At 33.3% G+C, this 60948-nt stretch overlaps 6 protein-coding genes across 6 annotated transcripts in view; 5 read left to right on the plus strand and 1 right to left on the minus strand.

Annotated features, from left to right (window-relative positions):
* LOC134707914 (uncharacterized) overlaps positions 1–8148 on the minus strand; it is an 11911-nt gene extending 3763 nt beyond the window's left edge. Inside the window, exons 1-4 of the mRNA XM_063568076.1 lie at positions 7986–8148; positions 1803–2141; positions 752–1084; positions 98–217 (exon numbers count right to left, since the gene is read on the minus strand). Coding sequence (XP_063424146.1) covers positions 98–217; positions 752–1084; positions 1803–2141; position 7986 — 793 coding nt within the window. The 5' untranslated portion in view covers positions 7987–8148. The remainder of the gene's footprint in view (positions 1–97; positions 218–751; positions 1085–1802; positions 2142–7985) is intronic.
* Positions 8149–17580: 9432 nt separating this feature from the next.
* Positions 17581–20679, plus strand: LOC134707915 (galactoside alpha-(1,2)-fucosyltransferase 2-like). The gene is made up of 2 exons (XM_063568077.1): positions 17581–17715; positions 18734–20679. Exons 1-2 carry the CDS (start codon positions 17696–17698, stop codon positions 19665–19667), a joined length of 954 nt encoding a protein of 317 aa, XP_063424147.1. The 5' UTR covers positions 17581–17695; the 3' UTR covers positions 19668–20679.
* A 24653-nt stretch (positions 20680–45332) lies between these two features.
* LOC134705980 (uncharacterized) lies at positions 45333–47027 on the plus strand. The gene has a single exon (XM_063564693.1). The coding sequence runs from the start codon at positions 45333–45335 to the stop codon at positions 47025–47027; it is 1695 nt and encodes a 564-aa protein (XP_063420763.1).
* An 899-nt stretch (positions 47028–47926) lies between these two features.
* Positions 47927–51259, plus strand: LOC134707916 (uncharacterized). The gene is made up of 2 exons (XM_063568078.1): positions 47927–48907; positions 51152–51259. Exon 1 carries the CDS (start codon positions 48133–48135, stop codon positions 48883–48885), a length of 753 nt encoding a protein of 250 aa, XP_063424148.1. The 5' UTR covers positions 47927–48132; the 3' UTR covers positions 48886–48907; positions 51152–51259.
* On the plus strand, positions 49160–50944 carry LOC134705982 (uncharacterized). The gene has a single exon (XM_063564694.1). The coding sequence runs from the start codon at positions 49160–49162 to the stop codon at positions 50933–50935; it is 1776 nt and encodes a 591-aa protein (XP_063420764.1). The 3' UTR covers positions 50936–50944.
* Positions 51205–52164, plus strand: LOC134705983 (integrase/recombinase xerD homolog). Its single transcript, XM_063564695.1, has one exon. The coding sequence runs from the start codon at positions 51205–51207 to the stop codon at positions 52162–52164; it is 960 nt and encodes a 319-aa protein (XP_063420765.1).
* The last annotated feature ends 8784 nt before the right edge of the window (positions 52165–60948 follow it).

Consider the following 60948-nt stretch of genomic DNA (forward strand, 5'->3'; position numbering starts at 1 on the left):
CAGGTTGGGACTGTTCAGTTATTGAAAAGAAAAGAATACCAACATTGAAAGATAAATAATATGAGAGCCAACAAATTCAACCCAATATCGAGTTTACCTCTCATGCTTGAAAGAATTGGATCTCGCATGGTTTCCACCTCTGACCTCAATCTTTGGTTTTCGGACGACAATGTTTCAACTTGCTTCGACAGTTTTACCATTTGTTGTTCTGTTTTATCTGAAAACAAATTAACATATTTATCAAATATATTCAATAAAATTGAAAATGAAATAGGGGAATGGGTCACAGAAACAACAACCCGACCATAAACAGACAACAGAAGAAGGTCACCAACAGGTCTTCAATGCAACGAAAAATTCCCGCACCGGGAGGCGTCCTTCAGCTAGCCCCTAAACATATATATATATTAGTTCAGTGATAATGAACGCCATACTAAGCTCCAATATACTTTGAATTATATAAAGTTATAAAAAATACTGACACAAATTTGATAACCCGTTTTTACGCAAGGATTCCCGAAAATTCAGTTTTGAACCTATAACGGCATATAAAAAAACGCAAAAAACACAGGTTACATATAATTAGCTGATAAATATTCGTTGATGTGAAAACCAATCAGATAATGAGGCAAAACTATCTTAAAAAATGGAAATATGGAGATGAGGTATGATGCCAATACGACAACTATCCACAAGAGTTCAAATTACACGGATGTAAGCAAGTATAGACCTTCAACAATGTCTTCCTTACCTGAAAACTGTTCAGCAAGTCGTTTTCGTTCTTCCCTGGTGACAACAGTTGTTTCAATGTCTTCAGCAATGCTGAGACATTTATCTCCTAGTCTTAATGTGTCTACGAACTGTTGATAGGCCATTTCATCCTTCAACATTAGTATGTCAACTAGTTTTCGGTTTTGTTCGGTTAATGTTGCTTCAGACCGGATGTCGTCATAATCTGTGAAACTGAGTACGTCTTTTGCCAGCAGAAAATCAAACATGCAATGGAACTTCACACTGGCAATCTTTTTATAATTCTTTTGAAGCCTGACCTTATATTCTGGTACCAGATTTTCAAAGTTTGACTCTGTAAAGATATAAGTTCTTAAAATTAGTCGTTTTCTTTCAATAAGAAAGCATAACACGATATAAACAAACCAAATAACTAGAAGTGTACACAACACAAGTTTGTAATATAACTGTCATCAGATACGATTGGGACTATAAAACGTGTATATTGTCAAATAAGTTCATCAAAATAAACAAAAGACAAAAAAATCTTAGCAGAACAAGCAAAATCTTATATATTAATGGTTGAAATATTATTATTGAAATATGATAGTTGTTTCTAGCTCAAAGGTTAAGTTTTAAAACGTATTAAAATAAGTATGTTCTTTTCCATAACCGACACAAGACCACCACATCAGCCCGAGATGTTAGTCGAGTGATGATATGTGTCCAGGGATGATACCCGGGCCGATGTTCAAATGGACGTATGGAATGATATTAATCTTTTTATCATAATTTACTGCCCATATGATATACTACTAGGCTGTTAGCCCGATCACGTGACGGCACATAAGGGTTAATATGGATAATCAGCCTGGTGTGAATTTATGGCTACTTTACTTCCGCTTATCACAAATACGCAAAAACTATCATAGTAATGCTAATTATATGATAAGGTTAGATTATAATCTTCATTTTTGGGGTTCGAACTTTTCTATTCTTGAAAACTTTCCAAGAGCAAAAATAAGAGTACTATATACTGTGTAAAAGATTACTTTATATCAATAAATTCTAACCTTCTGGTAAATTCATAGGTGAACTATCAAATTCATCATACGCCATAGCATGTCGGTCAATTTGTTCTAGGAGGTTGCTATAGTGGCTGTTTTCTCTTAGTAAATCTACGAATACTTCGCATGCTATGTCACCTCGGCTAAGTATCACTTCTAAGAACATTCTGTTCTTCCTGGCTAGAGTAGGCTGAGCATCAATAAAGGCTCTGTCGTCGACGGTCAAGGCACAGTACGACACCATGTCGTCTAATATGTCGGCCAGATGGAGAGAATTAATTATTGTCTCAGACATTTCCTTTATCCGGGTCTTATAGTCTATCAAATGACCATCTGCCGTTGCCACTGGAATGACCAAATAATATCATGTGTTTTTACGTAAGTATTATATGTTCTTGTGCATATAGATAATGGTTATGATTATGTCGGTTAAAAACTCATTAGAGCTTATGTTTGTATACCTTGCCGATTCTAAATAAAGCTTATTTATTATAATTTATCATAAAAAAAATTAAACCACAGTGTAAACCTGCAATCTATAACCTTATAGCCTTCTAAAAACTGAATATTTGACTTGAAGAACCTTTCATTTGAAGGATACGACAAAAAGTGTTACCCACATACCCGAATATTTTTATCCCTATTAGTTAAACCCAGCACCTTTAATCTATTACAATAAAATCATAGTCCAATGTACACCCTCATGGATGTATCGGTAGATAATAAACTGAAGGTTGCCGTTAAAACGGATTAAAAGGTCGAAGCTTTAGGTTTCTACCTCGCGGTCATAGAGCGAAAAACGAAAACTGTTTTTAAAGATATTGCTAGGAAGTATAAATCATTGCTGTGCATTAGTCTTCATCATGTTGTTCATGACGCGCGAATAATATTAAAGACAGTCAGAATTATTCGTCATCAACCGGAAGCCATTATTTCAACATCAAATATAATATAACAAGTAAAAAAAATATATGTACAAGCGCCAGTTTCTGATTATCAGAATTCTAAGTATAGAAATAGAACGACTTGCTGCCAGTAGAAATTTTAAATTCCGGGAAGTGAACGGAATTAGCACTGTTAATCTCTAATATAGTTGATGAGTTGTACTAAAAACCCTGCAATACTTGCGGAACATGTCTTGCTGCCAGTAGAAATTTTAAATTCCGGGAAGTGAACGGAATTAGCACTGTTAATCTCTAATATAGTTGATGAGTTGTACTAAAAACCCTGCAATACTTGCGGAACATGTCTGACACAGTCATGTGACATCTCGTTCGCTTTTTTACTGGTTTTTCAATAATGTGTGATATTATTTCTCATATGCTCAAAAGTGTGTAGAATTATGAGTAACGATATCTAAAGTTCATAAAACATAATTTAAAGCTGAGATTTACAAGTATATAAACCTTAGCGTGCAGTATTTACTGTCTTTTCAACTGTCCCATAAATAAGATCATTATTGTGAACTGAGTCTCCCCCAGACAAATTAGGATATTTTGAGGTCAAAGATGTGTTTTGTCCTATGGCCTTATATCCGGTTCGGGTGTTTTTTTCTAAATGAACGTAAAAGTAAATAAATTCAGTTAATTCATATTTTGTCTACTTGACCTGTTTAAGTTGAAATCTTCTATTTAATACAAAAATGTATCAAAATGAATGCGGCGTACAACACTGTTTTTAGAACCAACTATGTATACTAAATCAATGATGAGTGCTCCTTAAAATAAGAACGTTAAATAACCTAATTATCAATGAACTTGTATCAAACATGTTTTGTTTATGTCAAAATAGGTTCCGTCCATCGAAAGAAAAATAGCGAATAACTTCCTTTCCCTGTAAAAAAAACACGCCCACATTGTCTCGTTTTGAAAACATTGTTGTAGATCATGAATGATACCCAAATAACAGCCATTGTGCTACGAATGTAAACCCAAACAGCCTCCAGTGTATTAAAAAAACAAAAAAAAATTAAAATAAAAAAACAAAAGAAAGCTAGATCTTTTGTCCAACGTTATACTAATAAAACTTCCGTTCGTCTGTTCTGAACTTCATATGGTTCGGAGGAGATTTTTTTAATCATGGTAACCGGAGGGAGATACGTTTCTGTTTTGACGAACATTCTCACGTTTTGTTTTTGTTTACACCATTGTCATTGACTATGCTTACGATGGTATAACTGTTGGCATCAAATTAGATAAAGCTCTTGGTTTGCTTTCAATATGAAAATTTTAATGTCTGTTGAAAACAAAACAGCAGTTAAAGGAAGATTTGTTTTCGTATAATATAACATATTTTCGTAGAGGAATATTCATCGTTGACATTTTCAAAATTGTGTTAACTTTGTGGGAGGTCATGAGTTCAATAGCCGTCTGGCTTTAGCAAAAGGCGTTAAAATTTGTGTTTGCTGTTTCTCTTTTGAGCACATGGAATCTAACAGGGTCTTCGTGTAAGTGGTTTACATAATAGAGGGTAATGTGCAAAGAGTCAGATTAACGGCTTAAGAATACGAAGAATAGAAAAAATAAGTCAAAACTAAAAAGAATAGAGAATAATGGGGTGCTGAAATATAAAGAGTAAGAGTCAGGAGAAAAAATGAAAACAGAAAAGATGCTTTAAAAATAAATACAGGACCCCCTACCCAGATCCCTATTTTCAAAATAAGAGCAAGGACAAAAGTCAGATTATTGACTGGAAGTTGTAACAAGAAATAATGTTTCGTCTGATGTATCTGTCTCTTCGACAAAAAAACGAACACATTTCGATTATTGATTCGATTAATAGATTTAGACATCATGGCTCAGGTGCTCAATTATTGACCCTCATCCCTTCAACTTGATACCTTATTTCGCTTTTTAACAATTTTTTATTCTAGCTTCACTGACGAATAGAAACAAGCATCTGGGGTACACAATTGTCAGCTTGATATCTTGAATGGTTGTTTAATTTTGTTTTTTGTCATTGTTATGTAACGGTTGACAAACATGAGGGCATATCTATTGATCGTTCAGAAACAGAAAGCAAAAGTCAATTGTAGAGAGACTGACACATAGCCTTCAACCTTCATTAATGGTTTAATTCCTTTCATTTAGAAATGTATGTTGGACAACAGGAAGTGGCCTTCCGCATCACACGGCATTGTCATATCCAAGTAAAGAGATTTGACTAGATATGATTGACTATAAAACAAGTATGATCTTCATCACAGACCAAAGGAGGATAATGTAAACAACAGGTGGTCATTGTAAAGTCTATAACAATTAGCAAAAAACATCCTGTATCTGATTTTTAAAGTGAACTATAACATGGTCTTTTCATGAAAAATGAGAAACCAATTCAAATGGGAAATCTTACAGTCTAAGTTGTAGTTTTTAAACAACCATAACCTCTGAATTACAAGCTTACAAATGTTGGAGTCATTGACAAAGAACCCTGGGAACTAATTTATATTTGAGTCTGACAACTGACCAGTCTCGGTTTGGTAAGTTACAGTGTCATACTAGTATGACTAGAAGAATAATCGATGTTAGGGAGGCCGAAATAAACAATGTATATATCTTTAACAGTTGTGTCTATTTGAAATATAGATGATCATAGATAAGAAATCGACAAATCTTTGTTTAACTTTGATTTTATTTTATTTGACAAGGTTTATCAATGATGTCATGTATTTGTTATTTAAAGTATCAAGTGTCACAGTGGTAAAATGGACAAAAATCGATTTTGAAACTTTTCGGACATTTTGTAAAAGATTTTGTAAAATTACTATTTTGTTATATTTGCAATATTTCACTAAGGGATTTTGTTTATTTTATTTCTATTTGTGACATTTATGCACCAAATGTCACAAATAGAAACTGGGTATATCTGTGACTGGGAAATGTGTTGGCTTGGAACCACACACACACATGATAAACAGTACGACAAGTCTGCACGGACTCTGACTCTGGGACTAGCCATTGTAACAAAAGACGACTCTGGTTAGCGCGGTGTATAATTTAATAAGTTCAGCATGGAATACAATTGTACAGAGTTGGAACTGCTCAGTGTAATACTAAATCTAATCTGCCACATTAAAATAACAACATAGTTTATATAACAAACCAAAAACTACTTGAATAGACTTGACAAATATTTCTCTTAATGAGTGAGAAAATTCAATTAAGGGTTTAAACACATAGATAATAATTAACAATAGAACATACAGACTTATGTAGGGAATTAAACTCTTGGCTTGTCATAAACGAATAATAAATCATTTGAAGTAAAATGTTGCTAATTGAAAAACAAATTAAAACATGAAATTAGATTAGCTTAATCTTCTAAACTTGACTTAAATCTTGCACAATAAAAAAAACAAAATCCCTTAGTGAAATATTGCAAATATAACAAAATAGTAATTTTACAAAATCTTTTACAAAATGTCCGAAAAGTCTCCAAATCGATTTTTGTCCATTTTACCACTGTGACACAAGCATACATTGATTTGCAAGGTTGTTCCAATTCTGTTTCAAAGTGAGGCATTTTTGTAAGGAGTACCCCAAACTTCCGAAGTCAATGCAATGCTGATCAGACATGACCTAAATGTTCGGAGTCAGGGGCGGATCCAGGATTTCCAGTTAGGGGGGCGCAAAGTTTTATTTTCGCCGAGCGGAGCGAGGCGAAAAATTTTTGGAGTTTCATTTTAGGTAAAATAATTGAAATATTCTTCTAAAGGGGTGAAATGTAGATATCTCGAACTATTGTGTGGTAAAAATAGCGAGAAATTAAAGTTTCAAGCTGAAACCGCCTTAATCCACACCTGACAACAATCTACAAATAATCGGGCGGACAGACGGACGCAAAGCGAGACGAGACAGAACACAATTGCTCACCTGACCAATATATTTTTCAAACGAAAATTTCTACTTTTACCAGCGATTTTTAATTGTCCTTTCATACTATCGGTTTTTTTTTACTTTTTTTTATTTTCGGAGGTCGTGCCAGACTTCACTGTGTTCGCCACAAACAACTAAAATCAGAATGAGATGCATTTACCCAGTTATATTCATTTTCTTGCAAGTTGGGATCCCAAGAATACAGTAATACGATACAGAATTCGGCTAAATATGTAGGTTGCAAGTGAGAAATAAATAATAAAGACAAAGAGAAACAAATTAATAAACTAACCTTTAGCTAGGAACAGTATTTCTATCTTTCATTACGGATATTATAAAAGAATCTCACTGTTTTCTTGACCGTGTGACTGTCATGATGAAATTGTGAAAGTGAGTAAGGGATGTTTTGGAACTTCGATTATCTAACAAATTGATTATAAAAACCGCATATACAATGTAACATTTGTTTTTACTTTAACTGCTAAAAACCTATTATATTTGTCATCAAACGCAGCTCCGCGTTTGAAACCTTCCTTTGAAATTATCTTTAGAACTTTAATAAAGCGTAGGTCAGTTGATTAGTAATCACGTTGATTCTGTTAAACTGACTGTTATATATCATACTTTGAATGTTAAAAAAGATTGAATGGTCTATTCTGATACTTAAATATGTTGAAGACAACCCATGCTTTGCAAATTTTAGGGGGGGGGGCGCACGCCCGCCACGCCCCCGCCTAAATCCGCCCCTGGGAGTGTCTCTTAAAGTGATACACCAAGTAGAAAACAATTGTATTAAATGCCTCCATTGAAATGGATCGATGGGTCAGGTTTAAGAACGATTTTTGTTGCGAAGCAAATCAATAGAATATTTCACTAGGTGAATGTTTCCATAAAAAATAGTCCAAATTATTATATAAAAAATGTGCATTTTCAAATAAATTTACAGTCAATACCAATATGAGTATGTCTTTAATTTCATTTCTAAAGAGTTGAATTGAAAGAAAATAACCTGAGGGTCATATCTATGAGTGTCTACATGTTTTGTAATTTGTCACAAACTTATTGTTTAAAGTTTTAAATTATATGGCAATAAAAATTGGAATTATAATTTGAAATTTTAATATAAAGGCAGCTTCGCATAATTATAAGGTTGTTTTTCTATGGAAAAAAGAAATACATAATCATGTTGGCAAGTTTGAGTAATAACATTTTTTGTTCGTGATTGGTAAAGTTTTGTATCTATAATGTTTTACTACAAGCGATCATTACATATACTAGTATGTCATTTCCAAAAACATTTATAAAATAAACTTACTTTTAGTTAAGGAATTTTGAAATCAGAACAGCATAAGGTTCAATGTATTGTAAGCCTTGGCACTAAGGAATTTTACACAAACGAGTGTGTACGAGAATAACGGGTAAATAAACAAAATATGTGTGGACATTTAACAGGGTCGATATTGGAAGATGTGTGTGTCGAATTTAATCACATACAAAGATTAAATGACGTCAATTCAAAATGAGATTCTATTTACGGCTATTCATATATAGAATCAGAATAATATAATACAGAATAAAGGGGAAATCCCGTATTTACCCTTCATTCCTCTCTCTAACAAATTACGTGTGAAATAATCATAATACTTTAGAGGATTGGTTTTTTTTTATCATTTCTCATACTCATAAACTACGCAAAAATTTGAAAGAGAAAGTTTAATTAGTGAGTGTGTTGTATTATAATTATCTAAACATTATAAATATTATTAACTTTTCTCATTTCTAAACGCTGCACGTTAAGAACCGTTCTTAAACGTTGTCACAACTCTTTGGTGGGTCGGTAGATGTACCATGGCTTAGTGCAATGCTAAATTGATCTCTCTATCGAATGAACCATCGTTATCCAGTAGTTTTCTTAAATTTCTCCGACCTTTATTCAAGACGTCCTCTATCACAGCACCTCTCTATTGTATTTATCTATAATGTGTTCTCGTCCTAAACATTCATCAAATATTTGTCACTGGACGTAAAGCTACTAACAATCAATCAACCAATTCTAAACGATAGTCCGAATGCTCTCCGTTGTTTCTTAAATCAGAAATTTTGTTTTTAAATAGTGCAAATGGTCTTATCAACAATAAAACTGCTAAACTTTACCAACTGGAACGTTCGAGCACCTCTCTTGTATTTATCTATAATGTGTTTTCGTCCTTAACATTCATCAAATATATTTGTCACTGGACGTAAAGCTACCAACAATCAATCAACAAATTCTAAACGAAAGTCCGAATAATCTCCGTTGTTTCCTAAATCAGAAATTTTTGTTTTTAAATAGTGCAAATGGTCTTATCAACAATAAAACTGCTAAACTTTACTAACTGGAACGTTCGAGCACCTCTCTTGTATTTATCTATAATGTGTTTTCGTCCTAAACATTCATCAAATATATTTGTCACTGGACGTAAAGCTACCAACAATCAATCAACCAATTCTAAACGAAAGTCCGAATGCTCTCCGTTGTTTCTTAAATCAGAAATTTTGAATTAAATAGTGCAAATGGTCTTATCAACAATAAAACTGCTAAACTTTACCAACTGCATGGAACGTTCGAAAGTCGCTGGTCTTTTCATTTTGTAGTTTCAAAGATTAATGAAAACTATGCAGAAAAACGATGCATCTCATAATGCAATTATGAGTACATCTGATGTCATCGGAAATAATCAAAATATTTGCATCATATTTCGGTCGTAAAAAACAATATAAAACGACATATCTTGGTCAAACCAGAAAATGCAGTTTGTATATTTATATGATAATGTACATGATCTACATTAACGCAAAACAAAATGTTAGTATAAAATGACCATTCCTTTGTAAAGAGAAGGTTACTCAGTGCGTGTACACCTGTACTGTGTTTGAACCTTATAAATTCAGTTCGTTAATAGCAAAATCTTGTTATTTAAAATAGTTTACCATCGTTTCAAAATATAACGGAAGTTAAGGAAACGGGCGATAAGTCCAGGAACATCGTCATTAAATATTTATCACATTTCTTAACTCGAACTTTCATGTTGGAAACCATTTAATTTTTAAACTGATAAATCAAAAATTGTAATTAGTTGTTTAAGAAGTAAACAGTTTCCTAGAACAAGAATAAGAATGATGTCTCACGCAGCAGAAGATAATGCATTGTTCAATGGCCGATCATTGAGGCGCGCAGCATTCTTCCAAACAATTACGTGAGTAAACATTTCCGATCCACGCCGGAAAATGTCGTAAATATATATTTAAAAGAGACATTTTTATATCATGCTTTTCTAGGTAAACAGACAAAGAAACATCAACAAGAATTATAACTTCTGTCACGAAACCATGAATGACGCACACAACAATGCCTGATCATACGTAAACAACGGATCAGAAAGTATATGGAGAAAAGTTCAACTATAAAATCTGTACAGGAAAATAATTTTAAGTGTTTCGATATTGCGAAACACAATTAATCTGAAAACTCCATTCCGCAGCCAACACACATTTATGTGAGTCATTGGAGCATAACGACTTTGAGCACCACATACAAGCTCAAAACAGAATGGCCACAAATGTTAGTATGACTCCGATATTACAATTGTTCACCCTTACTCCGTAATACTTGTTGCTAAATGGTGTTCTGCAGTAAATGCCGTTTTGTAGAGTTATTTTGGCGATTCATATTGATGCACAATAAGATTTATGAAGATATCGTAGGAGTTCTAAAGAGACAACTTTCCATCCAAATCACAATTTGTAACAGAAAAAAACATTTCAAGTCAAAGTACGGTCCTCAACACAGATCCTTGGCTCACACCGAACAGCAAGCTGTAAAGGGCCTCAATAAAAACCAGTATAAAACCATTCTAACGGGAAAACCAACGGTCTTATCAATCTAAAAAAACGAGAACCGAGAAACACCTATGAACCACCTCAATAAACGACAAAGAGCATGTTAAAATGTAAAAACGTCGATTTAGTTATATATAAATGCCAACAGCTACTTTTATGTTCTTTCGTAATGAAGGCAGTAAAGAATAATAAAAGCGCCTCGAACGCATTCAATTAGTGCCATTATCTGTGGTTCTCTCATGCCTATTTCCCTGTTATGTAACTCTACTTTCGTATATAAAGATTTGATAAAAGTAAACCTGATTTCTGTGGAAACAAACTCAACATAAAAATGTCAAAGACTTTTTGACGCCTGCAGGTACAAGTAACTCAGACTAATTATGTATAATTTCAATAAGGAGAAATATTGTCGTCAAACAATTTATGAAAAGAGCATCTGGACTGTGTTCGTCATTGCAGCAGATTGTGAGATTGGCGCAATTTAAACGAGAGTTCATGAGTTCAAGTCGTCTCCAGTCTAGACTGGTACCCAGTTGTTATTGAAATTCTTAACAATCCGAAGTCATACTGAGTATTTTACGCAGGGAACCTATCTTCAATCTGGCTAGACGGGTATTAATTTTTGTACATATAGCACATTCAAAACTATACGGGTAACCGCTGGTCATTTGACAATTTTTATCATTCTTAAATTACTCGATATATATGTTTATTCCAAATTAAGGCATAGTGAATAGTTTACAGGGGCAACTAATCTAATTCAAAAATAAATTATATTTTTATAAGACAAACATGTAACTCCAAGATAACAGAAGTCCAGACAACTTGAGTCATACACTTTACAATCTTTCCATACAACAATTTAAGTTGAGCTATTGCTTATAGTTTAAGAAAAACAGACCAAAACCCAAAAACTTTACATCCGTGAAAATGAGGTCAAGGTCAAATAAAACCTGCGAGGCATGCACATCATTAAATAATTCCATACACCAAGTATAGTTGACCTATTGCATACAGTATTGGAAAAATATACCAAATCTCAAAAACTAAACTTAACTACATATGTAACCACTGATCCATTGAACTGAGATCAACGTCAGACGACACATGCCAGTTGGACAAGTACACCTTACAATCCTTTCATACAGCAAATATACTAGACCTATTGCTTATAGTATTTAGATATGGACTTGACCATCAAAACTTTACCATGTTCTCCGATCCATGAAATTAGGTCGAGGTCAAGTGGAAACTGTCTGACGGGTATGTGGACCTTGCAAAGTACAGTGTACGCACACATATTTATCCTATTTCTCATAATTAAGATAGACAATCTTAATTCTTTGTTTCAAGTATTCACTGAACCATAAAAATGAGGTCAAGGAAAATGTAATTATGACAGACGGAAACTTCGAAACATAAGGCATCTACATGTATATACAAAGTATGAAATATCCAGGTCTTCCACCATCTAAAATATAATACTTTTAAGATGTTAACTAAAATCGCCGCCGCCGCCGCCATTTTTAAGATGTTAACTAAACCGCCGCCAGATTACTTTTTCTTTGTCAAGCTTTCTTCGACAAAAGTATAGAAATTGGACCTAATTTTACCAGCCCAACACTGCCAGGGCAAAATAAGCTGTGTGGGATGTCCAACGAAACAAAATCCGGTCGCAATAACAACGATATGTTGTAGGAGCCTATAGTGCCTTGTTTCTTCGTAAAAATAATAGTCATGAAACAGTAAATATTATTACGTTCGGAATTAACAAAATTTAATGATATTGACGAACTAGTCCACCAGTGTTCATTTTACTAATAAGCCGATCAAAGAGCGATAAGTCAAATCTTGATAAGCAAAATATCTGTACAAAAGTCGTTTTCAATTATTTAGAAACATCAAATAAACTTTCACAGATAAAAGGTGTTTTGCAAACAACATGAAATATAAAAAAATATTTGTTTAAGTCTTTTAAAATGTTTGTCATCAGGCCTTGCAGTCATAAAACTTTCGAGCACGATTTTTGTACTCAGACTCAAGAATCAACCAATCAAATTACTGGATTTTATGTTTCGAGCACTTATTTTGTACTCCGAGTACTGAGTAAAGTTTTATGACCGAGAGCCAAGGTGTTAAAAATACATGGCGCCAAACCCTTTTCCTGAACTTTTTCATATTTTATTTTTCTTGACCAGCAAATTTTATCTCGTCTATACCGTTATCATATTCATAACATAACGCGAAAATAAAGTCTTAATGGCGTTAAATGCACAAAACTTCATTTAAAACATACAAATACGGACATGCACCAATCGAAAAAAGACAAAGAATATGGGAAAACTCTTTAATATACACTCCAGCAGTAATATGGTAAAATCGTATTATAGAGAGGAAGAACGCATAAATAAGTTTTTGATATACAATCTTCTGCGAGCTTGAAAAAAAATAATTTCAAAATCCCGCAAAAAATATTTTCCGACACACACAGTGCATGTAACGTTTATATCTTGTTTCTGTCATTGGTACACAGGTTTGTATGTAATCAGGTGTTGGTGTTGACACCGCCTTGTTTGTCATTCATTTCCTTCTGATATGAACCAACACATCACACAACGACATGTTCGCTAACAAGACAACAATTCAAGCATTGATTTCGTAAACCATTGAAAGATCGTCATTTATTCAGATTGAGAAGCTTAAATGATATCCAAAAGAATAATAGGCGCTAGAGACATCTCTCCTCCTTGTTATTTTTTTAATTTCGGTTGTTATGTTTTATGAACTCAACGTGGAAAATAATAATAATAATAAAATTGACAGCACGAAACTACGGAAGCGTATTAGGGACATTTAAAAAATAAATTTGGCAGTGAAATTTTATTTCAAAGTCGAAATTTTGACATTTCAAATCTCAAAATTTCGACTTTAACTCGAAATTTTAACTTTTCTTATCTTGAAATTTTGACCTTCTAAAATCTTGAAATTTCGACTTTTTTTTAACTCGAAATTTCGACTTCTTTTAAAATCAAAATTTCGACTTTTTCTAAACTCGAAATTTCGACTTCTTTTAAACCCAAAATTTCGACTTTTTTAAAACTTAAAATTTCGACTTTTCCTCAGTATTTATACGTTTGCGATTACCACATTCAAAGTCATTTATATCAGCGAGGCGGAGAGCCATTTACATCATAAACTTCATAAGCATATTTTAATAAACTAAACCATTTTAAAGAGATTATTTTAGATAGAAAATCTTGTTCTTGCCAAAGAATAAACAAAATATGTTTCAGGTTCAAATACATATTTCAAGTCTGGACTTCAGATATGTGTACCAAGACAACCCCGCTATTCCGACACACCTATATTACGACATTCTTTTACTCAACAGTCTAATATATAAAGACAAGGGTTAATAGTTGTGTTATAAGAATACAAACTTCCAAAACTAGAAAAAAAACCTGAGCAGCTCATTGTTCGTTCTGAATATGCATGGCATTTTTGGCTACTTGATTTACCATTGTTTAAACAAGGCAAAGTCAGTGACTTGCTATTGGTATACCAAACAGGCCTTTGAAACTGTGATGCTAAATGTTCTCAGACCTAATGATCCTATGACAGTGTCGTGGAAACTAAAACATGGAATATGGGGGGGGGGGGGGGGGATTTCTTCAATATTAAATGCTAATCCATATCTTAATTTAAGTACAAAACCAGTTTCTGGATATAAATTGCCAAAATGTGTGGATGACGCTTAAATAATTTGCGTCCATGTCTACTCCTTCTAAAATTGTAATAACTGTGTTTGAATACTAAAATTTTTCGAGATTTCAACAGTGGAAATTTTGAAATCAAAGTCGAAATTACGATTTAAGAAAAAAGTCGAAATTTTTAGTTTACAAAAAGTCGAAATTTTGAGTTTAAAATAAGTCGAAATTTCGAGTTTTAAATAAGTTGAAATTTTGAGTTTAAAATAAGTTGAAATTTCGAGTTTTAAATAAGTCGAAATTTCGAGTTTAAAAATAGGTCGAAATTTCGAGTTTTAAATAAGTTGAAATTTTGAGTTTAGAATAAGTTGAAATTTCGAGTTTTTAAAAGGTCGAAATTTCAAGATTCTAGAAAGTCAAAATTTCAAGATTTTGGAAAGTCAAAATTTCAAGTTGTAGTCAAAATTTCGGGATTTGAAAAGTCAAAATTTCAAGTTGTTGTCAAAATTTCAGGATTTGAAAAGTCAAAATTTCAAGTTGTAGTCAAAATTTTAGTGATTTGAAATGTCAAAATTTCGACTTTGAAAAAAAAGTTCACTGCCAATTTTATTTTTTCTATGTCCCTAATACGCTTCCGTACGAAACACGTATTATATTGTCTGTGTATATGTGTTCCTCCCCCCAAAAAATCCTGTGGAAAAATAATTCTATATATTTTAAGTGAAAGAAATTTCAATTTACAAATGTATATGTATCAATACAGCACTTATGTATCACTACCATGGGCACCTGAAGGGAACCGAAATAGAGGAAGGACAAAAACGACATGGAGAAGAGCAACAGAGAGAGAAAGGAACCAACAAGGATAGACAAGTTGGAACGTGGCCAGAACAGCGACAAAAGATAGAAAAGGGTGGAAAAGCAGCGTGGAGGCCATTTGCGACTTCTGTTGCGGAGAGAATTAAGGTTAAGCAATACAAATTAAACAACAGAAATCAAAAATGGGAGTCCTGGCCCAATGCACCATGTCCTCAAAAAACTTTTACAGGGGCGGATCCAGTGGGGCGGGGTGTTCCGGGGGTTGGGACCCCCCATTTTTTGGGACGATCGATGCATTTGAATCGGGACATGTAGTTGGACGCCCTCCCCCTTTTGTCCTGGGTTAGGACCCCCCTTTTAAAATGGCTGGATCTGCCCCTGTTTTATGTCAACAGTTATTTTAGTTAGATGGATTTATCATGCATTGCATATGGATCGATAGGTCAGATTTGAGGACGACTTCTGTTGTGAAACAGATCAATTGTAGCACATTTACTGCTGGTACAATATAATTGTTTATTGAAAAAAATACACTATTAAAAATGTAAATTTTGAAACAATTTTAGTCAATTAACAACATCTCTTTATTGTCATTTACAAAGACTTTAATTAAAAGCCAAAAAATCATCTGCATTTATATTAACACGGTTGGTGTCACTAGTGAAGCATAACGAGGTTTAAATCCTCGGACTTAACTTATGTGTAAATGTTTGATAATGTGGCATGAAATTATGTGTCAATCAATCAATAATTAAAACACGTTTTATGGTATGAACATGTTCATGGTACGGGTAGATGTTCCCTGGTGATGAAAATATTTACGTGAAGACAAGGAAAAAGATTAGATAAAAACGCCGAATAAGTGAGTACATCTTTATTTAATAACAATCCTTAGTAACTATACCTTTTAGATATTTTGAAGAATCCGAAGCGTAAGGAAGTATTGACCTCGAAGTCTGTGTTTATACTTAAAATACAAACGCCCTTACTTGTGCCGGCCCACTGCAATACAAAGCTCGACTAGTCCGGTCTTTTTTTCAACCCTTCAATTTTTTAACATTCACAATATTCACACAATTTTATTTGATACGCTCTAATTAGTAAAGCAGTTTAAACACACATGATTTTATATCGTACGTATAATATTTAGTTTCATTCTTTTGTCCATGTTAATCAAAAAAACAAAACAATTATTTCTTTTTACTTGAAGGGAACATTTTTAGAGGCAGATTTATAGACGTTTGGGGTTGGACAGAGAGGCAGAAAGCCCCGTAAAACGCAGACTTATTTCGTGTCCCTCTTCAAACTTTACTGGTTTGACCGCCCCCTCCCTTTTTCAAAATCCTGGATCAATATCCTGATCTTATACATGTTTTCCATATTTTATTTACCACAGAACTGGTACGAGAAAATGCACATCAAAATCCAGGAACTTATTTATTTTCGTAAACACTTCATAAAATGCCTTTGAATGTTATTTTTAAATGTTCATCCATGCCTTCAAGATTACTCCTGTAGTACAACTATACTAGTCAACAAAAGAAACGACACACGAAAAAAATATTCAATATAAAACAAAATGAAATACAGTTTTTTAAAAGCTTTCGTTTACCTGTATGCACATTATGATAAATGAAAATCAAAACCTGTCGAAAAGTAACTAAATTCTGTGAAAACGATCATAGGGTGCAAATTACTTTTGCGGAAAGTTGGATAGAAAATCGACACACGATTTTCTAAGTCACGTGACTAAATGAGTTTTCAAATTTGCTTAATATTATCCAATATGCTAATCAAGTTAAGGTTATGTTGTAACTAATGGCTTGAAATATTGTTTTTTTATTTTTTTTGGTAAAAAAAAGTGTTTTTTTGAAATTCCAAATAATGCAAAAAAAATTGTTTTCTACGTCTTAAATCAATGCTTTGGATATGGAAACAACACTCTGTAAATTTGGAACCTTTCGGATAAGTTTTAAGATGGTTACCGGTTTTCTAAATTCCCTTTACATATACTGTCTATGGCAAATCAACATTTTAACGATTTTTTGTGGGGCCGAACTTTGCTTTAGAAATAAACGAAGAAACTGTGTTATTTTTAAAAAAGAATTGATGGCAAACATGATGGTCTTTACCTTTAAATGAGAGGTTGGCATCATTAGTTGGAACTTCTGTTTTTAAAATTGTCGTTTTGTGTAAATTTTGTCAAACAAGTTAAATTTCGGCAAATGACGTCATGAAAGCAAAAAAAAATATTTTTAAACATTTATTTTTCCATGGTCATTAAGTATTACTACCTTCAATATTAGTCCTATAAACGGAAAACTTTATCTTTAATTTGAAAAAAAAGTCGTGTATCGTTTCTTTTGTTGACTAGTCAGTTCACAACGAGTACATCTATTTCAATTTAATTTCTGTGTGTTTCATTAAAAAACAATTCGAATATTGGACACCGTATGCAGAGACTAAGTTGGCAAGTATTTACACTTAGTCCCAAATACACATTTTTTTCTTATTTCATAAAACATGCACTTCAATATTTTTGTTTGATTATTTCCTAAAATCATAATGTTTTATATTACTATTCTCCTTAGGGTGTCCCTGTGCCAGGAAACCAAGGGAGATGAGAGTTGTACAGTTAAGGTGAGTAATTGATCCAGGATGGGGCGTAAAGGGTGTACGCCACTCCATATTTGATCGCACCAAAAATGATGGTATGTTTTTACACGTTTCATTTTTATCATAAAATCGTCCAAAATCTTTTCGGTATATAATCCGTTTTATTGAACTGCGCCTCTTTCTAAGATCCTGGATTTGCTACTGCTGAAATACATGTATCTATTCCAAATAATCAGAATTGTTTACATCAAACATTTTAGATATGAATTGGTTTTGGATTTACTCATTGTAGAAGGCAGTTCTTTACTTCTTTTTCCTTTGATCTCAAATTTCTTATTTCTGAATCCTTAATATTATTTCAATTGTATAATATAATTGTTTAATGTTGATTTATCTGAATAAATATTGTTTAAACTATTGGAGAATTTGGAGCTTTTGACCGAATATAAAAACATATAAATAACATAAAAACAGTGCATTTTGATATATAAAACAACCAGTAATACAAAGTTGAAATCTCACATACATAGCATGCAAATAAAAATAAGCAACAAATTTCGAATGAAGTAACAACATGCTGTTAAAGAGAGGCGAAAGATACAAGAGTGACCTTCGTCAAGGTATTTGACTTTGATAAAGATGAGAAGGAGTTGTGGAATGATTGCCAATAAGACAACTATTCAACCAGTCGAGAGATATCAATGACGTTGATTTGAGTATAATCACTATGTATATATCACTGTACGGACTTCAACAATGAATAAAATCCATACCGTGTAGAAAGCTATTAGATTCCCCGACATGAGGATATGTAAACACAATTCAAACGACAAAACAAACATGACCAGACTTTAACCTAGCTGCGGAACCGTAGTTCTTCGGTCGTTTTGATATTTTTGACTTTTTGCAAAACAAAAAGCTACGGTTTTTTCTCTTATATTTTATTCATATTTAATTTTTATCTAAATGTTTTTCCTCTATATTATAAGTGCTCGTAAATAATTAAATACATATTAATGTTTATCTTAATATTTTACAACAGGAAATTCAAAGGTTTCCGAAGAGTGTTTGTTATTGTCATTATATGTTTGGTTGCCTTGGCTACCATGCGTAAATTTTCTACAAGAAATATAACAGTTCAGAAAAATCCGGTACCATATGGCAGGAACGAAAGGAAAATCACAGTAGGGTTCCATGGGAGAGCAGGTAATCAGATGTTCCAATACGCTTCACTTATAGGGATTGCTAAAATGAATAACATGACCCCGGTCTTACTGGAGATAACAGAACTATGGAATATGTTTGACTTGCCTATAAGTACTGCATATATGGATAAATCAGGGAAATATACAGAGGTAAAGGAGGAACATACGGCCGTGTATGCTCCAAAATTCGAAAATATTAAAAGTACCACTGATGTATATCTTAATAGGTATTTACAATCTTGGAAGTATTTTGAAAATGTCAAGATGGACTTGAAACAGCGACATTACAAAATAAAAAATGCACTTTTAGAAGAGGCATCGCCTTACGTTCAAGACATAAAGAGAAAAGTTTCTAAAGAGGCAGTTTTCGTTGGTGTCCATGTAAGACGTGGAGATATAGTGCACGAAAGAAAACCAGTAGGTCATATTCCTGCGCCAATACCCTATTTTTATAGGGCGATGAATTATTTCCGGAAACGATATTCTAACGTTGTTTTTGTCATGATTTCTAATAGTATGATGTGGTGTCAAGATCATTTAGACGATTCTTCAAATGTATACCATGTTGAGACTGGCGACCCTTACATAGATTTTGCTATTTTACATAAAATGGACCACCTTATACTTTCGGTGGGAACATTTGGCTGGTGGGCAGGATATTTGTCCCCTGGTACCGTCATTTTCTATAAAGGGTACCCTAAAGCAAATACCACAATGAGCATCGAGATGAAACAAACAGACTTTATCCCACGTCACTGGGTCGGGCTTTGATAATTTCCAGATATATAGGACAAAGCAAACATATCTTCAAAACCACGAAAAGATACACATTCCAAATAACTACTAGTGTGGTTATAATAACTCGGACAACATGACTTGTTCCGTATGTTTGTGCTCAATGTTTTAAGTCGCGCGATGGAAAGACGATTGTAATAAACGATGTAAAGTGGCAAACATCGAATAGGTTTGCGAGACATCAGACTTGACCAAGGGATGGACGGCTTTGCAAACTGTGGGTTGAACATTATAATGCATCAAACAATTGGAAGGACATGGTGAGAGACTACAAGAGCAATTCCGTTCAATATTGACCGTCATTCAAAAAAAAATGTTGTGTTTTGCATTCATAAAAGCGTCTCAATATTTTCCATATACTATAAGTGATAAGGCAGTAATCACGTTAATTTCTTTCATAATATCAGAGGTTATGGACAATGTGCACATGCAGAAGAATACTTGATGATTGGTTTCAATATATAATCTGTTATATTTTAAGAATATCCAGAATGATTTAATTGTTCGTTACAGCAAGTGTGACGAAACACTGAAGTATTTATACTTGGTCAATCCTTGTTCAGACATCAGTGCAACATCCTATGATTTGTAAATACTTGTCTATAAAGATGGATGCGTAACTTGATAATCATATAGGAAGATGTGGTATGAGTGCCAATGAGATTAGGCCTGTTTCTCAGATACCACAAGCAGTAGATGAACTATATTTTGTGTTTGGAATGATTGTAAGGGGTACATGTAGGTCTGCCAGGTTTTCTTCTGACCTTAATCTCATATTCATGGTTCATTGGTCAATGTTACGTTTTTGTGGTTTTGTCATTTAGGTATTTAAAGCAATTGGTCAATTATATCTGGTGTATGGAAGGATTGTACAATGTACATGTCGGTCTAGCCAATATTAGATGACATTGACCTCATTTTCATGGTTAAATAGTCAATGTTGAGATTTCGTTTTTTGTCAAATTTTCAAATCATAATAATAGGTCAGCTATATTTAATTATGGTATAATAATACGTATAATAATATGTCTGTCTGACAGGTATCATCCAACCGTGAACTCCTTGTCAATTGCCATAAGCAATAAGTCAACTACATATAAAAAAGAAGATGAGGTATGATAGCCAATGAGAAACACTCCACAAGTCTAGAGACCAAATGACACAAAAATTAACAACTAAAGGTCATTGTACGACCTTCAACAATGCCCATATCGCATAGTCCGGTAATAAAGGCCCCGAAATGACAAATATAAAACAATCCAAACTATAAAAACTAACGGCATAATTTATGTACAGAAAATGAACGAAAAACAAATATGTAACACATCAACAAACGACAACCACTGAATTACAGGCTGCTGACTTTGACAGGCACATACATACAGAATGTGGCGGGGTTAAACATTTTAGTGGGGTTCCTAAACCTTCCCTAATCTGGGACAGTCGTGTAAGGTAAAACATCAGAACGAACTATGAAAATCAGTTGAAATAGGCTTAACGCATTAGATGGATACAAATAGAAATACATCTAATAAAAACAGAGAGTGGACGTGACCGGGTCTTCTATATGCCAACAACAAAAAGACACTAAGTACTGATCTGAGAGTACTCGCAGTTACTGTCAGCTAGTTCAAAGCCACATAATGACTCATAAAAAATAAGACTGAATTATCAATCGGTACACAATTAAAATCCAATGGCTTTAATAAATGTGAAGGCGTAATACTCAGTCAGAGGAAATATACGTACATGCATATTTGGTGTATAGATTAATTGTAGGTGGAATATGTCTATTTGAGAGGATTTATTTGAGCTTGACCTCATTGTCATGACTCTTAAAACATTTTAGTGTATGTGATACCTGTTGTAAGACATTCAACATACAATCAATGCCAGTTAAAGCAGGTGAGATATTTCTAGCGTGTGCACTATTGGTTTCAAACAAAGCGAAGTTTTCAAAACCTTTACCATCAAACTAAACAAATTTTAACATCAAAAGGGTGCACACAAGAATTTAAATACAAGTATTACGCAAACTCCAAAACATTATCAACGATCGAAAACTAAATGTATAATACTTGCAACAAATAAAAAAGAACATACATTTGGACATATCATGCACTTTAGGTGCAGCTTTTTATATGCATTCTTTTGTATATCATTCTATTCTACTTTTGTAATAATAGTGCAGTACAAGTGTAAGGTGGACACTCTCCTGTAAAAAATCAATTATTCTAAAAGATTGGATGTGAGTAGGCATTCAAATTTTCCCGCAAAAACAATCTTCCATACAGAGTTACCGGTCCCAGACGGTAGTGTCGCAAAACGTTCCTTGAGATGTTCTTAAAGATTTAAGCTATATTTTTTCTTTGGTCTTGGACAATGTTTAACTGTCTGCATATTCTTCGGATTTATCGAAATACTATCTTAGTTTATAAAAGCTCGACTTTCTTTTTGAATTAGGAAGCATTTTAAGTTTAAGTTTGTAGAACTTTTAAATCTTTAAAGATTTTTTTAAGCTTTATCCAAAGATCATCATAAATATCTCATAGAACGATGACATCATCCAGATATGCAAAACATTTTTCCATGGAAGTTCTTTCAAAATTAGCTAAATGACTCTGCTGAAAGTTGCTGGTGAGTTGTAAAGTCGAAAAGGTAGTTGGACATGTTTGAAAAGTCCATATATTATTACGAAAACTGTCTTATGAGGATTTTTCTCATCGAATTTAATTTTCCACTCTCCTGCAGCCATATCTTATGCACTCATATATACACTTCCTCTCAATGTATTCATGTAGGACTCATTTTTTGGCAAAGGGAAGACATCCTTAGTCGTAACTATATGAACGGACAAAAATCCATACAGTATCGCAAACTGCCACCTTTCTTTAAAACTAACACAGGACACCTATCGGATATAGAAGGTTTATACTTCCTATCAATCATTTGATTTGCAATTGATTAGTTTTTTTTCTTCATTTTCAAATTTAACGGAGTTCTACGCATTCGGTGTATGATTGCTGCTGCTTCTCCTATATTTATTTGATGTTTTCTTTTTCTTTAAAACAATCCTAGATTCATGAATATTTAACTCATGAAAAGTGTAATTTCCTTTTTCAAAGGTACTATATGTATTTGATATTCATTGTTATGACTAATTTCCGTTTTTTTTTAAATTCGCCGCCACTATGTCAGTAAACACCGAGTGTCTCGATTGTCTTGTTTTGACGTAGATTCGAACCGACTTCTGACACTAATGTTGTACAGTTTTTGAAACGTAAAAGTAAAATCTTCCTCAGTCGGGAATCGTACGTACAGCGTTCGAGAATTGTTCGTATAAAGTTCGGCCATCGATCTTACATCGTTGGTAAAGCGTTCGCACAATGTTCGGACAGCGTTCGTACATCATCTTTTCGTCATCGTTTAGGAATTGGTTGTCGTATGGTAAATTGTATCGTTAAGCGTTTGTTTAGTGTACGGTATGTGAATAATATGTTGAGTTAAGAACTTTAATAGATAAAAGATAATTGAATATGAAATAAAGAGGAATAAAATAAAACCACATATTAGATTGGAATGATTTATAATTCTTAACGTATAGAGGCAAATAATTCAAACATGTTGAAAACAAGAACAAATTTATACTTAAAAGAGGACATCCTGGATGAAGATCAAGAAATTAAGATTGACTGTGACCGGAAATTTAGGATATGTTGGGGAGAGACAGAAATTTTGCCTAGCCTTGCAACAGACCCCTACCGCGCAAACTAAAGAGTTTTTAAACTGGTTCTTAACGTTGGTTAATGAAATGACGATAGAAAGAAAGCTATTAAACCAAGAGTTCCAAATGGTGAAGTTGAAATCATCCCTTCGTAAATTTTACGGACGCCATCACGAGTTGGTTAACCGTTATGGAATAACCGTTCCAAAAATGATATCGGATATGTTCCTTACGTCGTAACTACAATCCCCTTCCCTTTCATGAATTTGACCTACCGAATTAGACTATTTGCCGGATTTGTTATCACATAAGCCACACGACAGTTGCCAAATGTTGAGCAGGATCTGCTTACCCTTCCGGATCACCTGAGATCACCCCTAGTTTTTGGTGAGGTTCGTGTTGTTTATTCTTTAGTTTTCTATGTTGTGTCATGTGTAATATTGTTTGTCTTTTCTTCTTTTTTATTTTTAGCCATGGCGTTGTCAGTTTGTTTTAGAATTATGAGTTTTACTGTCCCTTTGGTATCTTTCGTCCCTCTTTTACAATAAAAACAGTAGGTAAGTCACATAAAAGAGGACATCCGGGATGAAGATCAAGAAAATTAGATTGCTGTGACCGGAAATTTAGGATATGTTGGGGAAAGACAGAAATTTTGCCTAGCCTTGCAACAGACCCATGCCGCGCGAATTTAAGAGTTTTTAAACTGGTTCTTAACGTTGGTTAATGAAATAACGATAGAATGCAAATATCATCTATTAATTCCCTCTATTCGCATTCAAGACTAGATCTTTTTCCGTCATACAACTTCTGTTTCAGATATGAACGTTCACAGAGGTCTCTCTTGGATCATTTAATACTGCAAAAGGAAGCCGCATCTGGTAGTGGAATGGAGGTTGTCTGATCTGTAATTTCTAATTTTTAATCAGTGAATTTTTGTTATCTGTTTTCATTTTCATAAATCAAATTTTATCTTTATTATTTTTCATTTATATAATCGGCATGTGATACTGATATCAGAAAGTGAAATATTTACAGGGGATATATCAGCATAAATATCATATGATGTCAAATGTGTCATGTATGCAATCTACCTTGAAGTGCAACTCCGGAATGTCACTCCTTGATTCCATGGCATCAAGCATTTCTCCAACTAACTGTAAGCATTCGTAAACATGATATAAATGCTTAGTTATTGTTAATCTTATCTGTTGTATGTTCTTTGTGTTATCGTTTAATGTATACCCCACTTATGCTTTCAAAGCTTTACCTCACTGGATAACTGGTAAGAATACTGTCCATATGTAAGATAATAGCATGCACCCATCAATTATTCAACCAGTTTCTAAATGATTTTTGGTCCAAGAATCAAAATATGAAAAGAATCAGTGGCCCAGATTGAACATTTCATTGATTACCACTGACACGGTTCAAAATCTAAAACCAGCTTGTGGGTCAGTGCATGTCGTTGTTTCGTGTCTGTCATATTTGTTCGTCGTGAATACACGTATTTACACTTTTGGTATTTAGCTGTATTTCGCCTCCGAATGACCAAATATCACCTCCGAATAACCTTTGACGTCAAGCAACAATCACTTTTTAGTTGTGACGTCATATGTTTTGAATTATGAAGTCAAAGTTTACGGGAACCTGTTTGATGGTATGTAATGGCGGACAAATTTGCAAACAAGTGTCAATACGTCTATTGTTTTATTATAACTTCGCGCGCTAGTTTTGTTAATTGAATTGATTCTCTTTTTTCTTCGAGGTCTTTTATAACCATTATGGACTTTCCGTATTGATTTTCCTCTGAGTTCAGTATTTTTGTGATTTTACTTTTTTCTAACCGAACATACGGTACGGGGTTTTCATACTGTCAATGTCATACGGTTGCCTACAATTGCTACTATATTTGGCCTTTTTTATTACTTTTTTGGATTCGAGCGTCACTGATGAGTCTTTTGTATACATAAAATTTAGTCCTGGTATCTATGATGAGTTTATTTACATCCACTCCATTTGAACTTTCAAATTGGTACTTTTTCATTCCAACCAGAATTTTTTATATGACAGTTGTAATCGATATTCAATGACAACGTTTTTTTTATGTTTAAATAACGTCATAGCACCAAAATTGCACAAAGTACATACATTACACTTATTTAGCAAAACAAAACATTTGAAGAGACTATACCATGACAGAAGTCTCATTATTGGCAGCATCATTTGCTGTCAACTGTATACGACTTTATTGCAGCGTTTGTAAAAGAGGGACGAAAGAAACCAGACGGACAGTCAAACTCAGAAATCCAAAACAAACTGACAACGCTATGGCTAAAAATGAAAATACAAACAGACAAATAATAATTTTATAGTACACAAGACACAACATTGAAATACAAACAGACAAATACTAGTAATAACACACGACACAACATTGAAAATACAAACAGACAAATACTAGTAATAGTACACACGACACAACATTGAAACATAGAGAAGAAGCAACACGAACCCCACAAAAAACTAGGGGTGATCTCAGGTGCTCCGGAGGGGTAAACAGCTCCACATGTGGCACCCGTCGTTTTGCTTATGAAATAACGAATCCGCTAAATAGTATAATTCGTCACATTAATGAAAGGGAATGCGATTGTAGTTACGACGTAAGGAATATATCCGATATCATTTGTGAACGGTTATTCCATAACGGTCAACCAACTCGTGACGGCGTCCTTGAAATTTACGAAGGGATGATTTCAACTTCAACATTTGGAACTCTTGGTTTAATAGCTTCCTTGTGAGCAGCAACCCTCTATCAAGAAAATAATCATGATAGGAAATGCAAGCACGGGAATATCGTATCAATAGAGAGAGATATCCCCGTATGCAGGTGGTGCTTGAATGTTTCTACTTAGAAATGGAAAGTTCACAATAGGAAAGCCGAAATCGTATCTTTTGTCATAAAGTCTGGTTTTCAACCGACCCTCATTGTTAATTTCTAGGTGTAAGTCAAGATATGAGGACGACTTAGCTGTATATGTAATATCCTTTATCTCTAGTTCGATGGGATAGAGGCGTTCCACAGTCACAAAATTTTGAATTATTTAGTGGAAGAACATCATCTATATAGCGGACATTTGAGTTAAAGGATATCGCTAACTTCTTATCTTTCTTCCTTAGAAGTTCCTGTATGAGGTCAGCCTCGTGGTAATAAGAAAGAAACCAGTCGGCAAAAAGAGGGGCACAATTTGTTCCCATTGGAATGCCGAAAGTCTGTTAAAAAAACACATCCTCTGAATGTAATTGTCACGATCCAGATGTATTTTATAGAGTTATTCACATATTTATTTAGTCGAGTTTGTATATAGATAACGATTGTGAAATTGTCGTCATGATCAGAGAATTGCACTTGCAGTCTTTGCGCAGGACGCCTATTGTTCACGGTTTATTTTGTACATAGTTTTAACATACGCTTTTATGTATATATGTACGTTTGGCCTAAGTTTGGTTCACCTGTGTTTAAACGCACACTGATTAGGCTTGGCCTATTTACACACCTGTTGACTATTTTTAAATAGTGGTCAATCGAGTTCTTCGGACAAGTTTGGCTATTTTTAAACAGTGGTCAGATGATTTCTTTAGACACGTTGTCATTTCATTTCTGCTTGGGATTTTCGTGTGGAAGGATGCCACACTCGTTAGAGCATTACATATTTGTTAGCTATAATGGTTCTACTGTATATAGTGCATCAATTCCGAGGTAAGTGTTTTATTCTTACATATATTTATATATACTTTTCTGTATGTTACTTTGTTTATCAAATTTCCGAAACTTTCAGACTTCTGCAGATAATTTTCCATTATGTAAATTGTATAATTTAGAATATTTTGTAAGCGGATTTAAAGATATGAAAACAGTGTTTTATATTCAGATATTTGCGGTTTTACTAGTGAACAAGAACAAGATTGTTAATTACGGGTACAAATTGAATGTACGTGATATTTATGTGTACAAGGTTCCGAATTTCCTTATGTACGTGAAACTATCATGCAAGGTTATGATATTTATTACAGTATGACACATTTTGCTACATATAAAATGTATGTGTGTATTTATCTACGTAAATTAATACAATATATATATGTTCATTTTCACTGGAGTAAAGCTGATGACCGTAACTGCATTCACGGTCATCCCAAGATGTCGGATGAAAAATTAGGTCAGTATTTTTATTGCCTGTTAAGGTGTTTCTACATCATTTTCTTTACAAAGCATACTTTGATACGATGTAAATATATAAAAGATTCACACGGAAGTCACAAATCTCTACCGAGGAACGTGTATAAAACGGGAATTTGGATTTGAAAAATTCGCGAGAATGACCGTAAATCGTAATCGAGATGACCGTAACAGGATTAGCGATTCATAACAAGGCTGACCGTAATTGGTTAAAAGATGACCGTAAATTGTTAAGGATGACCGTAATTTCTAAAGAATGACTAAATTTAAAAGGATGACCATCAATTGAAAGAAATATCTATATTTGTATGCATTGTTTTTTATTGAGTTTGTCGCAATAGGGGCTCGGTTAGTTCTTTTTAACTATTTGGCTTGTAGTTGGATGCTACATATGACGAACCATGTATTTGAAGCATGTCTTATTTTTGTCTACCTTTAGGATAATGTTGTCTTTGTTAGACCTTTTTATAACAAATGATGCTCACATAATAAATTACTGTGGAGTCGGGCCACCTTTATTAGACCAAATACGTTTTCACTGTCCTATAATTAGTCTTTTGAACTTTACAAAATGTCGTCAAAAAACTTTTAAGTGGAAAATTTGGCTATGAGATCGAGGAGACTATGACAGATATCGTAACATTTTATCTGAAAAAAATTGGGATTCCGTAATTAACTTAAATAACGTTGTACAATTTACAACCGAAATAACAAAACTATCATAGAAGCTGCTGAAAATTGTATTCCAAATAAAATAATAACTGTTCGCAAAAATGAACCTCCATGTCTAACAAATGATGTAAAAAAAAAAACAAGAAAAAAAATAGAATCCACAGAAAGGCTTTAAAATATAATAACCCATCGGAGTGGTCAAAATTTAAGAAAATACGAAATGAAGTTACTAGTTTAATAAGAAAATCGAAAGATGATTATAAAAACAATTTAATTAAAAATATCACGAACAGTAACCCGTCCATTACTAACTGGTGGAGACGGTTAAACAAATATCCGGATTAAAAAACGACGCAAGTGTACCCCCATTAATGGTTAAAGTCATAAGAAACGAGTGACCGGTGAAAAATAATGTTCTTCCAATTCTTAAACCAATGCATACAAACATCAAAAACTTAGTCTTCTGTGCTCGAATTTATCATTTTTTTCGTGTAAATTTCGTATAATCGTCAATTTTTTTTTCAATCGGTCAGTGTTGTTGTGAAAATATGGCAGATAATTAAAGTTCGTGTTTTGAAGCCGAAGTTTATCGATTGTTACCTGTTTGTCAACAATTGACGAAAAATAAACAAAAAAGCATGGAAATTGAGCACGTGTTTAACATGTAAATTCAGATAATAGTTTATTTTAAGGACATCCATGCGTATTGCGGTCACCGGATTTTTACGAGATGGGTCACACTGAGGTCACCTTGCATACGGAAAATATATCGGACTAATTGCTTGCTGGAAGGAAGCAATTCAAATAAAGTAAACCTCTTCTAAATATGAATAAATTAAAGAATTTTCTTCAGAAAAAAGTATACTACATAAGTTTTACAATGAAAACTATCCGTTGAGTTATAAAAAACATATGCATTATTTTTTTTTGATTTGAGGTTTCTTATGACTTTAATAACAACTTAACATATAATAAAATCGAAAAGGCAAATGAATTTAATCGATTTTTTTCTTCCCAGTCAAATATTGATGATTCAAGTGCTGTGTTACCTGAAGAACTTCATAATATTAGTGATGACATTAGTTATATAGAGCTTACTGTTACTGAAGTTGAAGATATATTGAAAATTCTTAATCCTACAAAAGTTTCTGGCCCAGACCTCATAAGTCCCAAATTTTTAAAAGAAGCATCTTCTGTTTTAAAGTATCCACTATGTAAACTATTTAACTTATCGTTCAGTACGTCTTCTTTTCCAGATCAATGGAAAAGAGCAAATGTTACCCCAGTTTATAAAAATAGTAAACCGATTGACGTTAAAAACTGTAGACTTATTTCCTTGTTGAGTGTAATATCAAAGTGTATGGAACGATGTGTATATAAACATGTTTACAATCACTTTATGCGCAATAATATTTTAACGAAAAATCAGTCGAGCTTTACACGGGGGGATTCAGTAGTTAATCAATTAATTAACATTTCGAATGATTTTGGGAAGGCTTTAGATAGCGGTAAAGAAATAAGGGTAGTATTCTGTGATATAAGTATTAAGCGTTTGATCGAGTCTGGCATAAGGGACTGCTATTTAAACTTCAACAAGCGGGCATAATGGGTTCTTTACTAAGGTGGTTTGAAAATTATCTTACAAATAGAGTCCAGCGGGTGGTTATTAACGGTTCAAGTTCCGAATGCTTACCTGTAAATGCAGGCGTCCAACAAGGATCCATTCTAGGCCCTCTCCTTTTTTGATATTTATAAACGATATTGTAGAAGACATTCCAGCTCAAATTAAGCTATTCGCAGATGACACTTTATTATATATTATGGTTGACAATCCAACAGAAACAGCTAAAATTTTAAATGACGATCTAGATAAGATTTATAATTGGTAAAAAAAAAATGGCTTCTTAATTTTAATGTCAAAAAAATTGAAAGTATGATAATTTCAAAATAAATAAATAGACCCTTTCATTCTCCATTAAATATGAACACCCAAGAGCTACAAACAGTAAGTAAACACAAACATCTAGGTGTCTTTTTTTCTAACAACGGATCCTGGAACGACCATATTGAATATATAGTTTCTAAATCTTACAAAAGAATAAATATAATGAGAAAAATGAAAAATTTTCTTCATAGATTTTGACTTGAAAAAATTTCGCCCAATTCTTGAATATGCCTGATTCAGTAGGCAGTGGGCATGATCATAATACAAGACAGAGAAATAATGTTTCACAAGTCAACACACGGACCCGTTTATATTCTGAATATTTCATCCCTGCAACAACAAAACTATGGGACACTCTTAACTTAAACATAAGAAAATACGAATCTTTATCATTATTCAAAAAACAAGTAAGTACCCAAAATAGTATGATCCCAGCGTATTATTATATAGGACATCGTTTTGGTCAAATTTTTCATGCACGCTTAAGAATGGATTCAAGCTCAATGAATTCTCACCTTTTCCTTCGTTAACTAGTAGACTCTCCAATTTGTCGTTGTGGTGATGTAAAAAAAAAATTCTCACTTCCTGTTATCTTGTCCTATATATTCTTATTTAAGAAAAGAACTATTGGATTCTGTTTCAGTTCTTCCTGTCCAAGTTAACACAAAAACTTTGCTTTTTGGATCAACGGTACTCTCAGATGAGTAAAAATTTTATTTAGTTTGGTGCAGAAATCTATTATTAAAAGTTAACGTTTTAACCCTTGATGTTAATGCTTCATCACTATAGGAACCAAAGCATTTCACATTTTACATTACAATAATTCATGTTTATTTTTTATTTTATTTTTCTCATTAAATTTTTTCTTCTTTTTCTTCTTTCACCTTTTTCATATTCATATATTTATTACAGAGCATGCCAGTATTTATATTTATGTATTGTTCAATAAGTGTATTATTTTTGTAAAGGAGACAGATTTGTAAAAGCAAATAGCTTGTTTCTGAATCCTGAATATTATTTCCTTTGTATAATATCGTATCATGATGAATTATCTGAATAAATATTGTTAAAACAAATGTTGTCTTATAAATACGTCTTTCATCAACACGATTAATAATTTGATACAAAAAAGGTAATACAAATACGGATATTTCTTAGAAAGGACGGTTATACTATGAAAGGTACGGTCATCCTTTATAAATTACGGTCATCCTTTTACCAATCACGGTCATCCTTATTATATGTTACGGTCATCTTTAAAATATTTTAAAGGTGATTTACGGTCATCTTGGCGAATTTTTCAAATCCAATTTCCCGTTCTATACACGTTCCTCGGTAGAGATTTGTGACTTCCATGTGAATCTTTTATAAATTTACATCGTACCAATGTATGCTTTGTAAAGAAAATGATGTAGAAACACCTTAACAGACAATAAAAATACTGACCTAATTTTTCGTCCGACATCTTGGGATGACCGTGAATGCAGTTACGGTCATCAGCTTTACCCCAGTGATTTTATCAACGTGAGTTTATAGAGTTCATGTTTATGTTGCATGAACGTGCAAGTAAAAAGCATATCTAAATTGATAATCGTACTAAAGAGTTTGTACAATTATATTATTACCAGGTTCCAGCCTGCACCAGAGTAATACAATGCTGCGGTGTTAAGGAGTGGTCATACAGATTGAACGCAATCATACATGATAATTCATCAAACAACATATCTACATATTATAGTGGAACTGTCGTGCACGATACCATAACCGTCATAACGATACCATAACCGTCATAACGATACCATAACCGTCATAACGATACCATAACCGTCATAACGATATAAAGGGAAGTAATCTGGATATACAATACAAACTACTGAAGCTGTTGGACTATTTATTTGGACTTTAATATTTATAATAATTTGATGTATTTTTCTTCTTAATTGTTTATTTTTTTTGTTTGTTTATTAAATAATTTATTTATTCTAATCGTTGATTCTTTTGTCAATATTGTAAAATAGCACTGAAAGACTTCTCCATCCGTCCGTCTGTGACAGTAATAAATATGTTGTCAATCGAGAGTAAAATCGTATGTACTCTAAAACATCTTTGGTATTTTAAGTATCCACATCTGATTCACGCCACCTCTAGAATAGGCAGTTTCACAGTAACTTTGATTGCTGATACAATAAGTGTTAATTTTAACTTTAACATTCGACTATATAAATCTATATATAAACGTGTCTAAATTGAAAACTACGTTCAAACCTATGATTGCGTTGGATAAAAACCGCAATTTTTATACGTATGCATGTAAACAAATTTCGTTGTAGAAGGGTCTAAAAACAGCACAAACAACGTTTTCCAAAAGACCAAAAGGGTGAAAAGTATGTTAAAACAAAACGCATTTGACTAACAAGTCGAAAAATTGATGTTCTTTAACCCTGCTGACTGCCATAAGTCTACTTATATATATATATATACAACTCTTCTAAACATCAACCCAAAAGTACGTCCGAGTCAGTGACAACCCTACAACAGATGTATCCATCGGATCGCCATCAATGATGGTGATACATGGCTGTGTACATAATGTATATACAACTCTTCTAAACATCAACCCAACAAAGTTAGATCTGTAAATTTGCTTTCGCAAATTTTTGGTTCTTCCCTCGCCGGGATTCGAACCCATGCTACTGTGATATCATGACACCAAATCGCCTGCACTGTAGCCGTCCCGCTAGACCACACGACCACCTGGGCTCTCAAAAAAGAGCTTTCGCTGGCCATGTGTTACCTTTCCACGTCAGTTTTAATCTAGCGGCGTACTACAGTACATGATATATAAGGCATGAAGATATTATTGTTACAGATCAGCTAAACTATCTATAGTAAAGGATCCTACAAATTAATGTTAGATACAGTCACAGAAAATAAGTATAGTCATAAGTACGTCTGAGTCAGTGACAACCCTACAACAGATGTATCCATCGGATCGCCATCAATGATGGTGATACATGGCTGTGTACATAATGTATATGTTACAGAAAATAGGTGAAATTAGGAATTACATGTAATTACTAAAATTTAGGAATTACAGGTAATCCCCGATGCACTTAGTTAATACAAGTAATTCCTGAAACATATATATCATTGACGGTGGCCAATAATAGATGGTTACAAACATTTGATTTTGTTGCGAAATTTTATTAATCTTATCTTATTGATTTTATTGTCAAAGCAACAATAACCCGACCATAGCGCAGACAACAGCCGAAGGCAACCAATGGGTCTTCTATGTAGCGAGAAACTTCAGCACCCGGAGACATCCTGCATCTGGCCCCTTGAAAAATATGTATACTAGTACGGTGATAATGAACATCATACTTAACTCCGAATTATATACAAGGAACTAAAACTAAAAATCCTACAAGACTAACAAAGGCCAGAGGCTCCTGACTTTGAACAGGCGCAAAATTGCGGCGGGGTTAAACATGTTGATGAGATCTCCCCTTCCCCTATACCTCTAGCCAATGTAAAAAAGTAAACGCACAACAATACGCACATTAAAATTCAGTTCTAGAGAAGTCCGAGTCCGATGTCAGAAGATGTAACAAAAGAAAATAGATAAAAAGAAGTTAACTGAGCCTTTTCGAGCAAATTTGACATGGGGGTATAATTGTTCAATTGGTCAAGATCTATCAGCCCTCACATTTTTATACAAATCGAACAACCCATTGTTGGATTGCTGCCACTAAATGGAAATTTACCTTGAATACTACTGAAAATAAAGAAAAACTGTAAATAACAAAAATGTTCAGCAAAGTATGGTAAACAAAATATTTATATGAAAAAAATTGTCCCCTTAAGGAGTTGTTGCCCAAAAAGGACAATTTTACACAAGTTGTTTGATTTTTTTTAAAATGAATCTAGTATAAATAAAGGCAACAGTAGTATACCGCTGTTCAAAACTCATAAATCCATGGACAAAAAACAAAATCGGGGCAACAAACCAAAACTGAGGGAAACGCATTAAATATAAGAGGAGAACAACGACACAACACCGAAACGCAACAGCACACAGAAACGGACCAAGCAACAGACAATACACCACGAGAATAACAAATATAACATCAAAACCAAATACATGAATATGGGATAGACAAGTACCGTGCCACGTCTTATCTCAAAAATAAGAGAAAACAGAAACGAACAATATTATAACAATGGCCATCTTCCTGACTTGGTACAGGACACTTTTAAAGGGGAATAAAAGTGGTGGGTTAAACCTAGTTTTAAGGCATGCCAAACCTCGCACTTTAATGGCACAGTTAAATATAACATTGAAATGAAAACAAAAAAATTACAGGACTACAATACAAATAAAAAGCAGAACATATTAGACAAAGAAAAGCATGATTAATAGATAACAAAAAGCATCAGGTTTAAAATTCAATACGCCAAAAACGCGTCTAGTCCACACGAGACTCACCAGTGACGAAAAAAATACAAAATTGTACAGCACTGAAGATCAAAAGTTGAAAAGGTTTTGCCAAATACGGCATTGTTTGTATGCCCAGGATAAGAACATTCATATTATATAAAACAATTCACACTATTGCAAACAGTAAATTTTAACAAATGAATATGAAAGAGATATACATAATGAAACTGAAGTAAAAACTAATTACAGAAAACTAAACCCGAATACATAACGCCCAGATATACAAGATCGAAAGTGAAAAAAAGTACAAAGTTGTACAGCACTGAAGATCAAAAGTTGAAAAGGTTTTGCTAAATACGGCATTGTATTATGCCCAGGATAAGAACACTATTATATAGAACGATTCATGCTATTGCAAACAGTAAATTTTAACAAATGAATGTGAAAGATATATTCATAATGAAACTAAAGTATTAACTTATTACAGAAAACTAAACCCGAATACATGATGCCAAGTTCAATACAGCATAGACACACCAGAATCAGTCCAGGCGTTAACGCAATTAAAAAAAATGACGTCACATACGATGGCGAAAAGGCAAACGTTATGCTACATTTGAATTTATAAAATTTAGAAACAGCATGACGTCACACATGAATCCTGGTACTTTTGATAACTATGAAAAACTATAATTTAAAAGTGAGCTAGAATCAGGATTGCTTTAAGATTATATTAAAACTAAATACTGATAATTCACTAAAACAAAATGCATATTGCAATACTTATCAATAGCAATTAACTGTAATATATATATAAATCTTGTACTCCAAGAAACATGGACACTTTGGCTAAAATGGAACATTTGGGTTAAAAGCAAAAATAATCATTGAGGGTTATTTATATAGGTTCACCTAAATAAATTGGTTTTATACACACAAAACTATTTTTCACGTGCACCTTATGGTGCCTCATGCATGAAGAGTGAAGTCATATAGCACGTCACCTATGCCATTATTAATTTGCAATGGAGTAGTGTGGTCGATTCTTTATAGACTAAACTCAATATCATTTTATTTTCATTCATGATTAACTTTATACGCAAAATTCATATTTACTGGACTATCAATATCTTTCAACAATGAGAAGTCGAAAGCGGCCAGCGCGGCATGATCCAAAAGCCCCAATGCATTGGACCAAAGAACAGTATGTTACCCATTTGAAAAGTAGGGGGATTACAGTAAAATCTACTTGGAGATTAGACATGATTCGACAACTGTATTTTGTCAATCATAAGGACGTTGCAAGTTCAACAGAAAGTGGTCAAAATGGTTCTACGGAATCAAGTAATATTGATGAAGTGACAGTTGCTGCCGATGACCAACCTAACATGGACACTGACCAACCAGTAAATGAAAACAATACAATGTCACGTACAGCAGACATGCTAAAGGATTCTACTTCCGCGTTAAAGTCGGCAAATGAAGCTATGTCGGCTATGTCATCTATGGTTGTAGGACGTCTAGCCAATAAAGATGCTTCATCAAACAGTAGTCTGCAGAATCTAAAGTCAAACTTTGACTTTGCTTCGGCATATCAAGCAACCTACGGACACGTTAGCCCAATCTCTTCTGTAAATACTGTACAAACCTTCCAAAGACAAGTTGACACTTCGAAAGGGATTGTATTTGCAGAGGACTTACCAAAACTGGACTACGTGTCTACTTCTTTAAAAAAGCAAATTCTAGAAGGTAAGGATATAAAAACCTTTCTCTTTTACTGTATCCAAAAAAAGGGGTTTCCCAAACACGCACTGTCTTTTCTGAAGGGCTAACGGTAGTTATCTGCTCCTAAGGATACTCGTCTAGAGAAAACATTGACCCTTGATGAGTTCAATAAGGCCTTCATGAAGTTCAGGAATATAATCTGTAAAGTATATCCTCAACGGCGAGATGAATTAGATCAATACCAGGCCGATATAAATGACATAGCCTATAACTGCGGACAAAGATTTTACAAATACCACAAATTGTTTTCGGCTGAGGCCACCACTGCTATCATTGAACATAATATTGCAATTAATTGGGGAAAGGAAGACGACCGTCTATTATATCTAGTTATGAATGAGTTACAAAGTAGAGAATGTGAACTATGTGGAGATTACGACCACGCAACGAAATTCTGCCAAAAACAAGTTTATCAAGAAACTCCTCCATGCGCCCCACAAGCTGTAGATAAATCAAAAGATAGGCATGGGAGAAATATCATTCAAGTAGAGGGTCATGACCTTTGTAGTAATTTCAAGACATTTAGAATCAAAACAATTAATTTAGTAAAACTATCATGCTGAAGAAAAACAGTCAAAGTGTGAATAGAAATTTGTACCATACCATCATACCATACCATGGTTCCATTCATGCATATCGGTAAAGAGCAATGCTCGCTGTCAAACGTTAAAATAGATGGCATACTGTAAAACATGGTATGGTATGGTGGTATGGTACGAATACCATCATACCATGGTATGCATGAATGGTACCATGGTATGGTATGATGGTATGGTACAAATTTGTATACCATGGTATAACTTGATGGTATGAAGCATTATGTAGGGTTTTTCGAAGTAGGAAATTAAGAAAAGTCTTTATGCTTTACGGCTATAAATTTTTTATTCTTAAACAATATTTTATTAATTATCTGTTTGCTTATCTTTCTTTTTTTACCTATTCCAAAACAAACTCTTTTTTTTCAATAAGAAACAGGAACAAGAGTATTTGTTGAAAAAATAATGTAAACAAAATATTCATTGGTTAATTTTTTTCAAGACATTTAGAATCAAAACAATTAATTTAGTAAAACTATCATGCTGAAGAAAAACAGTCAAAGTGTGGTTGGTGATTAGTTGTAGTTAGTAAGAATATAATCTGCTGTGACTAAAACTTTTGTTCAATTAAAGGACTTTTTTATTGCTATTTTTGTATTGCTGTACGAGTGTACAAGTGTTATTTTGTCCACTGTAATTAATTTTGTCATATTAACATTTTGGTTATCGTCTGTTAAAGTCATTAAGTCAAATGGCTATCCTGCTATAAGATTAACATAGCATGTTCTCTAGGTCACGTAGTAAATACTTTTACATGATTTATATGTTTTATTTTTGTAAACAAAGAGTTAGGGAATATTCGGAGATTATTTAAGTAAATTGGGGAATATTTGGAGATAGAGGTATATAAGAGCCCTCTGTTTAAGTGTTTTAAAAGGAGAATTGAAGGCTAGAAAAGACCCATACAATATGAAACTTTAAAAAGGATTTTGTTATTCTGGGCAGATTTTAGCATATCTTGGGAGAACTTGTAGATTTATATAGAAGTTGTGTTACATTACTTTTCAACTGTATTTAGTTTTGATATTTTTGTCCGCTCAGACTATTGCGTGGTTTTGTCCGCACAGTATTGGACATTGTTGCTTATTTTGATGCGGAATGTAATGAAATCCATTTGTGATGTGTGTGAAAGTGGTGTACCGACGAATCTTTGAATGTACATTTTGTAAACTGTATATTATGTAAATATTCCTGACAAAGCCATTTTAAACATAAAGGGGGGGGGGGGGGGGGGGGGGTCCATATATCACAAACAAAAATATCCGTTAGTACTAAATTAAAACTATGAAAAAAATATATATAAAATTAAATTAAATTCAAACCTTAATTTTCATAAACCATAGATGTAATTACATCTATGCATAAACTTAATGTGCAAGTCTGTATTAGAAATATTCTATCATGGCAGATATAACATGTATAGGGACAATATGTATTCATAATATTCGATGGAACATCAGATGATATTAATTTTTTTTTGTCTAGCAAATGATTATAACCCTTTATTAAAGTCTCAACTAAGAAATCTCAAACGACAAAATGTCGTTCTTAGATGTTGATGTAATTTTAATGCATCTTAAAATAAACATCTCAAGCTTAATTGCCGAAAAACTAAAATAGAATGGTTGGATCCTATGGGATGTGTTGTTGCATGGGTGTTTTATAATAACACAATTTTCTTTGTTGTTGTTTATCCTGAATTTCAAGATATAACTGGATGTGATTATATTATTATTATTACATATAGTATACAAAATATTCAAATTTTGCATTTAATAAAAAAAAATGAAATAAAGTTGTTTAATAAAATCTCACATAACAAAAAAATTTGTAAGGGTTCCACGGAACCCAGTGTCTCGCCTACTATTGCTGTAAATCACAGGCTCAACAAAAATGAGGAAAAAAATCAATAAGAATATTCCTCTTGATACTATCTTTTGATTGTAAGAAGCTTCGAATTCTGTCCAAGTTTGGTAAAAATCTAGGATAGTTAATGAATCTAATAAATGTTTTGAAAACTTTAACTGCAGACTATATGCAATGTTAACTGGAAGAAAATCTAAGTCCAAATTTATTTCTGGATACTATCTTATGATCATAAATAAGCTACTGTCCAAGTTTGGTACACACCCAGGATAGTTTAAGAAAGTAAACTTTAACCACAGAGTGAATGTAATGTTTCCCCGCAGAAAAAACTAAGTCCATTTAAAAGTAAATACGGAAAAAATGGATTTATTTTTTCACAAAATTTACTTCTGGATACTATCTTATGATCATAAGCAAGCTTCTGTCCAAGTTTGGTACAAACCAAGGATAGTTTAAGAAAGTTATTAAAATTCTAAAAACTTTAACCAGAGTGAATGTAATGTTTCCCTGCAGAAAAAACTAAGTCCATTTATAAGTAAAATACGGAAAAATGGAATTTTATTTTTTCAAAATTTACTTCTGGATACTATCTTATAATCATAAACAAGCTTCTGTCCAAGTTTGGTTGAAATCCAGTATAGTTTAAGAAAGTAATTAAAGTTTCAAAAACTTTAACCACAGAGTGAATATTTGTGGACGCCGCCGCCGCCGACGACAGAAAGTAGGATCGCTTAGTCTCGCTTTTTCGACTAAAGTCGAAGGCTCGACAAAAAGACACATTCCTTGGTTGATATTGTGTATATACTTCCTTAATGCACATTATTTTTATATATAAATGAAGAAAACAAAATACTCTCTACAACATGTGCTATCTATCCATGTATCAACCAACATAGTATTATATTTAGTGACAGTTTAATTTGAAAGTATGGTGTTTTTTAATCCACACAGGAGATGCATTCACCTTTAATTCACATTTTTAGTGGAATTTCTTGGCCATAGATGTAGACAGAATATGCAACTGTTTAAAAGTGTCATATTTCAAAACAATATAAAAGTTGACCATTGACAGAAGATTATGAAAAACTTGGTAATGATAACTAAATTATCTAGATTATAATCATAAGATATGCAGTACTTCCCAAAATTTCAAAGAATAATTGACAGCTATTCTACTGCCAGCAAAGCGTCAGAATGGGACATTATATCTATCTATCTTATCTTAACTTAGTAGTTATCTGATATGTTTAAATTGAGTTTTTCTTTCTTGTTTTCTGTTCACATCATAAGGTAAGGGATAGTCTAACTGGTTTGTCTACATCTATTTATTTTGTAAAATTTTATTTTCATAAATAAAACAGATATATGTACATAATGTCAACAAATATAAAAAAAAATCATATTTTAGATTTTTCAAAATTTCCTACTTCAAAAAACCATACCATGCTTCATACCATCAAATTATACCATGATATCATAATTTTTACCATGGTATAGTTATTCGTACCATGGTATAGTAATTTGTACCATACCATCATACCCTACCAGGGTACCATTCATGCATACCATGGTATGATGATATTCGTACCATACCATACCACATACCATACCATCGTACCATACCATGTTTTACAGTATGCCAAAATAGATGATGCAATCAACGCATTTAAAGAATTCAGACGATTATCAAAACTAAATAAGGCGAACATTGCCGATGCATTCAAGCAATTAGGGATCAAAAGGGATCAGCATCATTTATACTGTATCAAATGGAGAAATTTATATTACTATTATGTGCGTCTTTGTTTTGGCTCACGATCATCACCTATAATATTTGACTTGTCAGTGGCAATTTGTTGGATAGCCAAGAACAATTACAATTTTCCAGTTATCCTTCATCTGAATAATGATTTTTTAACTGTTCAAGCATCAGACACTTCAGGAGACAGAACTATGGCACTTATCACTTTAATTTTTAATAAATTGAATATACCATTATCTAAGAAAAAGACTGTAGGTCCACATTACACACTAGAGTATCTCGGAATCATATTCATATTAGATACAGATAAGATGGAAGCTAGACTTCCACAAGATAATTAAAGTTGAACGCAGTATTTATTTCATTGGAACATTTCTACGTCGACATTCTATTAAAAAACGAGAACTTTTACAACTCTTGGGACATTTCAATTTTGCCGCGAGAGATATTATACCTGGACGGACTTTTGTAACTTATCTCATTACCTATCGACTAAAGTTAACAATCTCAATTACTATGTTACACTGTCAGCCGAATGTCGAGATGATTTAAAGATGTGGTATATTTTTCTAAAACAGTGGAACTGCGTCTCCTTTTTCTACGATACTTTCACTACCAATGCAGCGGATTTCGAATTGTATACAGATGCTGCTTCAACACTTGGCTTTGGGGGTACTTCAAGGGACATTGGTTTTGTAGTTCTTGGCCACCAGAGTTACAAAATATACTTGATTCTGATATGTCTATGGCTTTCCGAGAATTGTATTCAACTGTAGTGGCGGCATTACTTTGGGGCAAACATTGGACGAGAAAACGAATAGCTTTTCATTGTGATAATGAATCTACTGTTAATATTATAAACAAAGGACGATCAAAGGTGCAAGATATTATGAAACTAATGCGTAAACGCACTTGGTTAGCTGCAATTAACATTTTTACATTTTCAAGTAAGCATATCCGTGGTGTTAAAAATGTGATTGCAGATTCACTTTCTCGATTTGATTTTCAGACGTTCCGGAAAGAAGCGCCGGAAGCAGATGCACAAGCCATGATTTGTCCTCACTCGTAATGTGGAATTGACTTATAGTATAGGTTGTTTACTCAAAACTTCAATAGTTTCCAGAACACGTACGCAGTATGAGTGTGGGTATTCTGCCTATGCAACTTTTTTTACGAATGACTGGAGTGATTTGGCTTAATTAAGACATGCCTCCGTTAACTGAAGAATCTCTTATTCATTTCGCTACGCATTGTTTTAAAAACTTGCATTTGAAATGTTCTTCTATTAAAATGTATATATGTGGGATACGATATAAATACTTAGAGAATGGGAAGACTTCAATATTTAGCGACAGTTCTGATAAACTTTATCGACTCGATGCGTTATATAGAGGAATAAAGAAAAATCAAAAAAAATCAAAAAAACCTAGACTTCCAATTACCTTCACGATACTCAAGGACATTTGTCAGTTTTTGAGGAAAGGGTATTATACGCCGTATGAATATGATGAAGACATTCTTCTGGAAGCAGCGTGTGTCACGGCATATTTTGGATTTCTTCGATGTGGGGAATTTACAGTATAACATTCGTTTGATTCAGAATGAAATGTGAGTATCGAAGATATCCGGTTTCTTAAGGATTAAGTGACCTTTCATTTGAAAGCTTCGAAAAAAGACCCATTTCGTGAAGGTGTTGATATTCATTTATTTGCGTTGGGAGCATCTGTTTGTCCAGTCTAATCTCTGGAACGTTACATGGACTATCGTACTAGGAAATTCAAAGATAGTAAATCACAAGACGCTTTCTGTGTGATGGAAAATAGAAAAGCTTTAACACGAAACTACTTCAATTCTTCTTTAAAAAATATACTTGCTGTACTTGGATACAACTCAGACTTATATAATGGTCACAGCTTTCGCGATCGCATTGGAGCAAGTACCACAGCGGGTTCAAAAATTGAAGATCACCTTATTCAGACACTCGGACGGTGGAGTTCACAGTGTTATACTCGCTATATCAGAACTTCTTTATCAACGATACAGCAAGCTCAACAAGCATTAGTCGAGTGAAGATTTAGTGTTTATTGTACATAGGAATATTTCAATCGCATACGTTTTTATCTTGATTTAATATTGTTAGTACCTTAGAGTATATATAGACTGTTTCATTACCATATGTCAGTTCATCGTTGTTTATGAGGTCCTCACAAATGACATCAATTACGTTTTTAATCAGTGTTTCAGGGGAATAATAATACCCATTGTTTAATCCGATGTTGGTTTAAAGTGTGTTTCGATAGTGTTGGGGCATACTAAATCCATATTATGTAAATATATTGAAGTATCATTGTCTTCATATGTCTACATTTATTATGTGCATATTAATTGCTAAACATGATATACATTTGTTTATAATCGCTATCAGTGACGTACCATTTTCAATGAATGAAACAAGGGTTAAACATTTAAACCAAGTTAGTTCCCGATTTTGTGTTGATATTTGAACTTACTAATTAACTATGTAGATAAAAGAACATGATAGCATAGCAGATGCTGAGAACATTATGATCAGAGTTCATTGACATGCTAATGAAAGTTATGTTAAGGAGGCTCGCGGGTATAAAAAAATCGGCAAAAAAATAAACATTTGTTTTTTCAATACAAATTTTATTTAATACATAATTAACTATTACTTTATAATATGGTACAAAAATTACCAAGAAAAATCGATTTGGTTTGGTCACAGATGACTTTTAAAATGTTCATATCATTGAAAAAGCTCCAAATTATCTCCCTTTGGTGCAAAAATGTAATTTTTTGACGTTTAAATTGAAATATCTTTTTTATCTCATCGGTGACCTATAGTTTTTATTATTGTTTTCAAACAATCTGTACATAAACTAAATAATTGTAAAATTTTTGCGATTTCTGTAATTTAGTTCTTTTTTTATTTCGATATTACCAATATTTCTCCTATTAGTTCAACAGAAAAAAAGGTCATCATTAAAAATGTATGCTTCTTTCAGAGGCAAATTGTGAGCTTAAATGAACGGTGACCCCATATTTTTATTTTATATTTCCATTAGGTATAAGATAAAGTTTAATCATAGAAAAACATAGGAAAATCCTATATTAGAAAAAAAAGTTGATTTAGACCCGCGAGCCCCCTTAAGGTCAAGTAGAACATTTGATTTCATCAAGTCGTAACATTTCTTCTCACGACCCGCTGAGATAGACAGTACTTAATCAGAAAACTTGTGCTTATCACTTAAACTTTTTCCATGTTTTCCAGCACGCCGGAGTTACATACTAATAAACGACCTTAATAATAGACCTCAACACATTTGGTTGAACATCTGTTTATTTTAACTTTTAATGTGTCACATAACAAAAAATGAGGCATATTGGTAACATAAGGTAAATCACATTTTCTTGATTTTGCATGATTCTTAGGTGGAGCCATACTTAATTGTTATTCATCTATTCGCATCTGATATTAAGTTCATTTGTAAATCAATTCACATATTCAGATACATTAATATAGAAACAAATCTTTGTTCAACGATACTGTAAATTCAGAATTGATGCGTGCATTTATCATTACGATTTTAGAAAATCTGTAAAATATAAAGTATCATCTATTAATGCGAAATTTATCATTGCCATACGCACTCAGAAAAAAATGAATTTACAGTAACCATTTTCATTTGGGATTCAGTTGTCTCCTTTAAATACCAGCCATCAACTGTATTTTGGCATATTTTCGTTATTATCAACTCAATTTCCCCAAATTTGATGCAGAGTTATTGATGTATGAGTTGCTTGTCACAGTTAATGGGACTTATAGCAGTAATTTGGTTAAATTTTAAATAGACCAGACACGTGCTAGAATTGCCGGACACTAACTAACAACAAATCCCTGTTCTAAGTCAGTCCTGACGTCATTCCATGCATGGACTTCTATCACTGACGTTTTTGATCTACATGCTTGTAGTCATAAACAAGAACAGGTCCATCATTAAGTTCAAGCATGAACTTAAAGTAAGTGTCCCATCGTTATCAGAAGTTCATGCATGAACTCAGATCTTTCGATTGATATGATTCTCAATCACTGTGACAACAACCGAGACGCCAAATGATGTTTATTTTATTGTATGTATATTATCTAGTATGTATCTTAGTTTATTATATCTTAATAAATATATATTCTATGTTTTTTGTGTATAAATGAAAGTTTTAAGCAAGAAAATAACAGGTGAGCGATTCAGGCTCTTGAGAGCCTCTTGTTATATATTAGAGCGCCTTATGAGTCTTTTGTTGACGAAACGTGCGTTTTGCGTACAAAATTTAAATTCTGGTATAATGATCAGTTAATCTAAAGAAGGGATCTGCATCTTCAATTAAAACTTAAGAAATCTATTCGACAATTGTAGGAACGCAATCATGACTTGGGTGACTGTAAAATTATATCTTCGACACATATAGTGCGTTTACGTTCATCAGTCATAGTCCCCGTCCCGTCATTTTGATTTACAACCATTGTTAATAACTATAACCTTTAGTTCGTTTCGAATTCTAAATAACTTACTTTTAAATTTGTATTACAGGCAAGAATGACGTCAGCTAGTGGCACATTATGTGGTGTGTGTGCAACTCAGGATGTTTTTAGAGATGCCATTTTCTGGTGCCCTGAATGCGATGAAGGTCTATGCACAGCATGCGAAATGTACCATAGGGCTTCTAAATCCTCAAAAAAACACGAAGTAACTTCAGTGGATGATTATAAACAATTACCGTCATCCATAGCAAATATCAAACAATACTGTTCTGACCATGAGGAAAAATATCAGCACTACTGTTCCCAACATGAGACCCTTTGTTGTCCACTTTGTCTCACGTCAAATCACATGAAATGTGATTTTTTAGCAATTGTTGAAGTCATCAAAACGTCCAAGATCTCTGCACTTTACGACATTATGGAACAAAGTATCAAGGATATGAAAAGCAACCTAGAAAGAATAACAGACGACCGCGAGAAAAATTTGGAAGATATTCATGAACAGCGACAGAGATTCTCGACAGATATAAAAGAGATACGAGCAAAAATAAACAAACATCTAGATGAACTTGAACAAGAAATAGAACATAATATCCAAGCTGCGGAACAAAAAGCCATATCACAAGTAGACACAGTCCTTTCAAAAATCTCCAGCCATTCTAAAACAATAGATAAGCTACAGAAGAATATATCTGCGACTAAACATGTTGCTACTGACCTTCAGACATTTTTGGGCGGGAAAATGTTCGAGGCCGAGGTTCAAAAGGAGGAGAAGTTTATGCAGTCTTTAAAAGAAGATGGCGATTTTCAACAAATAAAACTAGAATGCAAAATTGATGACCATATTTCTGACATACTGTGTATGACACAGATGGGACAGATATCCATCACGGCAAATCCACCCACTATTACCGTGTCAACGAATAGAGAAAAGCATGCTCAACAAATGATACCGACGATACCAAAAACAATCAATGAAATCAACCTCACATTACTTGCGAGATTTGAGATATCGAAAAGGAAAGGACTTCAAATCTCGGGTTGCACTATCATGCCTTCCAGAAAAATAGTCTTTGTAGATCAAGTCAATCATAGTCTTGTAATTCACAACGAAAATGGAGTATTTGAAAGTGAAATTCTTGTATCACAAAGTCCTGTTGATGTTACGGGCATTGATGAAAACACCGTCGCGGTCACCCATAATTCAAGGCCTTATCATACCGAAGTTATTGACATTGCTAATAAACTGGTTGTAAAAATGATTAAAACGCCCAATATGTGCTACGGTATAACAAAAAGAGAAGGCAGATTGATATTTTATACTTTTGGGACAGGTATTCAAACAGTCGATGTGACCGATGAAAGTACTTTCACCACATTAGTTAAAGTTGATTATAAAAATCACTCCAACTATGTAACAGCATCAAAGGACGAGACATACCATGCATGCCCAGGCTCAAACACCGTCACATGCTACACAGTCACAGGACAGAAGATTTGGGAATACACACATGAATTAATGTTGCATGGGATTCGAGATATAACTGTTGACAACGATTCCAATGTGTACGTGGCATCCTACGGGAATAACAATGTCGTCGTTATTTCACCAGATGGAAATGATGCTCATCGATTGTTAGGAGAAGAAAATGAGATTAAAAAACCTCATGGTATCCATATAGACAATAAGAAAAATAATTTACTGGTTGTCAACTTCTGTGGAACAGCATTTTTATATAACATTAAGTGATATTATTTAGCTTTTGTCCTCAGAAAATACAGACAGAAACACGTTAAAACCGCTGATTTGCAACTAAATTATGAATGTAAATAGTGTTAGTAGTATTTCAATATTCAGCCCCATTCTACTAATTGGTCAGCCATCAGTCATACCCTGATATACACTATCTTTTTCGGGTAATTAATACTGATAGCGTTCGACATTTCAGCCGAACAAATTTATCACTTTTACTTAACTTAATTATTGTATGCTGGTTCATATTCTGGACGCCAATCTTTGCTCCTTTATTATGTAATTCACTAACAAAACAATTATGAAACTAAGAAACGGAAAAATACTAAATACTAAACTTGTTCAAAGGGTATCTACACGTCTCAATTTTCAAAATCGGTTATCTAAAAATACTACCATCGCTAACATTTTTAACAATAAAAATCGTGGTTACCCTTCTATCGATAAGTGTCATGCCAAAAAATGACTTACATGTCCCCGTCTTTCCACCAACAATACGGTAAGGTCCACGTTTAATGGTCGCACATTTTCTTTAAATTTTGAAACTGATATTACTTGAAAAACAAACAGTATTATTTATTTACTCACATGAAACAAACCGGGATGTGGTATTCAGTACGTAGGAGAAACTGGAAGATATTTATCAAAACGCACTCAAGAACATCTGTATCGTTTTAAAAGACCTAATAAATTCAAAAGTATCATTTACCAACACCTTAAGAAGCACAACCATCCTTTTAAATATTTAGCAGTTCAACCTTTAGAAGTAGTAAATAAGCAGCCTGGTGAATCGCATTCAAAGTTTGTACGATCACGGAAAATAATTGAATTAAATTGGATTAAAAAATTACAGACAGTTTACCCTCTCGGTCTAAATGATAATATCATGGGAAATGTATTTATCAATGTTATATAGAACACGTGTATTTGTTGTGACATTTGTCACATGACTAGATATACCGGTTTGAAGGTATTCTCTATAGAGTAATGAGTATTTCACGAGCTAATATAAGCGGGAAGAATTGTAACGGTAAATATATGTGTAGTTATTTGTCATTCGACGCTTGCATTTCGGACAGTTAAGTCTGGTCATTTCTTCAATATGGCCGAACATACAGAAGAAAGTTTACTTCTACAAGACGACTCGTTACCTGATAAAAGCAGTGATGGTGCTAACAGATCTTCTTCTGATAGGGACTTACATGACACGTTCTCTCTATTCAAGTTGTACATGGACGGGAAAATGGATAGCCTTGAATCCAAGTTGGTACGTGAACAAGACGCGATGTCCAAGAAGATAAAAGAGGAAGTCTCTATCAAGTTTAAGCACGAAGGAAACCGAATTCAATTTAAGTTTAATGAAGAAATCGTGAACGATCTCAATAAGCTTTACAAGTCAATACCGTCAACAGAGGCACATAGTATTCGTGTTGTTCTGGATTTACTGGATAAAGTTAAAGGCCGTAATAAGCTTATAAGGATTGCTGATTCTTCCCCGGCAGGATGGTCAACCGTCCGTGAGTACGAGTCCAATGATATTGCTTCTGACAGTGAAGATGAGAAGAAAATTCGCCAGGCGGAGAGTCGAGCTATGCGCACGATGAAAGACAAGACAAAAGGACGTCCCGCTCCGTATTCTAACAAACCCAGATTGCCACCAGCTGAAACCTATGCTAATCCTACCTACAATCAACAGTTTCAGAGGCAGCCCTTTCGTAACAGCGCCGCACGGCGTGAGCCGTGCCAGTCGGACATGTGCTTCTATTGTAAGCAGTTCGGGCATTGGAGAAAAAATTGCCCCCTCAGATCTGGATCTGTTGGTGCCGGATCGTCTGGACTTGCCAATCAAAAGTAAATCTGCAGATGCACCCAGAAATGTAAATGATAAGTATAAAATTACTGATATAGATTGTTTTAAATGTGAATATGAGTCACAGTATGAATTAGATAATTTCTTAACTCAAATTCATTATTTTGAAGAAATTAGTCATAATTTAATGTCATTTACGGGTGTTAAAGGAAGGTTAGCCAAGCATGTAAAATTTTGGGAAAGTATTGGAGCAAATTCCTTTGTTATTGACACAATACGTAACGGTTATGTCATTCCATTTATTGACCCGCCGGTAAAAATGTTTATTAAGAATAATAAATCGGCACTGATAAACGAATCTTTTGTCAATCAGACTATTTCTGAGTTAGTTACTACAGGTTGTGTTGTTGAAGTACCATTTCAACCTCATGTTGTCAATCCATTAAGCGTAGCGATTCAAAAATCTGGCAAAAAACGGCTTATTCTTGACTTATCTTCTTTAAATAGATCAATCAAAAAAGATAAAATAAAATTTGAAGATTGGAAGATAGCAGTTCAATATTTTCAGAGAGATTCGTACATGTATAAATTTGATTTAAGTTCTGGATATTTTCATTTGGACATTTGTCCGCAGCAACAAACCTTTTTAGGTTTCAGATGGAATAATAGATTTTATTGTTTTACAGTTTTAGTATTTGGTATATGTACGGGCCCATATATATTTACAAAATGTCTGAGACCTATGGTCAAATATTGGCGTGAAAACGGTATAGATGTTGTTTTGTACCTTGATGATGGTTTTGGTATGTGTACAGATAAATCTAAGTGTATAGAAGATTCAGATTTTGTTAAGAAATCTTTAGAAGATGCCGGTTTTCTCATAAATGAAGGAAAGTCCATTTTTTCCCCTGTACAGTCATTAGAATGGCTTGGTATTGTTTGGAATGCTAGCGAATTTAGTCTCGTTATCCCAGACAGACGTGTAAATGATTTGCGTGTATCGCTTGTGTCAGTTATTGGAAGATTTCCTAATATAACTGCTAGGACCTTAGCTCAGGTTGTAGGTAAAATTATTTCCATGGCTCCAGTCATTGGCAATGTAGCTAGAATTATGACAAAATTTTGTTATATGGCAATAGAGTGTAGAACAGAATGGGACAAATGGCTGTTATTTCCATATCCATACAAAGTCTTATCAGAACTGCATTTTTGGTTAAAAAACATACATAGTTTAAACATTAAGTTGTTGGGTCATTACTCAAAGTCACATGTTGTAATTTACTCTGACGCCAGTGGTAAAGGGGCAGGTGCATATTCAGTAGAACTTGACAAGAAGATTTTTCATGAAACGTGGGATTTTTCTGAAGCTCAAGAAAGTTCGACATGGAGGGAGTTGAAGGCTATAGAGCTAGCCTTGATATCTTTCAAAAATGTTTTTGAAGGCAAAACGCTTAAATGGTACACAGATAATCAGAACTGTGTTAAAATTGTAAAAGCTGGTAGTATGAATGAAAAACTACAATTTTTAGCTTTGTCGATTTTTTCGGTCTGTATTCAAAAATGCATTTCCATTGACATTCAATGGATTCCTAGATCGCAAAACTCTCAAGCTGATTATATCAGTAGAATAGTTGATTACGAGGACTGGGGCGTATCAAATGAGTTTTTTCAATTTATGAATGATTTATGGGGTCCTTACACAATAGACCGGTTTGCAAATTCTCAGAATGCAAAAGTGTGTAGATACAATTCTATGTTTTGGAACCCGTGTGCAATAGCTGTAGATGCTTTTACACAAGATTGGTCAAATGAGAATAATTGGTTGGTACCACCTGTTTATTCGGTTATTCGGTGTATTAAGCACTTGATTTACTGTAAGGCCAAAGGGACCTTGATTGTTCCTAAATGGAAATCGGCAGCCTATTGGACTAAGATTTTTGATAAAAACCTAGAATACCAGGTACATGTTACAGATGTAATTGAATTTATAGATACAGAAGGTATCTTTGTGAGAGGGTCGAACCCAAGTTCTATATTTGCTCAAGAACAATTCATAACACCAGTTTTGGCGGTTATGTTAGATGCTACTCGGTAGCGGTGACACGGTCATATACAAAATAGTTGACATGGTTACGTTTATTAATGATTTACCAATAATGTATTGGTGGTGACATGGTCAAGAATTATAGTTGACAAGGTCAAATGTATGTGACAAGACTTCTGGTTTAATGTGAAGTATGGTCATGCTAATTTTAAAATATATATTATGTTTTGAGCTTATTAATTTTTATAACGTTAACACATTTTACAGACATTTTCAATGTTGGGATATGGCAATCATTGTCCAGCGATATTCATCCTAGTATGCCTGATCATCTTGTACAGAAGCTTCCAGATTATGTTCTATCGTCGAGGGCGGACAGCACCAGAAAGAAGTACACTTACGGATTCAACTCTTGGTGTAAGTGGTCAAAATTACATTGCATTTCTTCATTACCAGCTTCTACTGCTCATATTGCATTATACTTAGTTCATATATCAGAAACATTCAACTCTACAAGTAAAATAGATGAGGCTGTATATGCGATTTCTTGGGCACACAAGCTGGCCGGTTTTCCGAACCCTTGCAATTCCGACTTGGTTATTTCTGTTCGTGAAGGGTCATACAGAAAAATTGGACATAAAATTAATAAAAAGGAACCTATTACAGCTAACATTTTATCAAAAATTGTTCATTTATATGGTCAAGATTGTAATAATCTTAAAGATGTACGCATTGCATGCATGTGCTTATTAAGTTATGCAGGATTTTTAAGATTTTCTGAATTAGCTAATTTGAAAAGATCTAATGTAACCTTTTTACCTACTCATGTTAAGCTATTTTTAGAACAGAGCAAAACTGATGTTTACAGGGAAGGTCGTGATGTAGTTATTTCTAAAACTGGAAATAATACTTGTCCAGTGGCTATGTTAGAACATTATATGAAGTTAGCTCAAATAGCAGAAAATTCTGACGAATTTGTATTCAGGTCTTTAAGTTATTGTAGTAAAAGTGGAACTTATAAGTTAAGGAAAAATTCACCACTTTCATACACTAGAGCTAGAGAAGTTTTGTTGAATGCATTAGAAACCATCGGTTTAGATAAAAAACAGTTCGGTCTTCACAGTTTACGTTCAGGTGGAGCAACTGCTGCAGCAGCAGCAGGGGTTGAAGATCGTCTATTTAAAAAACATGGGCGATGGAAAAGCGAAAATGCTAAAGATGGTTATATAAAAGAAAGTATAGATAATAGATTGTCAGTATCTAAAAAATTGGGTATATAAGATATATATATTGCTGAAAAATAACTATTATCTGTTCCCTTTCTTTGTTTTTCATTCGATGCTTAACTGTACTGTCCAGGCGAGCTGATATCCCAAATAGTGTTTGGTTTTTTATTTATAAATATTTTATGTTCGTTTGAGTTGACGAACAAGAACATAAATGTATTTATCAATGTTATATAGAACACGTGTATTTGTTGTGACATTTGTCACATGACTAGATATACCGGTTTGAAGGTATTCTCTATAGAGTAATGAGTATTTCACGAGCTAATATAAGCGGGAAGAATTGTAACGGTAAATATATGTGTAGTTATTTGTCATTCGACGCTTGCATTTCGGACAGTTAAGTCTGGTCATTTGACCCCACCCACCCACCCACTTTTATTTTGTCAATATTGAAAATTGATGTATTCATGCTTAAGATTTATGTGGATGTTTTTTAAGATTATACGTGCTTGAAAAGATTGTTAACAAGATATTTCTTTTGTAGATTGTGTATAATTGGAAAATGATATGTTGAACATGTTGAAGCAGCGGCTACGGGCGTGCAGACAAACATTGTAAATAAATGAATAAATATGCTTAACTGTACTGTCCAGGCGAGCTGATATCCCAAATAGTGTTTGGTTTTTTATTTATAAATATTTTATGTTCGTTTGAGTTGACGAACAAGAACATAATTGGTAATATATCTAGAACCAATTCCGTTAACATTTTGGATATTGTTTCTAAAACTGTTCGTAAAAACCGTTCTCACGGTTGTAGAACAAATCGCAATCAAAGAAAATTTCGGGCCAATCATACCAATATTTCGGACCTTATTTCTATTTCAAAAAACAACGGCAGACATTATCTGTTAACAAAACTCTGTTCGTTACCGGTTAATAAGTTAAATAAAATTTTGGAGGATTGCAACACAATTTCATATAGCAGTCCTAAGTATGAAATTGTTCAAATTATTATGGCATATTGTTATTCTAAATTATTTCCCAAAATTGATCGCCCTGAAGATCATAAAAAACATTTTATTAAAATTAAGTATGTCAACAAAGGCTTTGATTTTGTAAATATTGCCGGTATATTTAACGACCATTCTGTTAAAGAACAAATTCCTGGATATTTTGACAATACTGAGCTACCTCTTATTTGTTATATTTACAAGAAATCTACCCGGAAATTTGTGTTTAATTATAGTCAATTGTGTAAAGATGTTAATATCAGTGAAAATACACCTACTTCATGTAATTGCAGTAATTCCGAATATATTTATGGACCCATTTCCCATGTTATAACAGGAGATCTTAACATCGTTCAAGACCGAGAGTTAAAATCATTTCTCAGTAAAGGACCTAAATATCGTCCCCCGTCAATTATTAATTGGAATGAGTGTCGTAATATCATCCACGACTCACTCCTTACTTACTGTATGAAATGGATAAAACGGGAAAAAGCTGACAAAAAATCTTTGGACTCTTTTTTTCATTCAGTAATGAAGATAGTTGATATACGTATTCAACATTTTAAAGAACATTTTACTATTAACAATAACCACAATAAACCTATTTCTCGTATCAAACATAAACTAAAAGAACTAGCCAAGGAATTTGTTTTTGTCCCGGCCGATAAAGCTGCTAATAATATTATTATTGTTTGACGTAAATTTTACATCGAGGTTCTGAAAAAGGAAATCACCAATTCACCAACATTCCAACTGACTCCATTTTCAGAAAACGAAATCTGTAACAAACATAAACTTTTAGCCACCGCTTTACAAGCAGAGCCAAATACAATGAAAGTTCCAACTATGTATTGGCTTCCGAAGCTACACAAAACCCCTTACAAATATAGATTTATTTCGTCTTCAAGCCATTGTTCAACTACTAAATTGTCTATTATTCTTACCAGCACACTTGGTACAATTAAAAACCTTATAATAAATTGTTCAAATAAGGCCTTCGAAAATAGTGGAATAAATTACTTTTGGAGTGTCAAGAACTCGTTGGAAGTACTTGATAAATTGCATGCTTATATTGGTGATTTTGAATCTGTTCAAAGTTTTGATTTTTCTACCCTGTATACCACATTGCCTCACATTCTCATTAAGAAAAAATTCACACATCTAATTAAATGGGCATTCAAAAAATCAGAATGTGAATATATATGTTCAAACTCTTTTAGGTCATTTTTTAGTAGCAATAAACAAAAAAACTATGTTAATTGGACATGCTTTGATACTATATATGCCCTTGAATTTTTACTAGATAACATTTTTGTTCGCTTTGGGGATTCCGTATATCGTCAGATTATCGGAATTCCAATGGGGACTAACTGTGCACCACTTATTGCGGACCTCTTTTTGTATTGTTACGAGTTACAATTTATGACAAAAATAAGCAAAGACCCATCAAAACAACATCTGATAAACTAATTTAATAATACTTTTAGATATTTGGATGATATTTTGGCTCTCAATAATGACGACTTCAGTATGTATATTAATGAAATTTATCCTGGTGAACTCACTTTAAATAAAGCTAATACTAACAATGACCACTGCCCTTTCCTCGATCTTGATATCTATATCACTAACGGAAAGCTGAATACTAAAATTTATGATAAAAGGGATGATTTTTCATTTCCTATCGTTAATTATCCGTTTTTAGATGGTGACGTTCCCTTGTCACCATCTTACGGTGTTTATATATCTCAACTTGTACGATTCGCTCGTGTATGTAACAATGTTTTAGATTTTAACGAGAGAAATTTATGTATTACTGAAAAATTATTACACCAGGGTTTTCGATATCACAAACTAGTCAAAACATTTACTAAATTTTATCATCGGTATAAAGACATCATTCGTAAATATAGCTCAACATGCAGACTTTTTATACGTTCAGGTATTTCACATCCAATTTTTTATGGAAATATTCTTTATAAAGCACAAAGGTGTCAGTATTCACCTCATAAACTTACAAAACCTTTGAATAGACTTATTAAGAAGGGATATAATTACGATACTGTTGTCAAGTCATTAAAGATTGCATATTTTGGCGTTAATATTGAGTCACTGATAAGGTCTTTGCGTCGGAACTAAACACATTTATTCTAAAAACAGTTGTTGGCATGACACGGGTTATGTTCTTCTCATATATGTTATGATGGTATGATACTAAACCCCTTACGGGAAGGATTGTGCCTGATGTTCATATGATGAAATCATAATCTTTCAGTCAGTTTAATTGAAGTCTGGAGCTGGCATGTCAGTTAACTGCTAGTAGTCTGTTGTTATTTATGTATTATTGTCATTTTGTTTATTTTCTTTGGTTACATCTTCTGACATCAGACTCGGACTTCTCTTGAACTGAATTTTAATTTGCGTATTGTTATGCTTTTACTTTTCTACACTGGTTAGAGGTATAGGGGGAGGGTTGAGATCTCACAAACATGTTTAACCCCGCCGCATTTTTGCGCCTGTCCCAAGTCAGGAGCCTCTGGCCTTTGTTAGTCTTGTATTATTTAAATTTTAGTTTCTTGTGTACAATTTGGAAATTAGTATGGCGTTCATTATCACTGAACTAGTATATATTTGTTTAGGGGCCAGCTGAAGGACGCCTCCGGGTGCGGGAATTTCTCGCTACATTGAAGACCTGTTGGTGACCTTCTGCTGTTGTGTTTTTTTATTTTGGTCGGGTAGTTGTCTCTTTGACACATTCCCCATTTCCATTCTCAATTTTATTTTTTACAAAGTTTGTCTTTAGTGCCGTGTGGAGGCAGTAGAGTGCCTCCCCGTGCTTCAGGTTTATGCTCTTATAATATACTAGATTATGGAGTGTGTGTCCGAGCGAGAACTTCTCTAGTTCATTACTTTAGGAATGTTTATCAAAAAGTAGTATTTCAATATTCAGCCCCATTCTACTAATTGGTCAGCCATCAGTCATACCCTGATATACACTATCTTTTTCGGGTAATTAATACTGATAGCGTTCGACATTTCAGCCGAACAAATTTATCACTTTTACTTAACTTAATTATTGTATGCTGGTTCATATTCTGGACGCCAATCTTTGCTCCTTTATTATGTAATTCACTAACAAAACAATTATGAAACTAAGAAACGGAAAAATACTAAATACTAAACTTGTTCAAAGGGTATCTACACGTCTCAATTTTCAAAATCGGTTATCTAAAAATACTACCATCGCTAACATTTTTAACAATAAAAATCGTGGTTACCCTTCTATCGATAAGTGTCATGCCAAAAAATGACTTACATGTCCCCGTCTTTCCACCAACAATACGGTAAGGTCCACGTTTAATGGTCGCACATTTTCTTTAAATTTTGAAACTGATATTACTTGAAAAACAAACAGTATTATTTATTTACTCACATGAAACAAACCGGGATGTGGTATTCAGTACGTAGGAGAAACTGTAAGATATTTATCAAAACGCACTCAAGAACATCTGTATCGTTTTAAAAGACCTAATAAATTCAAAAGTATCATTTACCAACACCTTAAGAAGCACAACCATCCTTTTAAATATTTAGCAGTTCAACCTTTAGAAGTAGTAAATAAGCAGCCTGGTGAATCGCATTCAAAGTTTGTACGATCACGGAAAATAATTGAATTAAATTGGATTAAAAAATTACAGACAGTTTACCCTCTCGGTCTAAATGATAATATCATGGGAATTGGTAATATATCTAGAACCAATTCCGTTAACATTTTGGATATTGTTTCTAAAACTGTTCGTAAAAACCGTTCTCACGGTTGTAGAACAAATCGCAATCAAAGAAAATTTCGGGCCAATCATACCAATATTTCGGACCTTATTTCTATTTCAAAAAACAACGGCAGACATTATCTGTTAACAAAACTCTGTTCGTTACCGGTTAATAAGTTAAATAAAATTTTGGAGGATTGCAACACAATTTCATATAGCAGTCCTAAGTATGAAATTGTTCAAATTATTATGGCATATTGTTATTCTAAATTATTTCCCAAAATTGATCGCCCTGAAGATCATAAAAAACATTTTATTAAAATTAAGTATGTCAACAAAGGCTTTGATTTTGTAAATATTGCCGGTATATTTAACGACCATTCTGTTAAAGAACAAATTCCTGGATATTTTGACAATACTGAGCTACCTCTTATTTGTTATATTTACAAGAAATCTACCCGGAAATTTGTGTTTAATTATAGTCAATTGTGTAAAGATGTTAATATCAGTGAAAATACACCTACTTCATGTAATTGCAGTAATTCCGAATATATTTATGGACCCATTTCCCATGTTATAACAGGAGATCTTAACATCGTTCAAGACCGAGAGTTAAAATCATTTCTCAGTAAAGGACCTAAATATCGTCCCCCGTCAATTATTAATTGGAATGAGTGTCGTAATATCATCCACGACTCACTCCTTACTTACTGTATGAAATGGATAAAACGGGAAAAAGCTGACAAAAAATCTTTGGACTCTTTTTTTAATTCAGTAATGAAGATAGTTGATATACGTATTCAACATTTTAAAGAACATTTTACTATTAACAATAACCACAATAAACCTATTTCTCGTATCAAACATAAACTAAAAGAACTAGCCAAGGAATTTGTTTTTGTCCCGGCCGATAAAGCTGCTAATAATATTATTATTGTTTGACGTAAATTTTACATCGAGGTTCTGAAAAAGGAAATCACCAATTCACCAACATTCCAACTGACTCCATTTTCAGAAAACGAAATCTGTAACAAACATAAACTTTTAGCCACCGCTTTACAAGCAGAGCCAAATACAATGAAAGTTCCAACTATGTATTGGCTTCCGAAGCTACACAAAACCCCTTACAAATATAGATTTATTTCGTCTTCAAGCCATTGTTCAACTACTAAATTGTCTATTATTCTTACCAGCACACTTGGTACAATTAAAAACCTTATAATAAATTGTTCAAATAAGGCCTTCGAAAATAGTGGAATAAATTACTTTTGGAGTGTCAAGAACTCGTTGGAAGTACTTGATAAATTGCATGCTTATATTGGTGATTTTGAATCTGTTCAAAGTTTTGATTTTTCTACCCTGTATACCACATTGCCTCACATTCTCATTAAGAAAAAATTCACACATCTAATTAAATGGGCATTCAAAAAATCAGAATGTGAATATATATGTTCAAACTCTTTTAGGTCATTTTTTAGTAGCAATAAACAAAAAAACTATGTTAATTGGACATGCTTTGATACTATATATGCCCTTGAATTTTTACTAGATAACATTTTTGTTCGCTTTGGGGATTCCGTATATCGTCAGATTATCGGAATTCCAATGGGGACTAACTGTGCACCACTTATTGCGGACCTCTTTTTGTATTGTTACGAGTTACAATTTATGACAAAAATAAGCAAAGACCCATCAAAACAACATCTGATAAACAAATTTAATAATACTTTTAGATATTTGGATGATATTTTGGCTCTCAATAATGACGACTTCAGTATGTATATTAATGAAATTTATCCTGGTGAACTCACTTTAAATAAAGCTAATACTAACAATGACCACTGCCCTTTCCTCGATCTTGATATCTATATCACTAACGGAAAGCTGAATACTAAAATTTATGATAAAAGGGATGATTTTTCATTTCCTATCGTTAATTATCCGTTTTTAGATGGTGACGTTCCCTTGTCACCATCTTACGGTGTTTATATATCTCAACTTGTACGATTCGCTCGTGTATGTAACAATGTTTTAGATTTTAACGAGAGAAATTTATGTATTACTGAAAAATTATTACACCAGGGTTTTCGATATCACAAACTAGTCAAAACATTTACTAAATTTTATCATCGGTATAAAGACATCATTCGTAAATATAGCTCAACATGCAGACTTTTTATACGTTCAGGTATTTCACATCCAATTTTTTATGGAAATATTCTTTATAAAGCACAAAGGTGTCAGTATTCACCTCATAAACTTACAAAACCTTTGAATAGACTTATTAAGAAGGGATATAATTACGATACTGTTGTCAAGTCATTAAAGATTGCATATTTTGGCGTTAATATTGAGTCACTGATAAGGTCTTTGCGTCGGAACTAAACACATTTATTCTAAAAACAGTTGTTGGCATGACACGGGTTATGTTCTTCTCATATATGTTATGATGGTATGATACTAAACCCCTTACGGGAAGGATTGTGCCTGATGTTCATATGATGAAATCATAATCTTTCAGTCAGTTTAATTGAAGTCTGGAGCTGGCATGTCAGTTAACTGCTAGTAGTCTGTTGTTATTTATGTATTATTGTCATTTTGTTTATTTTCTTTGGTTACATCTTCTGACATCAGACTCGGACTTCTCTTGAACTGAATTTTAATTTGCGTATTGTTATGCTTTTACTTTTCTACACTGGTTAGAGGTATAGGGGGAGGGTTGAGATCTCACAAACATGTTTAACCCCGCCGCATTTTTGCGCCTGTCCCAAGTCAGGAGCCTCTGGCCTTTGTTAGTCTTGTATTATTTAAATTTTAGTTTCTTGTGTACAATTTGGAAATTAGTATGGCGTTCATTATCACTGAACTAGTATATATTTGTTTAGGGGCCAGCTGAAGGACGCCTCCGGGTGCGGGAATTTCTCGCTACATTGAAGACCTGTTGGTGACCTTCTGCTGTTGTGTTTTTTTATTTTGGTCGGGTAGTTGTCTCTTTGACACATTCCCCATTTCCATTCTCAATTTTATTCATTGCTACCTTAAATTACTGAACAATAAGCATTGTTGATGTATTGTCATTACGCTGTTTTGAATGTAGTTTCTAAAGTTTCATCAACTATATTTATACTTGTTACTAGCCTAATGCTTGGTTGTCTGTATATTTGAGAACGCATAAACTATGGTTTAAATTAGACTGTTGAATTTATGGTATAACATATAACATTCGAATACGAGATATTCTATTTTTCTGGTTAGGCTAACTTTTATAAATGTCCACGAGACAGAATTCCAACTCCAGCTCTAAAAATCGTCGTTATTTTTTTTTTCTTTTTATGAGCATCTGGTGTGGTATTTGGGTCATATGAGGTTAATACCATCTCATCAGCCATTAGTTAATACTGTTCAACAGGTGATCGGTAGTATGCACTGAGGAAAATGAAATCTTGGTATTGTTTACAGTTTTGTATAATTTCGGTATTTATCTTTTTGAATCGCATTTAATATACATTAGAAATAATAGGGAAACCCTTTCTGTTAATTGGTAATTTCTGCAGAAATATTAATTCTATGATCATAGCCGTCACCAATAGATTAATCAAGTAATATTAGCATTCAATGTTAGTTGTCTGTCATTTAAGTTTGGCATTATGAAATGCGAATATTCGTCTGATTACTTTGATATTTAAAATTCAAGAAACAATATAACAGCCGTTTTTTACAAAAATTATCATCACCGGAAGAAATGTTTTAAAGTTGGATAATTAGATAATATAATTAAATAGATAGGGAAGTATTTGATTTTGTGAGCTGATCTGAAATTCGAAAAGCACCACAGAACATAATTTGACATTGTACATCTAATAGGTATACTTGAAAACAGCTTTGTTTAACATATAACGGATGTTATGCAAGGCTAAATTCTCTTTATTTTAATCTGCAGAAGAGTTCATTGAATACATTTTTACTTCATATTATATAAATATCACAGCTTTATGTTGAAACTTTTTGGCTTTGAAGATTTTTTTTTAATTTTGATTTCAAAATATACTTTAA

The sequence above is a fragment of the Mytilus trossulus genome, chromosome 2 (genome assembly GCF_036588685.1).
Source record: "Mytilus trossulus isolate FHL-02 chromosome 2, PNRI_Mtr1.1.1.hap1, whole genome shotgun sequence".
Classification (NCBI taxonomy): domain Eukaryota; kingdom Metazoa; phylum Mollusca; class Bivalvia; order Mytilida; family Mytilidae; genus Mytilus; species Mytilus trossulus.

Coding starts and splice junctions, on each gene's coding strand:
- LOC134707915 (XM_063568077.1), top strand. CDS start 17,696: ATGAGAGTTGTACAGTTAAG. Junction 17,716..18,733: donor ATGAGAGTTGTACAGTTAAG/GTGAGTAATTGA, acceptor ATTTTACAACAG/GAAATTCAAAGGTTTCCGAA.
- LOC134705980 (XM_063564693.1), top strand. CDS start 45,333: ATGACGTCAGCTAGTGGCACATTATGTGGTGTGTGTGCAACTCAGGAT.
- LOC134707916 (XM_063568078.1), top strand. CDS start 48,133: ATGGCCGAACATACAGAAGAAAGTTTACTTCTACAAGACGACTCGTTA.
- LOC134705982 (XM_063564694.1), top strand. CDS start 49,160: ATGTTTATTAAGAATAATAAATCGGCACTGATAAACGAATCTTTTGTC.
- LOC134705983 (XM_063564695.1), top strand. CDS start 51,205: ATGCCTGATCATCTTGTACAGAAGCTTCCAGATTATGTTCTATCGTCG.